This window comes from Alosa sapidissima, chromosome 1 (assembly GCF_018492685.1).
Source record: "Alosa sapidissima isolate fAloSap1 chromosome 1, fAloSap1.pri, whole genome shotgun sequence".
Taxonomy (NCBI): domain Eukaryota; kingdom Metazoa; phylum Chordata; class Actinopteri; order Clupeiformes; family Clupeidae; genus Alosa; species Alosa sapidissima.
This window is the reverse complement of record NC_055957.1, coordinates 42,449,512-42,505,655: the sequence shown is the minus strand read 5'-3', so window position 1 is coordinate 42,505,655 and position 56,144 is coordinate 42,449,512. Positions and strand designations below refer to the sequence as shown.

The 56,144-nt window shown below is 40.2% G+C and overlaps 2 protein-coding genes and 1 long non-coding RNA gene across 4 annotated transcripts in view; all 3 read left to right on the top strand.

The window, feature by feature from the left end:
- The window catches only part of LOC121712235 (SLAM family member 5-like), a 15,966-nt gene extending 9,094 nt beyond the window's left edge, over positions 1-6,872 (top strand). For both annotated transcript variants that reach the window (XM_042096339.1, XM_042096330.1), the window contains exons 10-11: positions 247-378; positions 5,595-6,872. In XM_042096339.1, coding sequence (XP_041952273.1) covers positions 247-378; positions 5,595-5,642 — 180 coding nt within the window. In that variant the 3' untranslated portion in view covers positions 5,643-6,872. The remainder of the gene's footprint in view (positions 1-246; positions 379-5,594) is intronic.
- A 9,161-nt stretch (positions 6,873-16,033) lies between these two features.
- Positions 16,034-42,744, top strand: LOC121704845 (SLAM family member 6-like). The gene is made up of 11 exons (XM_042085402.1): positions 16,034-16,085; positions 17,220-17,273; positions 17,801-18,133; positions 20,274-20,404; positions 28,408-28,528; positions 28,699-28,815; positions 29,543-29,580; positions 29,792-29,830; positions 30,124-30,210; positions 42,385-42,474; positions 42,653-42,744. Exons 1-10 carry the CDS (start codon positions 16,034-16,036, stop codon positions 42,394-42,396), a joined length of 984 nt encoding a protein of 327 aa, XP_041941336.1. The 3' UTR covers positions 42,397-42,474; positions 42,653-42,744.
- On the top strand, positions 25,892-28,371 carry LOC121712538. The gene is made up of 3 exons (XR_006032632.1): positions 25,892-25,988; positions 26,167-26,484; positions 28,271-28,371. It is a non-coding gene; the product is annotated as an uncharacterized LOC121712538 (long non-coding RNA).
- Positions 42,745-56,144: the final 13,400 nt, after the last annotated feature.

Here is a 56,144-nt window from a genome sequence, read left to right as displayed (position 1 = left end):
GGAGGTCATGTGTGAGAAGGACTTTAAACCATCCCACCACTTCCCTATACTCCTCCATTTTACTAGTAGGTCTAAACTGACCTCTTATCCATAGGGGCGTCCGTGGCCATGGCCCGCACATTGCATTTTGGCCCAGAGAACAGATGCCTTGTAAAACTATGACATCAGATCAGGGCAGATGATTTTTGTGAAACCAGTAGCTGTTCTTAATGTTCGTGAAATTAATTTCCCTCATTCTGTGTCCAGAGCTCGAGATCAAGGAAGGACCAAAGTCCCTCTCAGAACAAATCCTCTTTTACTGTGGTTAACCTCTCACAGGGATCAGAACCGAAGAAGCAAAACCTCTCTACGCCTAGGGCTACGTCCTCTTTGGTTAAGGTATGATGGTGAATACAAATTGACTTCCGTCACTCAACTGATAATCATTGATGAGGATGTTGTGAAATTACAGAGCATTAGAAAATGAAAACAAAGAAATCTCTCAAGATATGCATGGCTGGCTGTTAGTTCATGTGGTGTTATTAACGGTAGAGGCACAAAATAGGCTACATTTGGTACAGTCATTTCCTGTGTATTATGTGATATAAGCCGCAGTACAGTGTTTTATGCAAGTTAAAAGAAACAAAACCATATTAATACCATATTAACTGCCCCCGTGTGAAGAAATTTTGCAAAATTAATGTATAAGCCGCTGCTAAAAGTTGGGAAATTACGATATGCGTGTGCACGTCTGCGAGTAAATCCTCAACCTGCAGAGCTGCAAATAATCATAGTCTACAGTATTTAGCCTACAACGAAGTGGATTCCAACGACTGCCTTTAAAAAACAACTAGATACTTGATAATCCTCGTGAGGACTTGTTTAGTCAGAATTCAATAACATGATTATTTTTCTTGCCATCATCGGTAGCCTAATTTATGCATTTTTTAGCCTAGGTCCACGCCAAAGTAGCCATTCAAACAATGAAATTTGATAAAAATGTGTGTAGGCCGAAATGTTTTCTCTACTTGCCTACCAGTGCAGGGTGCTTGTATTAAGAACAGTTCTCAAAGTAATGGCTGGAAGCTGCTTGGGATTTTTTTTCTCATACAAGCAATTTGGCCTAACCATACAGAGTACTGTAGTACGGAGCCCGGGAGGTGACATGGAAAAAAAAAAAAGAGAAGCTACTGTATGTACTTGGGACAAACACTGACTAGGTTTGCGAGATCTTGAGTTTGTTTTTGCGAGATCTTCAGTTTGTTTTGCGAGATCTCAAGTTTCTTTTGCGAGATATTGACTTTCTTTTGCGAGATCTCGAGTTTCTTTTGCGAGATCTTGAGTTTGTTTTGCGAGATCTCACAAATCCATCAATGCAGAACCACAAACGGGGGGGTGCAGAAAAATAAATAATCAAATTAACGCTTTCTGTGGTGATTCTGCATGAAGTGCATTCATTGATGTGTCTCACTTACCAGCTTAAAGCGTTGTTTCTTGTTGTTTCTGGCAGTTTCCCTATTGGCTGATAATGATTTATTTTTAAAAATGTATCAAAAGTTACCCCTCCCCCGTGGGGAGTAGTAGGCTACGTTAGCCCATCTGACTGCAAGTGTCAAGACGTGAGATTAAGAGATTCTGTTCTCGGTAGTGTAGCCAGAAATGTTCAAATGGGTGGCCATACAAACATTAATCATAGGCATGTCATATTTATGACATAAAAGTGGAGTTTATTGAAGGCATTTGATCACAGCTGACAAATTACGCAGAAACATTTTCAACTGGAGCAAAACAATGCATGAATGTAGCTTCGGTGCGTCACATGAAACACAATTGAGACAATAGATTGACCATATTGGACAACTTCAAAGCCTTATCATAGGCATGTTACATTCATGACATGAAAAGTGGAACTTATTGTACAAAAATGACAAATTAGGCTATGCGGCTAAACATTTTAAACTTGCGCAAAAAAAGAACATAAACAGAGGATGGACAATACAAAAAAGGAGGGAGAGAATGCAAAGAAGGCAGGCCTATGGTTCTTGGCTTCACGTTCGGGCAACAGACGAGTTCGAGGAGACGGTAGGACAATGATGACATTAATACAGTAGCCCGCTGTGGCATGGTCACTTGCAATTGTATGGTTGATCTATATTATTTTAACTAATTGATCTGAATTGGTTGATGTTTCTCCTGGTAGCCTGTGCTCGCCTGTGCTGCGTGCGTATACCTAGGCCATAATGGCTGTTGCGGTCGTGGGCGTGTTGCTCCCCGGCCCAGAATAACGTAGGACCGGCCCTGTCAAAAATCAAAAGACTATTACTGTGCGTGTGAGGTAACGTTAACTTCTGGTCTTGACTCACTGCAGAATGCAGCGGCTTGTTCACTGCACTGGAGAATACAGCTAAACAAGTTAAAGAAAGGGAAACAAAACTTAACATTTTTAAAGCCTCTAAAATCAAATTGACTATTGAAATCGAGGTTTAGGATGGAGTGATGTGTAGGAGCGATGACACATCCCCCCTTCGGCCTTTTTCACAAATCACACCCTGACTAGGTTGGCTTGTCAGTCAGTGTTGAACGCAACCTCAGACCAACGCAGATGCCAAAATAAGGAACTGCAACCTAATTCCAGTGGCTAAAGCTTTCCGGAACATTTCTAGTGGTTCTCATATGCATTGATGGATTTGCGAGACTCGCAAAAGAAAGTCAAGATCTCGCAAAAGAAACTCGATCTCTCAAAAGAAAGTCAATATCTCGCAAAAGAAACTCGAGATCTCGCAAAAGAAAGTCAAGATCTCGCAAAAGAAACTCGAGATCTCGCAAAACAAACTCAATATCTCGCAAAAGAAAGTCAAGATCTCGCAAAAGAAACTTGAGATCTCGCAAAACAAACTCAAGATCTCGCAAACCTAGTCAGTGTTTGTCCCAAGTACATACCTTTTCTCAGTTCTTTTTTTTTTAACCTTCGTTTTTTTTTTTTCCACGTGACGGATGGTCAGAGGCGCAGGGCCCTATTTCCGTGACGCAAAACCTGGCGGAAAGTCTATAATCATCACAACGCAAAGCTTAACCCTCTAGGCGCCACTGTCGAGTTTACTCGACAAGATGTGGTACTGAATAAAACGGCCGATTTAGTCAAATAGGGTGTCATATTTCGTTCGACATCCACTCCACTAGGTGGCAAACATGTCATACGTCATCCCCGAGTCCGAAAAAGGTCATGGTTTAAACAAAAGTTTTGAGCTACAGCGTATTGAATCAGTGCGTGCAATACCGGAGCTAGTGTGCGTGTGAGCCACTTAGTCAGAGCGATATTGTCAACGTTAGCGAGTATTTGCATTAGATTATCGTCTAATGGCATCAAAAATGTTTACCTGAAATGAAGTGTTGGGTCTTCTATTCGCAGACCCTGATTCTGAAGGGGAATATCTGCCTTCAGGAAATGACGGTGATTCGTTTAGTGAGGCTTCAGATGCGTCCCTGCCTTCAATGATGCAGCTGGACAAAGTGAGAGTTTACTCCATAGTTTAGCTTACACCAAGCACAAACGTTGAATCGTTTGCCCAATGTCACTGGTGGGAATAATGTTTCACGGGTTCGGAGTGTTCATCGGGAAGTTAGCAGGGTGTTAGTGGTGTGGCGAACAAGGCTGGAGGTAGCCTAATAGCGCTAGCTTCTGTCTTTTGCCTCTCCACAATCGCGGCGACAGTAACGTGGTGGAGCCTTTGTCTAATGCGACTGGGTATGTTAGACGAGGTCGAAGTGCTCATAGGAGAGTTAGGGGGGAACGTAGTGGCAGTGTGGGGAGTCGCAATGAGAATGACAGTAGGCCTAGTCCGAGCTGCGCAAATTCTCTCCACTCGACGCGCGCGAGGCAGATCTGGCCATGCTGCTCGCATGGTGGAGGTGGTGACACGCTCTCTCCCTCTCCCTCTCCCTCTCCCCCCCACACACACACACACACACATTAGGTCATGCATAGTCTATCACAAGATGATGGGAATGCCGGCCCTGTATGGATAGGGAGTCATTATCTCTACAACAAAAGGCCTGCTACATAAAAAAAAAAAATGTCAGCCATTTATTAGTAATGATTTACACTGTTGATTTGCTATCTATTTCCCTGATCATTTAGGACATACACTATGTGTTCCTTTTTGTGTGTTCATGTCCTTGTGATGTGTGTGTCTTTGTCAGCTAAGAAAAAAAAACATCAACAAAAACAACAAAAAGAAAAAAAATACTAACATTGTCTCTTGTCTTGTCTCGTCATCTCACTCCTGATCTGTGCCTTGCCGTGGCAAATGAGCTTTTGAACTAAACAGGTCTTGTCTACTTGTGTTTGTGTGTCATCTGAATAATCTATATGTGCCCCATACATGGAATCAGAGTGCCTACTGTATGTAGTAAATGGAAAATCTCTACAGCAAAAGGCCAGTCTACTGCTACATGCATTTGGTTTGTTTCGGCCATTTATTAGTAATGATTTACACAGTTTGTTCACTACTTACTATTTACCTGAGCATTCAGTATTGTGCAATATAGCATACAGAAGGTGAGGGACATTTTGGGGGGAAAGAAGTGGTGCATTTTATCATTCAAACATGCGACTTTTCATGAAAATTCTATAATCCAAGATGGCCGCCACCATATGACGTCATAATATGCAAATTAGATATAAACATTTAATCTCTACATAAACTTTGGGTCATCCTTAATATTTCTCTAATTTACAGAAAGTCTCTATCTCTTATCACTTTTAAGATATAGCCTTTTGAAATGAAGATGTCAAAATTGATCGTTTCGGAAAAAAACCTCTGGCGCCTAAAGGGTTAATCCTATCGTAGACTCTAGTTTTTCGCCATGCCCGTCTCTTTAAGACGTAAGTAATTAACTGTGTATAACTGTTTTATCGTTGACTGACACCACGGTGAAGTTAGTTTCACTTTGCCAATGAGTTCAAATAATAGATGAGTGCAAATGCGTGTAGGCTATACTCTGCTAGGTTTTAGTAAAGCATGGTTCAGTGGAATAACTGTTCCATACGGTCTCGCATGTAAGCAGGTTTCTTCAAATGCACCGCTGACTATCAAAATACTGATGCGCTGTTTAAAGATGCACTGCTTGCTGTTAAAGGGAATGACAGATGTCATTCTCATTGCTTTAAGTGATGTTACGCCCAAAACACACCCATGACTGATTAAGAAACTTAGGAACGCCTTGTTGCACTGGTACTCCTAGTGGTAATATAAAATGCTTTGTGAATACGGGAGCAGGTTTTTCTTGGTGGCGTAATGATTTTTAAAGGGTGTAAGATAGTGACCGTATGTTGTTAATTGCTTCACCCATGGGCGCAAGGTTTAATAAAAGTGGAGCACATGGCAAAAAATCCTTTTATTGAGTGTAAGATAAGAATAAGCCTTGCGTCAGGCTTTGTGCCACCTTGCGGCGGGTGCACGACAGGACCCTGAGTCTTATGCATGGCTTACAATGGCCTTATATTATATGACCCACTGTGGGAGTACGTCTTTACACAAGCAGAGGGGAATAGGTCTAGTTTCCCTTGACAGGACGTGGTGTCAAGAGTTTCTTGTTTCTTTTTGCTATTCTAGAAAGCGCTGGACTTCGATCAAGTTAAAAGTCCTACCTCCATCTACTGAAGGACCATCACAGCCCTGGAGACCACACAGCCTGGGCCAGTCTCCTCATCAATGACACAAGTGTACACTTACTCAGTCGTTTCAAAAGAGACATGAGACAGCACAAGGATTTTATTAAGTCAAGTACCTAGTATTTAGCAGAAACCATTATCCACACAGATTCTTAACGACGGGTTCAAGATCCTCCACCACATCTATATTATGCTGTGAATACACGAATCCGGCGAAACTACTGGAAGTAAGCGGGCGCCATTACTGAGCTGTTGCTGGGTAGCGTTGCGCCAGTGCCTTCTATTGGATTTGTTGCGTCCACTGGGATAACAGCCCGCAATTTACGACTGTCTCAATACTTCTTTTATAATGTCGAGTGGGAAAACATGTTCCGTTTTCAATTGTTCCAATAGCAGCAATAAAATTACCGGTTGGAAGAAAAAACAATGTGTGATACACAAAATACCCCGGGTCGACTGCCCCTGTCTGGTAGCCTACCATACGGTTTGCACAGATAGCAGTTAGCTGTACCTTACTCTTTCCTTTTGAAGTGTGAAAATTAGATAAACAATGGTCACAAATGAAAAACATGAATTTGTTTATTTGATATCCATTTATTTATTTCTTGTTCTTGTTCTTGTTGTTATTTCTATCGACAGATATTTTTATAGTTTCCTCGTTAGCTAGCCTAGCTAGCATAGTTATTGGTAACGTTAGCTAGCTACAGTAGTTAAGTAACTTAGATATAATATCAACCTAGTGCCAATTATGTCTTTATTTCCCATTCTCTACTCTAAGCTATTTTCATACATAATCTGTAAGATCGCTTGTCTGTGACTGGAGGCCACTGTCTAACATCATCAACCCAACAAGCCATACTGCCTGGCTGTAGCTGTCATCGTGGGTGCGGAGGTTTGTTTACATACCAGTAACAGCACAGTAATGGCGTCGCCACAAGATGGCAGCCTACACAGAACGCTCGTCGGATTTGTGTATTAGTTATGTAAATATAGAATCAATTGTCTATTTTTATGTTTTTATTTTATCTTCATTTTTCATTGTCATTTTCTGTTTTTACAAACAAATGCTTGAGCAGGTTAATATCAGTTGATTTCTTGTGTATATATTTTTGTGTTCCGATGTTTGATGTTTTTATGGTGTGTGCAAAGAAAATATACTGTACTATATAATTTGAAATACTTTACATTCTTACTAATTATAAACTTATTTGGATGTTGATTGTCTCTTCTCTGTGTGTAGGCCTTTGAAATAGTTTACTTTTCTACATAATAATGATAATAATAATAAGCTTTATTTGTATAGCACCATTCATACACAGAATGCAGCTCAAAGTGTTTTACATTTACATTTTGGACCCTTTTAACACAATAATAGAGAAGAAAATAATAATAATACCTTTTGAGGCTAACACAACAAGTTGTTGCGGTACTATACAGACGTTTAAGGAACACAACGTCCGGAAAACGGGCAACCCCTACAAGCACGCCATATGGCAACGGTGGCAAGGAAAAACTCCCATATCCCAGGAAGAAACTTTGGGCAGAACCTGACTTAATAGGGGGAGCCCATCTGCTTCTGGCTGCAGCTTTAATAGCAGCAGTCAAATGCAAAATAATCTGAAAAAATAGTCTACAAGATAAAACAAATTAACTAAAAGCTGTCATATACACGCATGTTTCCAGGTCTTTTTTTTAAAGATATTCACTGAACTCACCTGTTTGATGTCACAGGCAGGGTTTGGTGCTTGGATAAAAGCAGCTTCTCCACTTTGCTTGTGGAGCACTTTGGGTACAATTAAAAGATTTGCATTGGAAGATCTAAGTTTCCTTTGTGGTTGATAAGATATTAAAAGCTCAGAGATATATGAAGGTGCTATCTATGCCATTCCGAGCTTTGTAAGTAACATAACCTTAAAATCAATTCTATAGGAAACAGGGAGCCAGTGCAGTTCAGCTAACACAGGGGTGATTCAATTTCAATTTATTGTGCTTATATAGCGCCAAAACATTACACATGTATCATGGCGCTTTACAGAATGTAGGCAATCAGAGAAAAAGAAAAGAGGGAGAAAAGGAAGGAAGGCCCATGGGTAACAGGGGCGAGGAAAAACTCCCTAGAATTGGAGATACATATAGGAAGAAACCTCGAGCAGATCCACGACTCAAGGGCCTGACCCATCTGCCTAGGGTCAATACGGATAGTAAGGTCTATAAACAATGACAAATGCATATGACAGTCAGGTGTGGAGAGAAGGACATGGTGTTTAAAGCACCTGAGGTGAAGGTTACAGAAGGTGGGATGATTACGTGTCCGGTATGATAAAGCATAATCATGATGATCGTGATGTGCTCTCTCTTCTAGGTCTTAGTTAATAGTTTAGCAGCAGAGTTCTGTATGAGTTCCAATTTCTTTATATGCTTTTTTCAGAGACATATCTCAAATAATCTTTTAAGAGAATCCGTTGTATGTATACCTTAACCCTTAGAACCATAGACTGTTTTAAGGGTATTTTCACTACCTTTGGTTATAAGCATTAATCCTGGTCATTGTAAGTGCCATTTACACATGCTATATTTTTTCAGCACAGTCTAGGCTACCCAGATCTGCCACCATTTCATATATTAATACTTGCATTGATTTGATTTTTAAATAATACAAAGACAACAATGTATTATAGGCTACAATCCTTACATTTTGAAATGTATCTCACCACAGCAAGCTGCCAGCTGGACATGACTTTCATGTGTAGACCTGACTGTCATGAATCTGACAATATAAGAAACATGGTGGAGGGGGATTCTGGGGCTGAGCAATTTACAGACATACTGTATGTGTTGTGCGCCTTACAGAAATAAATGGCATTTTTTTTATTTAGTGATTACCTTTCTGCGCTCCATATCTGTGACACGAACTGATCTGACCTGACTTGACCCGAGTTTGCGGGTTAGCCTGTTTGTGCACTCATGATGATTCTCTACAACAACTTTTTACTGCATTGCCATGAACAAAGTAAAGGCAAAAGGTGTTTCTTTGTTGAACATGGGGGATGCAATGTGGATGCAATGTGAGCCTTGAATTGGATGCCATGCAGGAATTTGTTAGGATCTCAAAACCGAATTATGAACATGCTTTGCCATGATAGCGTTGGATTATAAACATGCTTTGCCACAAAAACTTGGGGTAAAGTAGGCTAAGTAGCCTAGATCTGGCAGACATAATACAATAGACGTAAAACGACATGAGGGCTCACCGACAACAGTGGACATAAAAACATAATAAAAACAAAACATAATAAGAATATAATAAAAAGTGCATGTAAAACAATCAAGTGAAAGTGGCGAAAAAACTGGCGACAATGGGTATAAAAGAGTTCTTGTATCTATTTGTCTTACATCTCTTGGACACAAATAAACTCCATTACCCTCATATCATCAGTCTTAAATAGTCTATTAAATTAGTCCAGGAAGGCAGGGTCTGAGACAGGCAATGCAGTTCAGCTGAGAATGAAGGGGTTTTCTCACATAGGCTAGATCATTGTAGTTGGCGTCAGGACAATAGGACAATCAATTACTTCAAGTGCACATCGTAATCACACAAGTGAATGGCATCAAGCACAAGATCAACTCCCACAAGCAAATACAGTCTACTGGTGTCCTATCAAGCACACAATATTGTCAACACAGCAAATTGTGAAACACACATTAAGCACCCCTTATGTCACCCCCCTTTCAATAAACTACCCCAATCCCAATGACAATGGCCCGATATTTCCACTTGCAAATAATGCCCCCAATGCTGATTACTGGAAGATTCTGATGTTTTGAAATGCATCTGCAACCAGTTCCATTGATATGGTTTGCAACAATAAGGTTGCAAAGCTCTTTGGGAGCTCTTTGCTTTTATCTATTGTAGCAGCCCTCGGAACCGAAATGAAGAGGAGTCACGAAAACGGGTGCAATGACATTTATTGTCGCTCTTCCAGCACCGTGAAACTAAAGTATGATACACACAAGAGCAAGTAAATAAAAATACACAAACAGAGTGCATAGTTTTATGCAATTATTAACTGGATACTCAAAATGATAAATGAAGAATATGCTCGTGTAAATGCAATAGGCTACAATAAAGCCAACTTTCACATTAAATTCACCCGTGTGGACAACTCATAACTCAAGAAAACACTGCAAATATCATTTAACACTTTACGTTACAAGGTTCACTTGGATAACTGAACATTATACTTAAAGATTTCATAACTCGCTCCACTTTCCAAGGGTGCAAACTAGCAGTTCATTTAGCTGTCCATTAGCTCCTTGCAGGTAGTTCACAAAACAGACTTAACACGAACATAATATGCTAAAATGTAATCCGTAACGGTGATGTACACATAAATCTTCAAGTAAAATAATGAGAAAAGGTGTTCCTGTGCGTATGTGGTGTATGTTCACGCAAGAGAGAAAAAATGTCTGACTTGTCTAACAAAGCTTGCCGCGCGCTGAATCTCCTTACCCCTGTCCTGTGTAATTTCAAAATAAAAGTCTCAAACTATGGTCAATTACATCTATTATGAAATGTTTTTGTGTGACATCTTGCTAATGAAAAACCTTTTCATAGCCCATCAATATATTCTAACCCATTTTATATAAATTTGCACAGATAGGAGGGATAATTAGTGTCTAACTACTTATAGACTCCAGCTCATTCCTTGCCTTGGTGTACTGCTTTTTAATAGCATGTTCAATACTTTTTTCCTGTTTCATTCCACTTAAATTACACATAATTGTACTTATGGGCTTTAATGTTTGGATTTTTTTAAATGTGTGGAATATCTGTTATACAGTTAGACAGTACTACTAATGTCGTGTGAAAATGTCATGCGAATGGCCTCACTGGAAGTATATTTACTTACTGAAAAAAATGTTGACGTGTTCAATACTTATTGCTGTACAGAAGTGCATGTGTACACAGAAATACACACGTGCACACACTGTCATAACACTTTAGTCTGACTGCAGTGTGTAGGAATGACTGCTTGGTCCTGGCAGGGGGTGTGGAGAGCAGCACTGTTACCCATGTGTTTACCAGTGCAGTGTAATCTGGTTGGAGGGAGAAGGTGATGTAGTGGATGGAGGTGTTCATTATCTTTTTTAGCAAGGTGATTGCTGCTTTCCTTTTCCGTTCATTCAGAGATGGATGGTGTATGTGTGTGTGGGGGGGGGGGGGAGGGCATCCAGATATGATTTTAAGCACTCTACATTGCACTCTCAAAAGGGACACTCCAGCACTGATCTTATAAGGGCTAAGTAAATCAACGGGAGGTCATCATTTGAGAGTGTGTTAGTAGAACTCATATAATGCAGGAATAATAATTGAGGCAACACTCATCCTTGAGAGACATTATATGAGTCTAGTGGCTGTTGTTAAAGGGATATTCTACCATTTGGGGAATTACACTTTTTCCACCTCCCCTTGAATTAAACAATTTATTTTTACCTTTCTCCAGTTCATCCAGCCGTTCTCTGAGTCTGGCGATACCATTTTTAGCTCCAGCCTAGCATAGATCATTGAATCGAATTAGGCTATTAGCATCTCGCCTGCTAGCATCACGTTTAAAAGTGAAGATTGCCGGTAATTTTCCTATTTAAAACTTGTCTCCTCTCAAGTTAGAAAGTGTAATAAGACCAACTGAAAATCAAATGTAGCGTTTTTCTAGGCTAATTTGACATGGAACTATACTCTCATTCAGGCGCAATAATCCAGTCACTATCCGATTCGTCTGCTGCAGCTCAACCTTGTTGCTGGAAGTTAGCCTACAGGGACTATTTTCAGGTGCTGCATGATATCATTGTGCTGCTGTGCCCATGGTGTTCCTTGATTATTACGCTGGAAAACTAAGTCTAAACTAAGGGTGATCAGACGGATGGTTTACGTCACAGTCTGTGTTCTCATCATCACACTTTTTGATCAGAATCACGTTTTTTGCATATGAAGGACAAAACATGTCTGCTTTAAGATGTATTCACTCATGGTTTTCATATGGTACTTCATCACCTACACAAAAATGTATTTTGTACACATGTACATACAAAGTGTGTGTGCATTTGTGCGTGTCTTTGTATTGAAGTCTTTGTAACTCTATCAGTTTAATAAGTCATATATGTCAAAGTTAGTGTGTATGTGTGAGTGTCTTTGTATAGACCCTACAACTTTCTTAGTTTATAATAAATCATATGTCAAAGTTTGTGTGTGTATGTTTGTGTTTGCAGAGCCAGTGCCTGCCCCTGTATTGACTGTGGAGCCTGTCCTGTTCAGTCGTGACCTCTGTAACGTGACCTGTAGAGCTGGTGACCTCTCTCTGACCTCCACCTGTAACAGCAGCACCTGCACACTAAAGAAACTCACTGGGTCCTCAAGCCTGGCCATCTTTATTAGAGATAGTGTCTTTATCTGCAACCATAGCAACCCACTCAGCTGGAGTCATGCCACAGTAACACTGTGCCAACATACACAACGTAAGAAACACAGTTAATCTCTATGCAGGGTTCCCATGGATCATGGAATTTTAGAAAGTCTATTCCAGACATGGAAAGTCAGGGAATTGACCGATCCCAAGCCCCTCCTCCCATTGTCAGTCCCATAGTTACTGTTGCTAAGTCGGACAAGTTTGCAGGAAAGTGTGCGAGAACGCGTGTTCAACATGGGGACGCAGCACCCCCATTTAGCCGAGTGCAACAGTGTATGCTGGATTTCTGGGGGTCAAGTAATCTTGATATATTCAAAAAACAGAGGTCAGAAAGGCCTTCAGTATGCAGATGGACACATTCACAATGTCTGCTGTTATCAACGAGGTGGAACACCACAAATTGAGGACAAACAAATCCGGTGTCGTGGATCTTAATGGGATGCATGTTAACTGGGGATAAACAATTAGCACGTTATCACGAGCAGGTAGTTTACCTTATTTGCTGCAGATGTGACTGATTCAATAAACAGGTCTGTGCAAAAATATGGTGTTGACGTGTCCATAACAAAATCTAACCATATTTCGAGGATTAATAGAAGACGGGACCAAGTGCTGCAGATCCAAGTTCCCACGCAACTTGGGAGAGTGACTAGCCAATGTTGGGGAGGTGGAGAGATAGCTTCTCTTCGGTAGGCCGATAGCCTACTTATTATTTTGAATGGCTGCTTTAGAAGGAAGAGTTCAAATAAACATGATACAAGTGTATTGAAAAGAAAACCACTCCGAGTTCAAACCCATGCCTATCACGTTTGACATATCTGCAGTTTGCAGACGTGATTTGTCTTGCACTAGACTTGCCCGCTTATGCTATAATTAATTTAAACGTGGGCAATGTAGTAGCCTTTGTCTAATATGGGCGATTTCGAGACTGCTTAGTTTTGAATCTGCACATGATTCGATCTTTAGAAGACATTGGCTATCTCTCGTTCAGCCATCAATAATGCATCGCAGTATAGGCTATTATTGCGTTTGTTGAAAAAATGATCATTAGCTTATTTCTGTGAACAGTCTTCTATCCCAAGTTAAACATGGCAAGGTAGCAAAGCTGAAAGTATTCTTGTTGTGTGTAAGGCGATACGTGATTGAAGGTGTATTCTTTTGCGCGTCTTCCAATCGTATGAATATGCGAGTTAAGTTCCTGCAAGGTAGGTATAATTTTTTGCGTAGGCTTATGTTGTCGTTTCATCAGTGGAAACCAGATTTAGTTATGTTTTTGTGTGTAGCCTAGTTATGAACACAAATAAAGGGAACATTTTCGTACACACTCAGATTTCTTTACTGAAAAGTAGCAGCCTATCCAAAGTTATGCAAAGGTTGTTATGCAAAGTTAGGCTATGTGTGTTAACGTTTCACACGGTCAGGATATCGGATGTCACTTCTACAAGTATCCCAGGCTTATCTTTGAACCTTTTTGAGCTCTTTAGTTATTTAGTTACTTAAGCTACTCGCAAAAGAAGCATTATAGCATTCGCATAACTGGCGTATTGTCATACCGAATGGCCACTAGAAATTTCTAAATTGACCGAGGTTGACCGAGGTCCTCCGAAGTCCTCATTGTGACATAGCAAAAGGGGGCGGGGCTTGGGATCGGTCAATTTTATATTTTTGGGGGCACATGGAATATCAGGGAATTTTGTCAAATTTACTTGCCAAAATACATTAACACAAATATATTTCCACGCAGAATTGGTGTATATCGGGTTATTAGATTTACTGCTTGCTTGAATTGCGCAACTGTGTTTATTCAATGCCTATTTATTCATCTCCTGCTCTAAAAAACTAAAAGATTCTTGAACGCTACGCAGCTGCTCTGAAATCTTTCGTCGGTATATTGTACTATTCATTATATAGTAAATCATGGAAATTCAGATTTTTTTGTCATGGAAAGTCAGGAAAAAGTCATGGAATTTTACATTTGACTTACCCTGTCTATGATATCTTTACATGACAGATGATCTGTAACCATGACAAATCAGTAAGGCATAGTAATGTTGCAATGAAAAATGAGACGCTGTGTTCACTAAGCACTAGAGACACAATTTATTTCATCTGTGAAACCATGATTTGTTTGACATTGTCTCAGTAGAGAAGTTGTTTTGCGTTTTATAAAAACATGTCCTGGCTTCCAGCAGTTGCAATTCTCTCAGGCCCAAGTGCCCACTCTGTGTGGATCAGGATTGCTGTAGGAGGCCTTTGTGTTGCCATAGTTACAGCTGGAGTGTGCTGCTGGGTCAAACAACTGGAGAAAAGGTAGAGAACAGTTCATGATCGCTGAAGAAGATTATAATTCTGAAAATGTTGGGGTTTGTAATTTTTTTGTTTATGATTTTACAGAAGGACCACCCTTGATGGCTCATAAACACAGGATAATTATGAACAAAAACACAGTGGGACAACTTTCAGCATCTTTTCTTTTATCTACTACAGTATACTGTAATACTGTACATGTTCATTAATGTAAACATCAAACATTCTTTCACAGGATATACGGACATGCAGCTCTCCCAGAGGCAACCTGTTTGGCCAGTGAGAACTACTGTGTTGCTTTATGTGATAGATAGATATATAGCTAGATAGATAGCACGAGAGAGTGATTGATTGGTTGATTTTATTTTGACCACTTATATATAAAATATGAAACAGTACTCTGTGTCATACAAATAAAATACATAAATAGTCAGGGATGACACATTAAAGCCCAAAGACTTATTTCCCTTGTGGTTACTAAGGGCAGGGGGGAGGACAAGTGGCAGCAGTCACACATCGATCATTCATCATTCATTAAACAAATCCATCTGTGTTATACAACTCAAGCAATTAAAACTAGTTACACCATGGTCTAGGTTGAAAAGGGTGTCGTTTAAAAAGTGATATACTACACCTATGAAGTAGATAAAAAGTTTAGTAGGTAAAAAAAAGTTTAATCGCCATTCCATATCAATGCTTATGAATGGTAACTATAACAACGATAGTAGGACGACGGTTGAGCCTGGAGGCAGGCTTCGCAACAATGAAATCAACTGTAAACAGCTAAAAAAACTTCGCCGAAGCAACTGTTCTCCGCTTCGCGTCAGACGGTTCACGCCTCCGCGTCGTCCATTTATTTCTGATAATGGACACCTCGTCGGGCATTATCCCTTACATGTACCGCAGAGCGGTACAAAATGACCGCCGCCTAGTCCAGCACATTTTTTCCACAAAAATAAGTAATTTGTGTCAAATTGTGTTCATTTCCTAATTTGTTCCTTTTTTTGTGTTTGTAATTGACTGTGTGCAGAGTGTGTGGTAGTTTTTGCGTATACGTGTGCTTCTGTGTGTGTTTATTGAGTGTGTGTGCCTGCATGTCAGGTTTTTTTGTGTGTTTTTGTATGTGTGTGTGTGTGTGTGTGTGTGTACATGTATCTGGGTTTATGTGTTTGTGTGCGTGTACATGTTTGTGTGTGTCGTGTGTGTGCATGTATGTGTGTGTAGTGTGCTATTCAACCACTTTACCAATAACCTAGCTCATCTATTACAATAATGCATGCAGAACTGGTTCCTTCCTTCAAAATACTGTAGGGGACTAGTAAATCACTATAATTTAACGTAATTAATTCAATGTAATTTTTGTTTTCTTGTTGGTCCAATATCTACACTCCCTTTAATTGTTTTACTCCCCTTCACAACACAGCAGGTATGTTTGTATGATTTCTTATTAACTTAATTGTCTTGAGTACTTTGCATACAGCCCAGTACACTGGTTGACCAAAATGAGTCTGACAAAACAGTTATATATAACCACAGGAACTCTGAGGTCAGTCATGCTGAGAACTCTGTTCCGTCTCTGCTTCTCTATCTTTACCTGTTCATATGAACTATGGTGGTCTTTGTGGTCATGCTGCCTCTTCTAGCCCTCAGTCTGCACAAAGGTAAAGAATAAAACATTTAAAGTTGCATTGTGTTGCATCACAGTCATGCAAGAGCAACACTTCTGGCATAGAATTGCAAATATCTGTGTCATTTGCTTTATTTAGTGTGTTCTGCACATTATAGTACAATACAATTTCCAGGCCACCCAGGCAATGTCTTTTCGAGGGAAGACCTTGAATATTTCAGGAAAACAATGTCAAAATTCTGCACATGTTTAAACAGTATTTCTCCATAGAGGAAGAGTCCATGTGCTAAAATGGCCTGTCTGCAGTCCAGACCTGTCAAATTAGGTGCATCATGGAATGAAAAACATGATTAAGAAGAATACCCCATACTGTTGAGCAACTGCAATAACAGGCAGGAATGGGACAACATTTCATTCTCAAAACTCTAGCAACTGGTCTCCTCAGTTCCTAAACATTTACAGAATGTTGTTAAATGAAGGGGTGAAGCAGCACAGTGAGAAACATTGTCTGTCACAACTTTTTTTGAAACATTGTTATTTTTCATTGACAATGTCTCAAGCAACTTCCCTAATTATGTTTTCTAATGGAGGGGCTTACAGGGATGGCTGACAACCATCACTCAGCCCATTTCTGTTTCTAAGATATATAAACCCTCCTTGAGATTTTTTTAGAACCTCCTTGATGGAAAAGCCTAAAGCCTGGCACTTGTGATTGTTCCCCTGGGAGGTTAACTTTACTACATCTTTTGAGTGATGGGAGTGAGCATCACATCCTTTATTCTGTTATGACTAAACCCACCATCCCATTTATTCTGATAAAAACAACTATAAGCCATTCATTCCAGTGGAGCTATGAGGGATACCAACGTGCACCAGTGTGTCAGTGCAGGAGCAGGACTTATACACTAGATGGCAGCATTACATGTTGATGGAAAATGTTAGTTGTGTGATCATACAGTACAGCATATGACTATGATTTCTGCCTGCACTGTGTGCTTTTGTACTAGATGGTTGCTAACTTATGAGAATTCACTGTTCTTGTTTGTGTTTCCTGTTGGGCCAAGAATCATACCCCAGGCCACATCGGCTGTGACTGAAAGTAACAGCCATCTCCTCATATGTACAGAGCATGCGTGTGACATGTCGTTTCACTTTATTGTTCTTGTAGTTGTACTTGATGAAAAATGTATTATACTTCTCCTTGCTGCAATTCTTCACAAAGGTAGGCTTCTGTATCTACTGCAACATCTCTGCCTAGACAGTGTGTTAAATAAAAGAAGATGTAAATAGACTGATAATTGTGTTTGTAATTCCGTTAATTACGTTCTCTCACAATGAGACACTTGTAGCACTCTGTTTAACATTCCGCATGTGTGTGGCATGTTATGTTTCACTTCATTGTTCTTGTGGTTGAATTGTCACTATATCTGTACTGACCTACAGTACTTTTGTCACTGCCTCATCAGTCTGTCTTTGTCATGATGGGGAGAAAGAGGCTTATTGAAGGTACTGAAATGGATGCAAAATGTATTCTACTCCTTGCTGCACTCATTCACAAAGGTAGGCTTCTGTATCTGCTGCAACATCTGTCTCGACACCATGTTAAATAAAAGAAGATCTAAATAGACATGTTTATACTGTATCATGTGCAATCTTCATAAAATTGTGTTTGTAATTAGTTTTCACTCTGCTGAAGTACTCCCACAATGAGACACTTGCAGCACTCTGTTTAACATTCTGTCTCCACAGTGGCCAGTGCCCCGGAGTCTGTGTTCGCTCTAGAGGGAAACTCTGTCACCCTGACCATGAAGGAAAATTACCATCTGGATGTAGATGAAGCCCACTGGATCTTAAATAGAACATGTAATGTTGTTAAATATTATCCAGATAGTGAGCACATATCTCGCCAGCTAGTTGTCCTAGAGTCTTATAAGGGCAGAGTGGAGTTTGATAACACCACCTTCTCTCTGGAGCTGAAGAACCTGCAGAAGAATGACAGCGGACACTACCAAGGACAAATAAAGCTGAATGATACTGATGATATTAATGATAATGTTGTTGAATACTGGCTCAGTATTGTCGGTAAGTTACCAGCAACATGGAAATATTTCACTAATCAAAATGAATCTTACATGCACTTCAGACATTATTAGAATAAACATTGTAATGAGATGAGCTAAATGGTGTCATTTAAAGGTATGCTACATTAGTATTAGGTATTTTTAGACTGTATAGAGAATCAAAATCAGCTTTATTGGCCAGGTTTGCGTACACAAACGAGGAATCCGGTTAATCTTGGCTCGTTCAACATTCACATAACATATGAGGATACAAAAACAAAAACATAAAGGAGTAAAAAGAAAAAAAGAATAAAAACAGAACAGTAAGAATAGAATGAAGGGCAGTAGAATATGGCTAGGTATGAGAATAAATACAGTATGTACATTTGCAAATAAATAAATAGATAGACACTATGGGTGGTATATGGTAGTGCAGTTTCCGGGGGTTGCTGTCAAGGGTGCCATGGCCGTAGACCCCTCAACAGACACAAGCAAGATGCAATATACATTTGAAAGAGTGGGGATAGTGCAATATCAGTATAGACTGAGGTTTAAGATTAAAAATAAATATAGTGCAAGGCAGTTCAGTCCAATGATCATGTATTAATAATACTATTGTAACTGTAAGGTTGAAGTACACGAGGTAGATGATGAGCAGAACAGTGTTGATTGACTTGTTCAGTATGAGGGTGGGGGCTGTTACTGAGTGTTCAACAGAGTAACTGCTTGGGGAAAGAAGCTGTCTTTGTGTCGGCTGGTTTTGGCAAACAGTGCCCTGTATCGTCTGCCAGAGGGAAGGAGGTTGAACAGTTTGTGACCAGGATGTGAGGGGTCTGTAGAGATTTTAGCTGTCCTTTTCCTGACCCTGGACCTGTACAGGTCCTGGATGAAGGGAAGGTCAGCGCCAGTGATCCTTTCTGCAGCCCTACATGTAATTGTCCGTTGCAGTCTGGCCCTGTCCCGTTTGGTGGCTGACCCAAACCAGACAGTGATGGAGGTGCAGATGACAGACTGAATGATGGCTGAGTAGAAAGGGATCAGCAGCTCCTTAGGCAGATTAAACTTCTTTAGTTGTCTCAGGAAGTATAACCTCTGCTGGGCCTTTTTCTGGATAGTGTCGATGTGGAGAGACCATTTTAGGTCCTGTAAAATGGTTGATCCCAGGAACCTAAAGGAATCCACATTGGACACTGTGTCATTCAGAATGGCGAGGGAGGGGGGACTTCTCCTAAAGTCCACTGTCATCTCCACAGTCTTCTTGGGGTTGAGCTCCAGGTAGTTCTGACTGCAACTCTGGACCAGCTGTTCCACCTCCTGCCTGTATGCATCCTGGATCAAACCAATGACGGTGGTGTCATCTGCAAACTTCAGGAGTTTTACAGATGGGCTCTTTGAGGTGCAGTCATTTGTGTAGAGGGAGAAGAGCAGTGGGGAAAGGACACACCCCTGTGGGGCACCTGTACTGATGGACCGGGTTTTGGATGAGATGTTACCTAGTCTGACATGCTGCTGCCTGTCAGTCAGAAAGTTGATGATCCACAGACAGGTAGAGGCAGGCACTGACAACTAGGTGAGCTTCTGATGTAGGAGTTCAGGCATGATGGTGTTGAATGCAGAGCTGAAGTCCACAAACAGGATTCTGGCATACGTCCCTGGGGAGTCGAGGTGGTGCAGGATGAATTGCAGTCCCATATTGACAGCATCATCCGCCGACCTGTTTGCCCTGTAGGCAAATTGTAGGGGGTCCAGCAGTGGTCCTGATACTGTATGTCCTTCAGATGGCTCAAAACCAGTCTTTCAAAAGATTTCATGACCAGAGCTCCCCAGAGTCGCGATATATTTATACTTTACTTTGCCTGTTGTAAATATCCTACTTCTTGTGGCTTGTTCCCCTTGTATATAATGAAAATGCATTTGTTGTGGAGGGAAAGGATTAACAACAGGCAAAAGAGCTATATCTATTGACAAGGTAATGTTTATGAAGTTGCATGGCTGGTTCTCTCATTAGCGACTCGCTATGGCTATGCTGTATGGCTATGCTAGGTGAACGATTCCACTATTACACGTTCGTTTACCATCAAATTTGCTTCGTAAAGGTTATATAAAGGTGAAAATCTTGCATAGTGTACCTGTACACCTGTGTGTGTGTATGTGTATTGCAGAACAAGTATCTGCCCCTAACTTGACTGTGGAGCCTGGCCTGTCCAGTGGTGACCTCTGTAACATGACGGTGACCTGTACAGCTGGTGATCTCTCTCTGACCTCCAGCTGTAACAGCAGCACCTGCACACAGGCGGAACAGAGTATGGTTCCTGAGTACGGGTCCTCAAACCTGGCCATCTTTATTAGAGATGGTGTCATTATCTGCAACCATAGCAACCCACTCAGCTGGAGTAATGCCACAGTAACACTGTGCCAACATACAGAACGTAAGAAACACATTTAATCTTTATGATACCTCTATATGTGACACATGATCTGTAACAGTGTCAAATCAGTCAGGCATAGTAATGCTGCAATGGAAATTGAGATGCTGTGTTCATTGTGTACTTGAGACACAAATTATTATGACTGCCACGCAAACGAAGTGGAATTCTGTTCTTGGGGGGTCATACAATAAATGAATTTATGTGTACATTTCCACACACACACATACGCACACACAGATTAACACACCCACACACATACATAGACACACACACAAGCCACACACAAGCACACCCACACACACACACACACACACACACACACGCAAACACACACTCACACACACACACACACACACACACACACACACAGGCATGCACACACACACGCGCACACACACACACACACACACACACACACACAAACGCACATTATGAAGGTATTATTGTAGCAAAAGTCTTTAGCACATGTACAAGTAACTGCAGATAATGCATGTGTACACTAAAGTCACAAATGTGTAACAGTAAATTTGAAGTCGTACATATTTTGTTATACCTTGTAAGGAAACATTTAATTTGCAATGTGTAGTGTGGGATTTGTGCCCAAAGGATTTATGAACCCGTAGCCCCTATTTTGTGTTTACAAGGTATAAAAGAAATATGTATGACTTCAAATTTACTGTTACACATTTGTCACTTTAGTGTACGCATGCAAAATCTGCATGTTCTAAAGACTTTTGCTACAATAATACCTTCATACAATACCTTCATAGCACACAAGCACGCACACACACACACACACACACACACATAGAAGCACACATATTGTACACAGAAGCAAACACACACACACACACACACACACACACACACACACACACACTCACTCACAAGCAAACACACACACACACACACAGAAGCACACATATACACAGAAGCAAACACACACATGCACACACTCATTTACATACATACAATTTGCAAGAGTAGGGGATGGAGTAGGAGATGGAGACAAATTGACAAGTGTGATTTATTTTTGTGGAGAGAATGTGCAGATCTGGGTGGCAGCCATATTTATTTAAATCTAGTTTAATCCATGAATCCATGATTTGTTTGACATTGTCTCAGGACAGAAGTTGTTGTTTTGTGTTTTATAAAGATTTGTTTGGCTTCCAGCAGCAATTCTCTCAGGCCCATGTGCCCTCTTTGTATGGATCAGGATTGCTGTAGGAGGCCTTTTAGTTACCATAGTTACAGCTGGAGTGTGCTGCTGGATTAAACGACTGGAGAAAAGGTAAAGAACAGCTCATGATTTCTGAAGAACATTATAATAGACTCTGAAAACTATGGGGCTTGTAATGTTTTGTTTATTATTTTACAGAAGGACCCTTAATGGCTGATAAACACAACATTATGATTATACAAAACACTCGGTGGAACAACTTTCAGCCACTTTTCTTTAATTTACTGTAATTCACATTTACTGAAAACATCAAACATATTTTCACAGGATATACAGACATGCAGCTCTCCCAGCGAGGTAGAAAGTCAGAGGCATCCTATTTGGCCAGTAAGAATTACTGTGCCACTTTGTATCTGATAGATAGATATAGCTAGAGAGAAAGATAGATAGATTTCCCAATGCTCAATATCCCCACACCACTTCTGTGAGGAGTTGCAAAAGCGTTGGTACATCTACCCCTGAACATGCTTCTCTGTCTGGTGAATGTGCTGTGTAAGAGGTGGCTGTTGTTGTCCATGATTAACAACATGTTCAGGGACCTTCTCTCTCATCACTGGTTCAGTGCCAACAACGGAGCAACAACCGCAGCTTTCGTCACCAGCCTGTCCAGTCTCTCTGTGTCCCTCTTCCTAATGCCTCCTCAGCAGACACTTTTATCCGCACGGTCGGGTTCAAGATGCTCCACCACACCCATATTATGCTGTGTAAATACAGAATAAATTATCTATCATATCATAAATATCTATCAATTCTAATTCTATTTTTATGTTTTTTTTTCCCTTCATTTTTCATTATATTTTTTCTATTTTTATAAACAAGTGCCTGAACACTTACACAACTATTTGTGTGTGTTACAATGTGCCATAAATTACAAGGCCCCCCTATGGAATTTCACAGAATTTGGTGTGCATCCAGTAGTTGTTTAAGTGGGAAATTCTCTATTTATGGTTAAGGCCTGTGATCAGGATTGCTGTAGGAGGCGTCTCTCTCTTTCTCTCACACACAAACACACAGTGGCACAGCCTCTCTATCTATATCTCTCTCTCTCACACACACACACACACAAGCACACACAATTCTCTCTCACCACTCTCTTTCTTTCTGTCACTAACCCTGACATTCTCTTCTTGATGATCTCATGTAATAATTTGCACATACTCTAGGTCAGTGGTTCTTAAACTTTTTGTCTACTGTAGCTACCCCCCAGAAAACATGGGCCAAGTCTCGCAACCCCCTTTTCTCTAATGGAATTTGGTTTCGAAATGTTGTGAAATGGGCATTGGAAGCAGAGGCAAAAAATGTCTTCTCTCATAGGTAGGCTATGTCACCACCAAAGGCATTATGTTAATGGCAGCCTTTGACTAAAAACCTTTAGAAAAATGTTTTCGCATTTCGCGACCCTTCCAATATTTTTGCCGACCCCCAGTTTAAGAACCAGACATCATTGTCTTGGTATTTGATTTGATATGTGTGTTATTGTAAGTTGTATGTGGGGTAGTACATTGGGACGAGAACAGGTGCTGTCTGGATGGGAACCCTTTAGCTAAGCAAGATTTACTTGCAGAATGGGTTTCTTTCATTTGTGTGTTATACAATGATTCTGATATGTACAACTGTTTGATTGTTCTCTTCATCGTGATCATCTTCTCCATGTTGATACACCCAAATGTTGATATTGATTCATTGAGGCCAATCATTTTGATATACTGGTTGATTCCTTTAATAAACTTTGAAGCTTTTGAGGACATACTACCATTGCTGTTGGTCCTATTGCTTCCTAGGCCTTTTTCTGAATCTTTACGTCTATGAATATAGCTGCTTATAATGACAATATATAATCACATTTAATGATACATACTGCTGTGCTTTCCAAGCATCTTTAAATGAGAGTCTGAGGCGTACTAGACACACTGCGCCTCCCATGATCATTATGTTATTACTGATCAGCATTCTTCTCCTACATCAGACACACAGTCAAATGACATTCGGCATTTACCAGTGACTCTGTGACTGTGTGTTTTCTTGTTGGTCCGATATCTACACTCCCTTTAATTGTTTTACTCCCCTTCTTAACGCAGCAGGTATATTAAATGTTTGTATGATTTCTTATTAACTTAATTGTGTTGAGTACTTTGCACACAGCCCAGTCGACACTGGTTGACCAAAATGCGTCTGACAAAACAGTTATATATAACCACAGGAACTCTGAGGTCAGTCATGCTGAAAACTCTGTTACGTCTCTGCTTCTCTATCTTTACCTGCTCATATGAACTATCGCGGCCTTTGTGGTCATGCTGCCTCTTCTAGCCCTCAGTCTGCACAAAGGTAAAGAATAAAACATTTAAAGTTGCATTCATGAGTCCCATGCGTTTCCCACCAGCGGAGTTGGCTAGTTCAAACTTTTGCCAACTTAAAAAAAGCTTAACTCGTGTCACGCTGTTCGCCAACAGCAACATCCATCTTCTTTGTTTTCAAGTAGCAGGGAATTCAAGTCAAACCGTTGCAACTCTGCCATCAATCATCATGTTAAGCCCGCCTAACATCTCTACACACGATTTGATTGGCCTGATAGAAGTTTAATTTTTTCAGCTCACAAGCCAACGGAGAGTTGCTAGACTAGCCCTGGCAGCAAATGTAATTTCTAGGCTAGCCTTCTGTACATTACAGTACAATTTCCTTTGTTTTAGTACTGGCATCAATCTTGTATGCATTCCACAAGTCTGGTTTTTATCTCTCAACGGTGAATTCTGCAGACTAACACAATAAATTAAATTTCAAACACTAATTTGCACTCTGATTATTGTACATTGAATGTCTGTCTTGACTGTGGAGCCTATTCAGCAACTATTCAGAGCTGGTCAAAGTTCATCTGAACATCTTTTGACTCGGTAAAGACTTGGTGCTTGCTGTGCTCACGAGTGTCTCTAAAACACTATGTGCTTGTGTTTGCAGAGCAAGTGTCCCTTAACTTGACTGTGGAGACTGTCCTGCTCAGTGGTGACCTCTGTAACATGACGGTGACCTGTAGAGCTGGTGACCTCTCTCTGTGTCCTCAAGCCTTGCCATCTTTATTAGAGATGGAGTCATTGTCTGCAGCCATAGTAATTTTGTCATGCCACAGTGGAAACTGAAGCAATTTGTCTGCCAGTTAAGAAACAGTGTGATCTCTCTGATGACGTGACAGCTACCATTTTTATATCTAAGGGCTTTCAGATATAACCTCCGGAGTATATGCGGAGGTTTGTCAAACGGAGGTCCTACCCTTCGGGTGATTCAGATATGATGCTAACCTGCAGACCTTATACAGACCTTATACGGACCTATGTGTGAACGACATACAGTACACGCACATTACAGAATCTCTGTGTGGTTGTCGAGTGAGGGGGGTGGAACCTCCGGTCTTACACGTATGTCTGAAAGCCCTAATTATTTTCATTGGCAATGTCTCAAGCAACTTCCCTAATTATGTTTTATAAACAAAGGGAGTAGCTTACAGGGATGGCTGACATCACTCATCTCACTTTTGTTTCTAAGATATTTAAACCTTCCTTGATGGAATAGCCTACCCCCCTGCTCTTTAAGCTCCTAAAGCCTGGTACTTGTGATTGTTCCCCTGGGTGGTTAACCTCACTACATCTTTTGAGTGATGGGAGCGAGCATCACATCCCTTATTCTGTTATGAGTAAACCCACCTTCCCATTTATTCTGATAAAAACAACTATAAGCCATTCATTCCAGTGGAGCTATGAGGGATACCAACGTGCACCAGTGTGTCAGTGCAGGAGCAGGACTTATACACTAGATGGCAGCATTGCATGTTGATGGAAAATGTTAAAGTTGTGTTATCATATAGCAGTATGATTTCTGTCTGCACTGCTTTTGGAGTAGATGGTTGCTGACTTCTGAGAATTCGCTGCTCTTGTTTGTGTTTACTGTTGGGCCAAGAATCACACCCAGGCCACATCGGCCATGACATGATCTGTATCTAAAACTAACAGCCATCTCCTCTTCTGTACAGAGCATGCGTGTGACATGTCATGTTTCACTTCATTGTTCTTGTGGTTGACTTGTCACCGGACTATATTTGTATTGAGCTACTTTTGTCTCCGCTTCATCAGTCTCTGTCATGACGGGGAGAAAGAGGCTTATTGAAGGTACAGAAATGGAAGCAAAATGTGTTCTACTTCTTGCAGTAATCCTTAACAAAGGTAGGCTTCTGTATCTACTGCAACATCTCTGTCTCACCACTGTGTTAAATAAAGGAAGATGTAAATAGATTGATAAACATATTTTTATATAATGTGCAGTCTTCATGAAATTCTGTCATTAATTTCACTCTGCTGAAATTATACCTTCTCTCACACAGTTTCCATTCTGTCTTCACAGTAGCCAGTGCCCCAGAATCTGTGTTTGCTCTAGAGGGAAACTCTGTCACCCTGATCATGAAGGAAAATTACCATCTTGATCCAAATGACGTAACCTGGACCTTTAATGAATCATTTGATATTGTTAGATATTATCCACACTATAATAAATCTCGCCAGCTAAGAGTCCTAGGCCTTTATAAGGGTAGAGTAGAATTTGATAGCACCACGTTCTCTCTGGAGCTGAAGAACCTGCAGAAGAATGACAGCGGACTCTACAAAGGAGAGATACATTCTGAGAACTGCACTATTGTAATAGTATACAGGCTCTCTATTTTCGGTGAGTTAACAGTACCATGCAAACATTTCACTAATCAAAGTGAATCATACATGCACTTCAGACATTATTAAGGTAAACAATGTAATGAGATGTAATTTGATCATGGTTTGGCTTCATGATTCTGACTTACAGACATACAGACACTATCGCCGTCGCTGTCGTGTAGCCGAGGCCTAACAGCAGTGCAGCTGCTTCAGAGCTGGTCTAAGTTTATTAACTGTCCTCATTTAGAATAAAAGCTTTTTTGTTATAGGAAGACTTATAAATTCATTTATTTTCAAATGAACATTTGCAGTAAAGTACTAGTAGCTCTACGTCTATGCACACAAAAGATGAAAACATGCCTTAAACACTGTGGACCCTAATTGGAATGATGGGCAAAATGTAAATGGTAAATGGACTGCATTTTTATAGCGCTTTTCTACTCCTCTGAGCACTCAAAGTGCTTTATAGAGTAATGTCCGATATTCACCCATTCACACACACACACACACACACACAGATGGCGGAAGCTGCAAGGCGCCAACCTGCACATCAGGAGCAGTTTGGGGTTTAGTGTCTTGCTCAAGGACACCTCGACAGGGTCAGGGTCCCTCCGGTTACTGGACAGCTCCTTTACCTCCTTAGTCACTGCCGCCCCAAAGTCTGAAGTCTAATTAAAGCTAACTTAAAGGAACACACCACCCAATGTCAGTAGTAATATATGTTCTTACCTTAACTTTCACGAGTTGAGTCATACCTCTCCCGTGTCGGTACGTGCACTCAAACGCTCTGGTGCGCGGCGCGAATGAGTTAGCATGTTGCTATGCTAGCGGGCTCAGACGTAGCCATAGAGGGTGGACGATAGCAGTAATAAAAAATATCCACGTTTTCCCTACTTAAATACAGTTGCACGAGTAGTTGATAAAAATGTGTACATGTAAGGTCACACAACATGAAACGTGGCGATTTTCCAAGCGAATAAACAGGATAGCACTTGGGAGTACTTCGACCTAGCGTAGTAATATTAATTAACACCTAATTGTAGATCCTATCCACCGTTTGCAGCGAAGCTGAATTCTATGAAACATGAAATCACTATAATACTTCTGCTTGTTATCACAACCCTTTACAATGCATGTTATAACCATGATTGTTCACAATCTACTTTCTAAGTCAGCTCAAATTAACGCCAGCAGGGCAGGTTGTCTCTATTTACGGAAATGACTGTGTGTGCCTCGGAGGCGGAGGGGGAGGGGGAGGCTGAGGGGTCGATCCAGCTCTCTGGTGGATAGGATCTACAATTAGGTGTTAACTAATATTACTACGCTAGGTCGTGCCTATTGCTCCACACATTGTAGTTCTCCTGTTTATTCGCTTGGAAAATTGCCACCTTTCATCTTGTGTGACCTTACACATTTTTATCAACTACTCGTGGAACTGTATTTAAGTAGGGAAAACGTGGATGTTTTTGATTACTGCTATCTTCCTCCCTCTATGGCTACGTCTGAGGCCGCTAGCATAGCAACATGCTAACTCATTTGCGCCACGCACCAGAGCGCTTGAGTGCATGTACCGACACGGGAGAGGTATGACTCAACTCGTAAAAGTTAAGGGAAGAACATATATTACTACTGACATTGGGTGGCGTGTTCCTTTAACAACTAGGCAAAATAAATTTGCTATACAAGGGCAAGATCTTAAGTGCAAACACTGCTGTGTCAGCTTTTTGTTGACAGACTTTGTACTGTGCACTGCCCAATGTTTAAATTAAGGCTCTGTGTGTGTGTGTGTGTGTGTTTTGCAGAGAAAGTGTCTGCCCCTGTCTTGACTGTGGAGCCTGACCTGTCTAGTGGTGACCTCTGTAATGTGACAGTAACAGCGAACTGTACAGCTGGTGAACTCACTCTGACCTCCACCTGTAACTGCAGCATCTGCACACAGGAGGAACTGACTATGTCCTCAAGCCTTGCCATCGGTATTAGAGATGGTGACATCATCTGCAACCATAGCAACCAACTCAACTGGAGTCATGCCACAGTAAGACTGTGCCAAAATACACAACGTAAGAAACAGTTCAGGATCAGTTTAATCTTTCTGATAGCTGCCAAGAAACACACATACACACACACACACACACACACACACACACACACACAAACACACACTTTACATGTGTTAGTGTGCGTCATGATGACAATAGTATGTATGCTTTATATGTTATGTTGTTGCTAGAGTCTTTCATAACAGGACCCCTTGAATGGAAACTTATTATTATTGCTGGAGGACTAGCACTCGGAGGACTATTCATTTGTGGAGTTCTGTATTTCCGAATGCACGTGACGAATAAAGGTACAGTAGAATAATGTTTATAGGTTGACTAACTGTAGCTTTGTGGTTGGTTATCCCTGATCATAATCTTACCTCAACTGGCCCAGACCCTAACTTAAAGTGTAAATGTCAGGTTAAAAAACATTTTTGACAAATGAAGGGACATGAAGCAAGATAGTAGTGAGTAGTGATTTTTCTTGAAAAATCAACTTTAAATACAATAGAACAATATTTAGTTATTTTTATAGACCCTTTCAACAAGAAACAAAAACAATGCTTGAACGTTCTATTTTGTTCCCAATCTCCAGTTCCTCTGCATTAAGATAACATATGAAATGTTAAAACGGAAGCCTTCATTTGTCAAAAATGTTTTTTAACCTGACATATACACTTTAAGGGGAAAAGATGGCATTACTAATGATGATTCATATAGTTAGTAATTTGAGTAATTTCAGAAAACAATAATTGTAAACATTTTACTCAAACGCCAAAATGTTATACAATAACACAGCTTCTGTATGTAAACATACACATAGCTCATATAGGTAAGAAATAAATGCATGATGATCACTTTCACATACAGTACACAAACATTCTTCTTCCATTGGAAAGCCACACAGTCACAATGTCACAAGTAGCCTACAGTTCATTTTGAGAGGCCTGCTCTACTCTACAGTGCTTATGTTCACTAATAACGTGCTGTGGTGCGGTGTGCATGTATTCCCTAACAATGTGCATCATTTTGCTGCAGGCAGTTTATCTTCACACATTTATCAGTCAGTGGAGGTAGGTTTGTCTGAGTCACTCATTTTCAAATGTGCGTGTTCAAACAATGCTCAGTTACTCCCTTTAAAGGTTACTGTTTGGTCCCCCCTTTCATATGAATTTGGCTTCCTTTTGTGTTTTACTGTAATTGTTTGTTGCATAACTGTTTTACTGTAACTGAATAATTTGCCGCTTGATTGAGTGTCTGTTTTGTCTTTTGTGTCCCCCTGAGAACCTGGAGAAGAATCAGACAGACCTTGTTTGTGCAAAGGTGAGCCTCTGACTATGTTCTACCATCCGTCCCTCACACTTAATATATTATCTACAAGACATTAGGTGACGGATATAATAAAAGATAAGCTACTGTACTTTCCCTCTCATAGTAAATGTAAACCTGACATATAGGGAAACTTTTACCAGGTAGGGGGTCTAGGCTGCAAGATGACTTGTGAAACTGGTTTCAGCCATCTCTGCTCAGTCCTGGTTCACTGAGAATGTGAAAGTTCTAGACACCACTAGTTGCTGTTCCTCGGGTTCATTTACACTTCTTCCTTCTCTCTACAGGCTCTGAGTCCGTCATCAGATGTGAAGAGCCTGAGTGCCTTCAAATCTCAGTCTTCCTCATCCCATGCTGAGATAGGCCCCTCACAGGTGACGTTAATGTCAATCACAATAATATTGGTTCCTGACTACACAATGGCTAATGCCCAGTAGTCCAGGAATTGGTCATGTTTAGTATTTTTGTTATGATGCTGGTGAATTTATTTTTATGTCTAAAATTGTGGAGTAGGCACTAACTATGCAGTGCCTCTGTAAAGTTAGGAAGGGGTGTATTTAAAATTGTGGATTTCATTATTAATGTAAACAATCCCCAATGAAACTGGTCTAGTTCCCTTTTACCAGCTTGCTTAAGAGTTTGTTATTAGGTACTATATGCTGTGCTGTCATAGTCTTGATAGCCCATTTTGCTGATTTTGTTGACACCTGTATCAAGACATACAAAGGATAAAAATTTAGCATGTTTATTTATGCAGATTCAAATGACCTCATTACTTGAATAAATATCAAAGGTGACAAACTTAAAACAACACCGAAGATTATTTTGTACCTTAAAGTAATGTTTTCAAAATCATTTCAGTGGTTCATCAATAGGCTTGGGTATCGAATATCGAGTATTGGTTGGAACCGGGACTATCTTTGCGATTTTCCCGGAATCGTTCAAAAGTTTAAATTTCGATTCCTAGTTTCGATTCCCAGTCCGCCGACCGGAAGAAGAAACGGCTGAACACCAATGAAGAAGCGCATAGTTCATAGAATTAAAATTCATGGAGAAGGTCAGACTTTTTCAAGCAGGGTTCCCACGGATCCTTAAAAAGTCTTAAATACAACTGAATTTTCGAAAGAGAGGTATTAAATGTGTGTATGGGACAGCCAGCGAGTGCAAGAGAGCGAGTGATGTCTCCATCCAGTTTCGTGTATTTAAAACGCAATTGTATAAGTGACTAGGCTTTTAGGCTACGGGAGGAAGTGTAGTGGTTGCAGAGTGAAGATGTTTTTCACGGGTGTGGTTAAAGGAGTGAAAACGGTAATAATACAGTATGTACAAAATAATATGCCTGACGTTTTCGTGGTGTAGCTGAGGCCTGAGAGATAGACAGCAGATAGCCTACGTGGAATGAGGAGGCCTACAGTAGAATGAGCGGGAGAAAGAGTTGGTAAGTCAGTTAACGATAGGTTGGCCATACGTTCGAATTTAGGCCGGACATATGGATTTTAAAAGCCCTGTCCGGCGTCCAGCGCAGCCTCAAGCCGGACGCTCATTTGTTCTCCTTTTTGGAGTTGCGCTTGGCATCTAAAATCTTTGCTCGGACGCAGCATCGTTTCACAAACTATGGACGCGAAGACTGCTGGTCAAATTATGTGCAGTGCTTCGCAATCAGGAGGAAATACTGTATATGTTAAGTTGATCTGTTTGCATCTTTCCAGCGTGTTTTGCTGGCCTAGCCTAGGGAAGAAAATATCTGTCTAAGTTATAATAGCCAACCTGTAATATCTGCCAGCAGCTTGCTTGCCAGCGTTTCCCAGTAGGCTAGGCCTACTTCGCAAAAGTTGTGAAATATAACCGCGTATTTTTTGAATGTCGGCGACTGCTACATAAAAAAAAAACGTGCGTTCATAATGCGTGCGTGCTTGAGATGAAACCAGCAGTTTTCAGCAGGATCATGCGAGGAGGTAGCCTAGAAATCTAGACGCGCCCCTAGCGGCAGCAAATTGCTGCCAGGGCTAGTCTAGCAACTCTCCGTTGGCTTGTGAGCTCCAGAAATCGAATCTCAATCAGGCCAATGAAATCGTGTATAGAGTCGTTAGGTGGGCTTAACATAATGATTGATGGCAGAGTTGCAACGGTTTGGCTTGAATTCCCTGCTACTTGAAAACAAATAAGATGGATGTTGCTGTTGTCGAACAGTGTCACACGAGTTAAGCTTTTATTAAGTTGGCAAACGTTTGAACTAGCCAACTAGCTCCGCTGGTGGCAAACGCATGGGACTCATAGCGCTGCCGCTGTCCTATTGCATGCAGAGGGAATTTGAAAGACAACTGATTATCCCGCCCCTCGGACTGAGCACTGCGAACGGTGAGTGCCCAGACCCTACATTTTAATGTGGGTCTGGCTCTCAGGCTAGCGAGGAGGACCTGTCTCTTAATTAATTTAAAACAAGTCAATGGTTTTACAATGTTTCAGTCAAGCTTTGGTTGGTTTAGATACAACTGGTATGCAAAATGTAAAGTAGTGGGTTAACTTTAATTTGCTGTGCTGCATATTGGACAATAGATGCACATAGTAAATTATATAAAGTAGGCTTATTAAAATATGTAAATAGCTTAGTCTAACTTTGAAAAAAATATTGAAGGGAATCCAGTCTAGTGCACATGTCTTTGGCAAGTAGCCCTAGGCTACTACAGACACAGGTGAACAGAAGTCAGCCTCAGCAGTAAGCAAATCCAAATATGTACAGCCAGCTTCAAAAGCAAGCAGCCCAGACCCTAAAATTGTGTGTAATTCACACACAATTATTTTTCTTTCGCCAAAATATATTTGGTAACTTCTGTAGACATCCAAAATGGGGTGGGGGTTAAAATTAGTAGGAAAAAAAACTATTGCATAAACAGTCATATATATCTTTTTGCCGTGGTATAGTCTTAATTTTCATTTAGATGTCTTGAAAAGGTCTTAAAAGTCTTTAAATTTGCACTTGGAAAATGTGCAGATACCCTGAGAAAGACCGTTGGTTGGCTAGCTCATTTAAAATATCCTAAACTTTTTTTGACCCTGCCTCTTAAAAAAAATCGGAATCGAGAATCGTTAGGAACCGGAATCGAAATAAGAAATCGGAATTGGAATCGGAATCGTTCAAATTCAAACGATACCCAACCCTAATCATCAACTTGTAACAGGGTGAACGCCACTTCTGCATTCGCTTTACGGCCCTCTTCCTGAATTTCCCCTTGGGGATCAATAAAGTATCTATCTATCTATCTATCTATCTATCTATCTCTATAGGCTATAACAGCGTTGTAGAAGTTTGCCAAATCGGGTATAGCGGATCTGTAGTTTGAAAGAGACATAAGAAACTTCAGAGAAAACCAGCCATGCAACTTTCAAGAGCGGCACCTTCACCTCCACAATAAAAGCATTTGCATTAGCAAACATTTGTATTGTGTACAGGGGGGTAAGTCGCGAGAAGTTTTCTATTTACAATAGCAGAGTAACATATAAATACATCCCGACTCTAGAGCAAGGTCTACACTTGCCAAGAATACTTAAACATGCATAGTATACCTTTTACTAAACTAAATTACACAGCAATATAGACCATACATTTATACAAGTTACTAGTTCTACTGGGGCAATGAAAAAATGACCTTGCCTTGTGGCGCTCAACAAGGAAGGATAAATGTGAGTGCAATCTTTTCTACTGAGTAAGCTTAAAGTGTGTACAGATATAGTAGACTGGTACCAAAATTGAAAATTGTGCTTATTTAGGAAGCCCAAGGCATTTCTGAGACAAAGTTGGCAACAAGTTTTATTTGGTCAATTTGGGTGTGCTGAATTCAAATCTGCAATACAAGCTCTATATGACCTCTGGTGACCTCTAGAGGTCATTGAACTTTGGGGCTGTAAGCGTCCCAGCTGAACCCAGTTTCTCAGCTTTACAAGCAATGAAATGTACTAAAATGATGAATTAAGTTAACAAATGGACTTGTTTGGTAAAATTTGGGGTGCTGAATTCACTTTTATTATTTTATTTTACTGTCCCAAAGGGAATATGAACAGACAAAAAACAACTGCCATTCCATGTGCATTTCACATTTTTCCCCAAAATGGCCACCATGAAAATGGCTAGGCTGTGACATGCTTAGTCTGCTTCTTTTCGGCAAACATCAGCAGAAGTGTGGCAACGACATGCAGCAGTGCACTGCAGCTAGTATTTTTTGCAGTTGCAGTTCTTCCTTTTACACTGTGTAGTACAACGGCATATAACAAGATTGATAACAGCCTGAGGCACAGAAGGAAGGGAAGTGAGAATCTTTCTCAATTCGCCAACCCATAGTTTCCGATGGAGGCAGTGCAGGTCCTTGTTGTTTTGCTTGGAGCCATACAGCTGCTTGGTAGTGTGCCCTCTTGATATGAGCTTGAGGCTAGACATGAAGAGGCAGACACCAGGATGGTGCTCCATTGCACCAAGAGCCAGGCCTCTGCCATTGTTGTGTCTTCAAGAGACACAGAGGTCTTGGTTCTCCTTTTGGTCCATTTTCCCATCAACTGTGATAAAGTATGGATGAAGGCAGGCACCTCGAAGAAGCAGAAATTCATCCCAATTCACGCAGTTGCCGCAAAGCTTGGAGATGCTCTGCTCGTTACCCTGCCTGCCTTTCATGCTATCACAGGATGCGATACTACTTCTTTCTTGGCACACTCAAACAAAATCCTGTTTCAAAGTTATCATTGAGCACCATAGCCTTCTGAAAGAACTTGGCAAAGGTGACCTAAGCAGTACCACCTGTGCTGATGTGGAAGCCTTAATTTGCAAGGTTTTCAAAGCTGGCTCATGCACGTCATCAAACAGTGCCAGGGCCTCCCTATTTGCTCAGGCTGTTCCTTTGGAGAGATTGACCCCAAGCCATGATGCATTATCATTCCATATCAAGAGGGCACACTACCAAGCAACATTCGGTAACACTTTATAATAAGGGTACATAAATTATCATGAATTCATGCATAAATTAATTCATGATTTTTTTATTACTTCATTCCTTAATATCTCATGAATCATCAGGAATTGACATGAGTTCATAGTCTGTCATTCGTGACCTCATACATGAACAACACATCACCTCAAGTATTGGGTACGGTGGACACATCATTATGAATTATGATTTATTAAGTATGATCATGATTATTTATGTCATGTCAACAATTTCTGAAGTAATGCAGAAGTCATGAATTAATTCATGCATGAATTCATGATAATTCATGTACCCTTACCGTAAAGTGTTACCCAACATTCTTTACCAGATAAAACCCCGTAGGCCCAAGCAAAGCCAAGTCATGTGTTTCTATAATAGACCTTGTCTTGTCTTTTCAAATTACACATGCAAGTCTGTGTAGCCTTGTGATGGTCAAATATTGCTCAAATGTTTGTTCAACTGTGCCTTTGGTATTATGTATTATGCATTGGGCATCAGGCCATTCACTCTCCTTGAGTATATTCATATATTGTGGATTTTTCTGCCATTGTCACATTCTCAGAGTCAGAATGAAACTGAGATAAGGGTGGACATTGAGTTTCTATTCCCTTCCTTTGGCTTATATCCTTTTTAAAAGCTATGATTTTTTCGTATTCAGCAAGTTATATGACACCTTCTACAAGCCACAGTCTGACACATTCTATGACACCTTCTACTGTAAGCCAGCGTTCATGCACTGCTCATGCACAAGAAAGTGGCTTCTGCAGAGCTGTACACTCCAATGGCCAATGAACATGTTGATTCAGTAGCATAGAAAAGCAGAAGTGTGCATCACCACATCACAACACAGTGTGAATTTCCCACTCAGCTCACCATGTCAGGGCTCACTCCTTCATTGCCTCTTTATCACAAGTCTATTAACCGAGAAAATACAGAATACCATGTAGAAAGGACATAAACAGAAAATGACGTTCCACTTATTTTTCCTTTTTTAAATATTTATTTAGAGGATTGACCTAATTATCTTAGAATAGAATAATTTAAATGTGTTTTTTTCTTTCATTACTTCTGTGTGTGCATGTGACAAGCAGACACAAGCTCTGCAAAACAGTAGCACTGACCTTTATTTTCATGACCACATGTTTCTTTATGTTTATTTCAAGCGTGTGGTGTTACCTTATCTCATCTGTGACTCTAGCTAAGCTGCATCAACTTCCTTTAGCCTATTTCTTTTGATGTCAGCGTGGCATGTCAACGCCCCAGAACTGCTTACAGCGTTTGAAATAAATGTATAAATATTATTCTAACTGTACAGGTCGAAATTTTTAATGGATTACATACACTCTAAATACATTATATGGACTTGCTTACACACACTGAACCTTAAACACCGTTCTCTCTCAATCTATTAATTAAATTCTTCTAAATCTTTCTTCTTTATACTTATAAATAGTGATAGGCCTACCACCTTTCTACCTCAGGAAAGTTAAGCAGCTAAATGCCATTCCACTACATGTTTTACAAAGTATTATACAGCATGTCACAAATAAAATTGTTGTATCCTTGCAGGGCTGTAGTCAAGACCACTTTTGTCGAGTCCAAGACAAGTCCAAGACCAGGACTAGTCGAGACCAAGTCAAGACCGAGTCCAAAGAGGTTCGAGTCCAAGACAAGACCGAGTCCAAAAAGGTTCGAGTCCGAGTCAAGACCGAGTCCAGGATAGGAAAAAAAGTCTTGTGCATGACAGTATCAAGACAATCATTTTGGGTTATTATTATTATTATCTAAAAGCAAAAACAGTGTGAACACACCCAGGATTTGTAAGTGTAGCCATTCCCCTTCTCCAATATTATTATAGGGCTGTCAAACGATTCAAAATATATATTTTGAAATGAATTAATCTCGATTAACCGCAATTAAAAAGTTCCTAAAGACTAAAGCTTCAACATAAATCACAAAATTAATGAGTAACCACAAAGGTAAAAGTAAAACACTTTTATATTATTTAAATGATAATACTGACACAGTAATTGTGTTTTAAAGTATTCATTTCTTAAGAAATACTACACATATGATGCTGTTTAACTCATTTGTAAATGGTGCACTGTTACTTTAAGCCCATTGTGGCCACGTTCTCATAATGATCTTTTTTTTACCAGCTCCATTGAAATATAGCCTATAGCTAGTCCACAAGCTCTAATATTGTTTGTACCACATGTATTGTACAATATTAACAATGATAAGCATGATATTAAGTTATATGGTATAAACAATTTTCATTCCTTTGGAAATAGAAGCATGTAATGACATGATGCTAGCTAGACATTTTCTGTTTGCAATTAAAAGTGAATGATGAGCCTGAGCCAGTCACCTAGCTATCTGAATGGAATGTGTTTCAATCGGCATAATATGCGCTTCATGTAAACAAATTATTGAAGACTTCAAGACTCACCAGTTCCATTACACAAAGGCAAAGACAACTCTTCATATTTTTGTCCATTTTTCAAATCACAGTGAGTGCAGCCTACATACATGTTTATAACTGGTCAGTAGTGGAAATCGGATAAATCCGCAATCTCCTCTAACCTCGTCTTTGTTGCCTTCCTTTTATAAGTTTCTTATATTAAAAAGGAGATGTCAATTATCATCAACAACGACAAGCCAGCTGGAGCCTGCCAATCGTTTTCTCTCCTTCTCGTGTGCGTTCAGACGCGCTCTTAATTAAATGGAGTAGCATACGTTCAAGTTGGATCTTAATGGAGAGGAGCCGAGAAGTATCATCTTTATGTAACTGTTGCAGTTGGTGCATTTTGACATTGTAAACGTTATCTAACAAGAGTGAAAAGCAGTTTGCAGTAAAGCTACTATTTGGCTAAAAGAAATATGTATGACTTCAAATTTACTGTTACACATTTGTCACTTTAGTGTACGCATGCAAAATCTGCATGTTCTAAAGACTTTTGCTACAATAATACCTTCATACAATACCTTCATAGCACACAAGCACACACACACACACACACACACACACATAGAAGCACACATATTGTACACAGAAGCAAACACACACACACACACACACACACACACACACACACACACACACACTCACTCACAAGCAAACACACACACACACACACAGAAGCACACATATACACAGAAGCAAACACACACATGCACACACTCATTTACATACATACAATTTGCAAGAGTAGGGGATGGAGTAGGAGATGGAGACAAATTGACAAGTGTGATTTATTTTTGTGGAGAGAATGTGCAGATCTGGGTGGCAGCCATATTTATTTAAATCTAGTTTAATCCATGAATCCATGATTTGTTTGACATTGTCTCAGGACAGAAGTTGTTGTTTTGTGTTTTATAAAGATTTGTTTGGCTTCCAGCAGCAATTCTCTCAGGCCCATGTGCCCTCTTTGTATGGATCAGGATTGCTGTAGGAGGCCTTTTAGTTACCATAGTTACAGCTGGAGTGTGCTGCTGGATTAAACGACTGGAGAAAAGGTAAAGAACAGCTCATGATTTCTGAAGAACATTATAATAGACTCTGAAAACTATGGGGCTTGTAATGTTTTGTTTATTATTTTACAGAAGGACCCTTAATGGCTGATAAACACAACATTATGATTATACAAAACACTCGGTGGAACAACTTTCAGCCACTTTTCTTTAATTTACTGTAATTCACATTTACTGAAAACATCAAACATATTTTCACAGGATATACAGACATGCAGCTCTCCCAGCGAGGTAGAAAGTCAGAGGCATCCTATTTGGCCAGTAAGAATTACTGTGCCACTTTGTATCTGATAGATAGATATAGCTAGAGAGAAAGATAGATAGATTTCCCAATGCTCAATATCCCCACACCACTTCTGTGAGGAGTTGCAAAAGCGTTGGTACATCTACCCCTGAACATGCTTCTCTGTCTGGTGAATGTGCTGTGTAAGAGGTGGCTGTTGTTGTCCATGATTAACAACATGTTCAGGGACCTTCTCTCTCATCACTGGTTCAGTGCCAACAACGGAGCAACAACCGCAGCTTTCGTCACCAGCCTGTCCAGTCTCTCTGTGTCCCTCTTCCTAATGCCTCCTCAGCAGACACTTTTATCCGCACGGTCGGGTTCAAGATGCTCCACCACACCCATATTATGCTGTGTAAATACAGAATAAATTATCTATCATATCATAAATATCTATCAATTCTAATTCTATTTTTATGTTTTTTTTTCCCTTCATTTTTCATTATATTTTTTCTATTTTTATAAACAAGTGCCTGAACACTTACACAACTATTTGTGTGTGTTACAATGTGCCATAAATTACAAGGCCCCCCTATGGAATTTCACAGAATTTGGTGTGCATCCAGTAGTTGTTTAAGTGGGAAATTCTCTATTTATGGTTAAGGCCTGTGATCAGGATTGCTGTAGGAGGCGTCTCTCTCTTTCTCTCACACACAAACACACAGTGGCACAGCCTCTCTATCTATATCTCTCTCTCTCACACACACACACACACAAGCACACACAATTCTCTCTCACCACTCTCTTTCTTTCTGTCACTAACCCTGACATTCTCTTCTTGATGATCTCATGTAATAATTTGCACATACTCTAGGTCAGTGGTTCTTAAACTTTTTGTCTACTGTAGCTACCCCCCAGAAAACATGGGCCAAGTCTCGCAACCCCCTTTTCTCTAATGGAATTTGGTTTCGAAATGTTGTGAAATGGGCATTGGAAGCAGAGGCAAAAAATGTCTTCTCTCATAGGTAGGCTATGTCACCACCAAAGGCATTATGTTAATGGCAGCCTTTGACTAAAAACCTTTAGAAAAATGTTTTCGCATTTCGCGACCCTTCCAATATTTTTGCCGACCCCCAGTTTAAGAACCAGACATCATTGTCTTGGTATTTGATTTGATATGTGTGTTATTGTAAGTTGTATGTGGGGTAGTACATTGGGACGAGAACAGGTGCTGTCTGGATGGGAACCCTTTAGCTAAGCAAGATTTACTTGCAGAATGGGTTTCTTTCATTTGTGTGTTATACAATGATTCTGATATGTACAACTGTTTGATTGTTCTCTTCATCGTGATCATCTTCTCCATGTTGATACACCCAAATGTTGATATTGATTCATTGAGGCCAATCATTTTGATATACTGGTTGATTCCTTTAATAAACTTTGAAGCTTTTGAGGACATACTACCATTGCTGTTGGTCCTATTGCTTCCTAGGCCTTTTTCTGAATCTTTACGTCTATGAATATAGCTGCTTATAATGACAATATATAATCACATTTAATGATACATACTGCTGTGCTTTCCAAGCATCTTTAAATGAGAGTCTGAGGCGTACTAGACACACTGCGCCTCCCATGATCATTATGTTATTACTGATCAGCATTCTTCTCCTACATCAGACACACAGTCAAATGACATTCGGCATTTACCAGTGACTCTGTGACTGTGTGTTTTCTTGTTGGTCCGATATCTACACTCCCTTTAATTGTTTTACTCCCCTTCTTAACGCAGCAGGTATATTAAATGTTTGTATGATTTCTTATTAACTTAATTGTGTTGAGTACTTTGCACACAGCCCAGTCGACACTGGTTGACCAAAATGCGTCTGACAAAACAGTTATATATAACCACAGGAACTCTGAGGTCAGTCATGCTGAAAACTCTGTTACGTCTCTGCTTCTCTATCTTTACCTGCTCATATGAACTATCGCGGCCTTTGTGGTCATGCTGCCTCTTCTAGCCCTCAGTCTGCACAAAGGTAAAGAATAAAACATTTAAAGTTGCATTCATGAGTCCCATGCGTTTCCCACCAGCGGAGTTGGCTAGTTCAAACTTTTGCCAACTTAAAAAAAGCTTAACTCGTGTCACGCTGTTCGCCAACAGCAACATCCATCTTCTTTGTTTTCAAGTAGCAGGGAATTCAAGTCAAACCGTTGCAACTCTGCCATCAATCATCATGTTAAGCCCGCCTAACATCTCTACACACGATTTGATTGGCCTGATAGAAGTTTAATTTTTTCAGCTCACAAGCCAACGGAGAGTTGCTAGACTAGCCCTGGCAGCAAATGTAATTTCTAGGCTAGCCTTCTGTACATTACAGTACAATTTCCTTTGTTTTAGTACTGGCATCAATCTTGTATGCATTCCACAAGTCTGGTTTTTATCTCTCAACGGTGAATTCTGCAGACTAACACAATAAATTAAATTTCAAACACTAATTTGCACTCTGATTATTGTACATTGAATGTCTGTCTTGACTGTGGAGCCTATTCAGCAACTATTCAGAGCTGGTCAAAGTTCATCTGAACATCTTTTGACTCGGTAAAGACTTGGTGCTTGCTGTGCTCACGAGTGTCTCTAAAACACTATGTGCTTGTGTTTGCAGAGCAAGTGTCCCTTAACTTGACTGTGGAGACTGTCCTGCTCAGTGGTGACCTCTGTAACATGACGGTGACCTGTAGAGCTGGTGACCTCTCTCTGTGTCCTCAAGCCTTGCCATCTTTATTAGAGATGGAGTCATTGTCTGCAGCCATAGTAATTTTGTCATGCCACAGTGGAAACTGAAGCAATTTGTCTGCCAGTTAAGAAACAGTGTGATCTCTCTGATGACGTGACAGCTACCATTTTTATATCTAAGGGCTTTCAGATATAACCTCCGGAGTATATGCGGAGGTTTGTCAAACGGAGGTCCTACCCTTCGGGTGATTCAGATATGATGCTAACCTGCAGACCTTATACGGACCTATGTGTGAACGACATACAGTACACGCACATTACAGAATCTCTGTGTGGTTGTCGAGTGAGGGGGGTGGAACCTCCGGTCTTACACGTATGTCTGAAAGCCCTAATTATTTTCATTGGCAATGTCTCAAGCAACTTCCCTAATTATGTTTTATAAACAAAGGGAGTAGCTTACAGGGATGGCTGACATCACTCATCTCACTTTTGTTTCTAAGATATTTAAACCTTCCTTGATGGAATAGCCTACCCCCCTGCTCTTTAAGCTCCTAAAGCCTGGTACTTGTGATTGTTCCCCTGGGTGGTTAACCTCACTACATCTTTTGAGTGATGGGAGCGAGCATCACATCCCTTATTCTGTTATGAGTAAACCCACCTTCCCATTTATTCTGATAAAAACAACTATAAGCCATTCATTCCAGTGGAGCTATGAGGGATACCAACGTGCACCAGTGTGTCAGTGCAGGAGCAGGACTTATACACTAGATGGCAGCATTGCATGTTGATGGAAAATGTTAAAGTTGTGTTATCATATAGCAGTATGATTTCTGTCTGCACTGCTTTTGGAGTAGATGGTTGCTGACTTCTGAGAATTCGCTGCTCTTGTTTGTGTTTACTGTTGGGCCAAGAATCACACCCAGGCCACATCGGCCATGACATGATCTGTATCTAAAACTAACAGCCATCTCCTCTTCTGTACAGAGCATGCGTGTGACATGTCATGTTTCACTTCATTGTTCTTGTGGTTGACTTGTCACCGGACTATATTTGTATTGAGCTACTTTTGTCTCTGCTTCATCAGTCTCTGTCATGACGGGGAGAAAGAGGCTTATTGAAGGTACAGAAATGGAAGCAAAATGTGTTCTACTTCTTGCAGTAATCCTTAACAAAGGTAGGCTTCTGTATCTACTGCAACATCTCTGTCTCACCACTGTGTTAAATAAAGGAAGATGTAAATAGATTGATAAACATATTTTTATATAATGTGCAGTCTTCATGAAATTCTGTCATTAATTTCACTCTGCTGAAATTATACCTTCTCTCACACAGTTTCCATTCTGTCTTCACAGTAGCCAGTGCCCCAGAATCTGTGTTTGCTCTAGAGGGAAACTCTGTCACCCTGATCATGAAGGAAAATTACCATCTGGATCCAAATGACGTAACCTGGACCTTTAATGAATCATTTGATATTGTTAGATATTATCCACACTATAATAAATCTCGCCAGCTAAGAGTCCTAGGCCTTTATAAGGGTAGAGTAGAATTTGATAGCACCACGTTCTCTCTGGAGCTGAAGAACCTGCAGAAGAATGACAGCGGACTCTACAAAGGAGAGATACATTCTCAGAACTGCACTATTGTAATAGTATACAGGCTCTCTATTTTCGGTGAGTTAACAGTACCATGCAAACATTTCACTAATCAAAGTGAATCATACATGCACTTCAGACATTATTAAGGTAAACAATGTAATGAGATGTAATTTGATCATGGTTTGGCTTCATGATTCTGACTTACAGACATACAGACACTATCGCCGTCGCTGTCGTGTAGCCGAGGCCTAACAGCAGTGCAGCTGCTTCAGAGCTGGTCTAAGTTTATTAACTGTCCTCATTTAGAATAAAAGCTTTTTTGTTGTAGGAAGACTTATAAATTCATTTATTTTCAAATGAACATTTGCAGTAAAGTACTAGTAGCTCTACGTCTATGCACACAAAAGATGAAAACATGCCTTACACTGTGGACCCTAATTGGAATGATGGGCAAAATGTAAATGGTAAATGGACTGCATTTTTATAGCGCTTTTCTACTCCTCTGAGCACTCAAAGTGCTTTATAGAGTAATGTCCGATATTCACCCATTCACACACACACACACACACACACAGATGGCGGAAGCTGCAAGGCGCCAACCTGCACATCAGGAGCAGTTTGGGGTTTAGTGTCTTGCTCAAGGACACCTCGACAGGGTCAGGGTCCCTCCGGTTACTGGACAGCTCCTTTACCTCCTTAGTCACTGCCGCCCCAAAGTCTGAAGTCTAATTAAAGCTAACTTAAAGGAACACACCACCCAATGTCAGTAGTAATATATGTTCTTACCTTAACTTTCACGAGTTGAGTCATACCTCTCCCGTGTCGGTACGTGCACTCAAACGCTCTGGTGCGCGGCGCGAATGAGTTAGCATGTTGCTATGCTAGCGGGCTCAGACGTACCATAGAGGGTGGACGATAGCAGTAATAAAAAATATCCACGTTTTCCCTACTTAAATACAGTTGCACGAGTAGTTGATAAAAATGTGTACATGTAAGGTCACACAACATGAAACGTGGCGATTTTCCAAGCGAATAAACAGGATAGCACTTGGGAGTACTTCGACCTAGCGTAGTAATATTAATTAACACCTAATTGTAGATCCTATCCACCGTTTGCAGCGAAGCTGAATTCTATGAAACATGAAATCACTATAATACTTCTGCTTGTTATCACAACCCTTTACAATGCATGTTATAACCATGATTGTTCACAATCTACTTTCTAAGTCAGCTCAAATTAACGCCAGCAGGGCAGGTTGTCTCTATTTACGGAAATGACTGTGTGTGCCTCGGAGGCGGAGGGGGAGGGGGAGGCTGAGGGGTCGATCCAGCTCTGTGGTGGATAGGATCTACAATTAGGTGTTAACTAATATTACTACGCTAGGTCGTGCCTATTGCTCCACACATTGTAGTTCTCCTGTTTATTCGCTTGGAAAATTGCCACCTTTCATCTTGTGTGACCTTACACATTTTTATCAACTACTCGTGGAACTGTATTTAAGTAGGGAAAACGTGGATGTTTTTGATTACTGCTATCTTCCTCCCTCTATGGCTACGTCTGAGGCCGCTAGCATAGCAACATGCTAACTCATTTGCGCCGCGCACCAGAGCGCTTGAGTGCACGTACCGACACGGGAGAGGTATGACTCAACTCGTAAAAGTTAAGGGAAGAACATATATTACTACTGACATTGGGTGGCGTGTTCCTTTAACAACTAGGCAAAATAAATTTGCTATACAAGGGCAAGATCTTAAGTGCAAACACTGCTGTGTCAGCTTTTTGTTGACAGACTTTGTACTGTGCACTGCCCAATGTTTAAATTAAGGCTCTGTGTGTGTGTGTGTGTGTGTGTGTGTGTGTGTGTGTGTGTGTGTTTTGCAGAGAAAGTGTCTGCCCCTGTCTTGACTGTGGAGCCTGACCTGTCTAGTGGTGACCTCTGTAATGTGACAGTAACAGCGAACTGTACAGCTGGTGAACTCACTCTGACCTCCACCTGTAACAGCAGCATCTGCACACAGGAGGAACTGACTATGTCCTCAAGCCTTGCCATCGGTATTAGAGATGGTGACATCATCTGCAACCATAGCAACCAACTCAACTGGAGTCATGCCACAGTAAGACTGTGCCAAAATACACAACGTAAGAAACAGTTCAGGATCAGTTTAATCTTTCTGATAGCTGCCAAGAAACACACATACACACACACACACACACACACACACACACACAAACACACACTTTACATGTGTTAGTGTGCGTCATGATGACAATAGTATGTATGCTTTATATGTTATGTTGTTGCTAGAGTCTTTCATAACAGGACCCCTTGAATGGAAACTTATTATTATTGCTGGAGGACTAGCACTCGGAGGACTATTCATTTGTGGAGTTCTGTATTTCCGAATGCACGTGACGAATAAAGGTACAGTAGAATAATGTTTATAGGTTGACTAACTGTAGCTTTGTGGTTGGTTATCCCTGATCATAATCTTACCTCAACTGGCCCAGACCCTAACTTAAAGTGTAAATGTCAGGTTAAAAAACATTTTTGACAAATGAAGGGACATGAAGCAAGATAGTAGTGAGTAGTGATTTTTCTTGAAAAATCAACTTTAAATACAATAGAACAATATTTAGTTATTTTTATAGACCCTTTCAACAAGAAACAAAAACAATGCTTGAACGTTCTATTTTGTTCCCAATCTCCAGTTCCTCTGCATTAAGATAACATATGAAATGTTAAAACGGAAGCCTTCATTTGTCAAAAATATTTTTTAACCTGACATATACACTTTAAGGGGAAAAGATGGCATTACTAATGATGATTCATATAGTTAGTAATTTGAGTAATTTCAGAAAACAATAATTGTAAACATTTTACTCAAACGCCAAAATGTTATACAATAACACAGCTTCTGTATGTAGACATACACATAGCTCATATAGGTAAGAAATAAATGCATGATGATCACTTTCACATACAGTACACAAACATTCTTCTTCCATTGGAAAGCCACACAGTCACAATGTCACAAGTAGCCTACAGTTCATTTTGAGAGGCCTGCTCTACTCTACAGTGCTTATGTTCACTAATAACGTGCTGTGGTGCGGTGTGCATGTATTCCCTAACAATGTGCATCATTTTGCTGCAGGCAGTTTATCTTCACACATTTATCAGTCAGTGGAGGTAGGTTTGTCTGAGTCACTCATTTTCAAATGTGCGTGTTCAAACAATGCTCAATTACTCCCTTTAAAGGTTACTGTTTGGTCCCCCCTTTCATATGAATTTGGCTTCCCTTTGTGTTTTACTGTAATTGTTTGTTGCATAACTGTTTTACTGTAACTGAATAATTTGCCGCTTGATTGAGTGTCTGTTTTGTCTTTTGTGTCCCCCTGAGAACCTGGAGACAGACCTTGTTTGTGCAAAGGTGAGCCTCTGACTATGTTCTACCATCCGTCCCTCACACTTAATATATTATCTACAAGACATTAGGTGACGGATATAATAAAAGATAAGCTACTGTACTTTCCCTCTCATAGTAAATGTAAACCTGACATATAGGGAAACTTTTACCAGGTAGGGGGTCTAGGCTGCAAGATGACTTGTGAAACTGGTTTCAGCCATCTCTGCTCAGTCCTGGTTCACTGAGAATGTGAAAGTTCTAGACACCACTAGTTGCTGTTCCTCGGGTTCATTTACACTTCTTCCTTCTCTCTACAGGCTCTGAGTCCGTCATCAGATGTGAAGAGCCTGAGTGCCTTCAAATCTCAGTCTTCCTCATCCCATGCTGAGATAGGCCCCTCACAGGTGACGTTAATGTCAATCACAATAATATTGGTTCCTGACTACACAATGGCTAATGCCCAGTAGTCCAGGAATTGGTCATGTTTAGTATTTTTGTTATGATGCTGGTGAATTTATTTTTATGTCTAAAATTGTGGAGTAGGCACTAACTATGCAGTGCCTCTGTAAAGTTAGGAAGGGGTGTATTTAAAATTGTGGATTTCATTATTAATGTAAACAATCCCCAATGAAACTGGTCTAGTTCCCTTTTACCAGCTTGCTTAAGAGTTTGTTATTAGGTACTATATGCTGTGCTGTCATAGTCTTGATAGCCCATTTTGCTGATTTTGTTCCTGCTAGAATGCACTGTGGCTCAACTCAGTTGACTACTACCAGATCCAGCCCCACACCGGCCCCAACACAGACCTATCGACGACTCAGCCAGAGCACGTCTACTCCTCTGTGCCATAGGTTCACTCTTACTCAGACCTGTGCCCAATATTTCAAACTTACAAGATCAAGATTGATAAATATAGAAAAGAATCAGTCAGCATTGGATCCAAATTAATCTTAACTGATGCTTAAAGTGTCTTTTTTTTCACCACACAAAACGTACAAGCATTGATACAGCAAGTTATTATTTTTTTGCATCTTTCATCTTACAACACCTGTATCAAGACATACAAAGGATAAAAATTTAGCATGTTTATTTATGCAGATTCAAATGACCTCATTACTTGAATAAATATCAAAGGTGACAAACTTAAAACAACACCGAAGATTATTTTGTACCTTAAAGTAATGTTTTCAAAATCATTTCAGTGGTTCATCAATAGGCTTGGGTATCGAATATCGAGTATTGGTTGGAACCGGGACTATCTTTGCGATTTTCCCGGAATCGTTCAAAAGTTTAAATTTCGATTCCTAGTTTCGATTCCCAGTCCGCCGACCGGAAGAAGAAACGGCTGAACACCAATGAAGAAGCGCATAGTTCATAGAATTAAAATTCATGGAGAAGGTCAGACTTTTTCAAGCAGGGTTCCCACGGATCCTTAAAAAGTCTTAAATACAACTGAATTTTCGAAAGAGAGGTATTAAATGTGTGTATGGGACAGCCAGCGAGTGCAAGAGAGCGAGTGATGTCTCCATCCAGTTTCGTGTATTTAAAACGCAATTGTATAAGTGACTAGGCTTTTAGGCTACGGGAGGAAGTGTAGTGGTTGCAGAGTGAAGATGTTTTTCACGGGTGTGGTTAAAGGAGTGAAAACGGTAATAATACAGTATGTACAAAATAATATGCCTGACGTTTTCGTGGTGTAGCTGAGGCCTGAGAGATAGACAGCAGATAGCCTACGTGGAATGAGGAGGCCTACAGTAGAATGAGCGGGAGAAAGAGTTGGTAAGTCAGTTAACGATAGGTTGGCCATACGTTCGAATTTAGGCCGGACATATGGATTTTAAAAGCCCTGTCCGGCGTCCAGCGCAGCCTCAAGCCGGACGCTCATTTGTTCTCCTTTTTGGAGTTGCGCTTGGCATCTAAAATCTTTGCTCGGACGCAGCATCGTTTCACAAACTATGGACGCGAAGACTGCTGGTCAAATTATGTGCAGTGCTTCGCAATCAGGAGGAAATACTGTATATGTTAAGTTGATCTGTTTGCATCTTTCCAGCGTGTTTTGCTGGCCTAGCCTAGGGAAGAAAATATCTGTCTAAGTTATAATAGCCAACCTGTAATATCTGCCAGCAGCTTGCTTGCCAGCGTTTCCCAGTAGGCTAGGCCTACTTCGCAAAAGTTGTGAAATATAACCGCATATTTTTTGAATGTCGGCGACTGCTACATAAAAAAAAAACGTGCGTTCATAATGCGTGCGTGCTTGAGATGAAACCAGCAGTTTTCAGCAGGATCATGCGAGGAGGTAGCCTAGAAATCTAGACGCGCCCCTAGCGGCAGCAAATTGCTGCCAGGGCTAGTCTAGCAACTCTCCGTTGGCTTGTGAGCTCCAGAAATCGAATCTCAATCAGGCCAATGAAATCGTGTATAGAGTCGTTAGGTGGGCTTAACATAATGATTGATGGCAGAGTTGCAACGGTTTGGCTTGAATTCCCTGCTACTTGAAAACAAATAAGATGGATGTTGCTGTTGTCGAACAGTGTCACACGAGTTAAGCTTTTATTAAGTTGGCAAACGTTTGAACTAGCCAACTAGCTCCGCTGGTGGCAAACGCATGGGACTCATAGCGCTGCCGCTGTCCTATTGCATGCAGAGGGAATTTGAAAGACAACTGATTATCCCGCCCCTCGGACTGAGCACTGCGAACGGTGAGTGCCCAGACCCTACATTTTAATGTGGGTCTGGCTCTCAGGCTAGCGAGGAGGACCTGTCTCTTAATTAATTTAAAACAAGTCAATGGTTTTACAATGTTTCAGTCAAGCTTTGGTTGGTTTAGATACAACTGGTATGCAAAATGTAAAGTAGTGGGTTAACTTTAATTTGCTGTGCTGCATATTGGACAATAGATGCACATAGTAAATTATATAAAGTAGGCTTATTAAAATATGTAAATAGCTTAGTCTAACTTTGAAAAAAATATTGAAGGGAATCCAGTCTAGTGCACATGTCTTTGGCAAGTAGCCCTAGGCTACTACAGACACAGGTGAACAGAAGTCAGCCTCAGCAGTAAGCAAATCCAAATATGTACAGCCAGCTTCAAAAGCAAGCAGCCCAGACCCTAAAATTGTGTGTAATTCACACACAATTATTTTTCTTTCGCCAAAATATATTTGGTAACTTCTGTAGACATCCAAAATGGGGTGGGGGTTAAAATTAGTAGGAAAAAAAACTATTGCATAAACAGTCATATATATCTTTTTGCCGTGGTATAGTCTTAATTTTCATTTAGATGTCTTGAAAAGGTCTTAAAAGTCTTTAAATTTGCACTTGGAAAATGTGCAGATACCCTGAGAAAGACCGTTGGTTGGCTAGCTCATTTAAAATATCCTAAACTTTTTTTGACCCTGCCTCTTAAAAAAAATCGGAATCGAGAATCGTTAGGAACCGGAATCGAAATAAGAAATCGGAATTGGAATCGGAATCGTTCAAATTCAAACGATACCCAACCCTAATCATCAACTTGTAACAGGGTGAACGCCACTTCTGCATTCGCTTTACGGCCCTCTTCCTGAATTTCCCCTTGGGGATCAATAAAGTATCTATCTATCTATCTATCTATCTATCTATCTATCTATCTATCTCTATAGGCTATAACAGCGTTGTAGAAGTTTGCCAAATCGGGTATAGCGGATCTGTAGTTTGAAAGAGACATAAGAAACTTCAGAGAAAACCAGCCATGCAACTTTCAAGAGCGGCACCTTCACCTCCACAACAAAAGCATTTGCATTAGCAAACATTTGTATTGTGTACAGGGGGGTAAGTCGCGAGAAGTTTTCTATTTACAATAGCAGAGTAACATATAAATACATCCCGACTCTAGAGCAAGGTCTACACTTGCCAAGAATACTTAAACATGCATAGTATACCTTTTACTAAACTAAATTACACAGCAATATAGACCATACATTTATACAAGTTACTAGTTCTACTGGGGCAATGAAAAAATGACCTTGCCTTGTGGCGCTCAACAAGGAATGCTAAATGTGAGTGCAATCTTTTCTACTGAGTAAGCTTAAAGTTTGTACAGATATAGTAGACTGGTACCAAAATTGAAAATTGTGCTTATTTAGGAAGCCCAAGGCATTTCTGAGACAAAGTTGGCAACAAGTTTTATTTGGTCAATTTGGGTGTGCTGAATTCAAATCTGCAATACAAGCTCTATATGACCTCTGGTGACCTCTAGAGGTCATTGAACTTTGGGGCTGTAAGCGTCCCAGCTGAACCCAGTTTCTCAGCTTTACAAGCAATGAAATGTACTAAAATGATGAATTAAGTTAACAAATGGACTTGTTTGGTAAAATTTGGGGTGCTGAATTCACTTTTATTATTTTATTTTACTGTCCCAAAGGGAATATGAACAGACAAAAAACAACTGCCATTCCATGTGCATTTCACATTTTTCCCCAAAATGGCCACCATGAAAATGGCTAGGCTGTGACATGCTTAGTCTGCTTCTTTTCGGCAAACATCAGCAGAAGTGTGGCAACGACATGCAGCAGTGCACTGCAGCTAGTATTTTTTGCAGTTGCAGTTCTTCCTTTTACACTGTGTAGTACAACGGCATATAACAAGATTGATAACAGCCTGAGGCACAGAAGGAAGGGAAGTGAGAATCTTTCTCAATTCGCCAACCCATAGTTTCCGATGGAGGCAGTGCAGGTCCTTGTTGTTTTGCTTGGAGCCATACAGCTGCTTGGTAGTGTGCCCTCTTGATATGAGCTTGAGGCTAGACATGAAGAGGCAGACACCAGGATGGTGCTCCATTGCACCAAGAGCCAGGCCTCTGCCATTGTTGTGTCTTCAAGAGACACAGAGGGCTCACTCCTTCATTGCCTCTTTATCACAAGTCTATTAACCGAGAAAATACAGAATACCATGTAGAAAGGACATAAACAGAAAATGACGTTCCACTTATTTTTCCTTTTTTAAATATTTATTTAGAGGATTGACCTAATTATCTTAGAATAGAATAATTTAAATGTGTTTTTTTCTTTCATTACTTCTGTGTGTGCATGTGACAAGCAGACACAAGCTCTGCAAAACAGTAGCACTGACCTTTATTTTCATGACCACATGTTTCTTTATGTTTATTTCAAGCGTGTGGTGTCACCTTATCTCATCTGTGACTCTAGCTAAGCTGCATCAACTTCCTTTAGCCTATTTCTTTTGATGTCAGCGTGGCATGTCAACGCCCCAGAACTGCTTACAGCGTTTGAAATAAATGTATAAATATTATTCTAACTGTACAGGTCGAAATTTTTAATGGATTACATACACTCTAAATACATTATATGGACTTGCTTACACACACTGAACCTTAAACACCGTTCTCTCTCAATCTATTAATTAAATTCTTCTAAATCTTTCTTCTTTATACTTATAAATAGTGATAGGCCTACCACCTTTCTACCTCAGGAAAGTTAAGCAGCTAAATGCCATTCCACTACATGTTTTACAAAGTATTATACAGCATGTCACAAATAAAATTGTTGTATCCTTGTACTTTCTTTGTTTATCATCATATGTTCTCACCAAACATGGACCAGTCAGAAATCGAATTATGTCTCCGATCCTCCATCCAACTCCTAGTGTGCAGGTGGAGTCAGTCATATTTTTCACACTAACCTAGGTTTTAACTAGATGTACCGCATAGCGGTACAAAATATGACCGCCGCTCAGTCCTGGACATCCGTTCCGCGAAAATAAATCACACTTCAATTTGTCTCCATATTTTACTCCATCCCCCACTCTTGAAACTTTTGTGTATGCTTGTTTGGCATGCCTGAGTGTGTGTGTGCGGCTGCACAGAAAGTAGCCTACTGGTGCTGAAAAGGTGAATAGATTGTAGAATAGCCAAAGAAGATGTAGCATTGTTCTAAAACCTTTAAAATCTCTAAGCAATCACAAGTAGGGCAGTTCATCACAGTTCATCCATTGCAACTGGATTGATGAAAGGTCACTTACACCTGTAGGCTACATTGTATTTGGGAAAAGCAAAAGGTATCAGCATAATGTTATTTATTTATTTATTTATTTATTTTATTTATTATGTATTTATAAACAAAAACATCTCTGTCAGTTCCATGCCGTTTTCAACAGCTATCAAAAACAAAGGTCATTTTTGGATGGATGGATGTTTCTTCTTCTACATAAGATTTTAGTCATCTTTAGTTCATGTAATACTTTATTGTCAATGCACAAATTAAGTAACAGTAGTCTGAAACGTTATTGTTAATGCACAAATTAAGTAACAGTCGTCTGAAACGAAATGCTGTTTTACATCTAACCAGTGGTGCAAATAACTGACATGTCCAAATGGGCCTTGATGAAATGCGTCGCTAGACAGTTCATACACATTTTAACGGGCCAAAGTTGAAGAGCTATTGTCCGTTATTGTTCGTGCAAATATAGGCTGATTCATGTTCCCTTGCATTGTGTAACTGAGGTCCATGGCTAGTCTGGCTTTCATCAGACCAAGCTCAATCTTTTAAGAAATCAAAAAATAAATAGCGGGCAGATCAGGCTGGGTTCACCCAGCCTAGTCCATAGGCAGCCGATATTGTTTAATTTTCCGATTGAGATATACACGCTCTGGCTATTCTAAATGCAAAAATGCATCAGGGAGTTATGACAAAACGGTAACTAACAAACTAGATCCTAATAGAAAGCTGTTAGCTTCCCTAAGCTACAGGTAGGATTATAAGGTAGGCCTATTGACAACATAAATTGTCAATAGGCTATGCTGGCGACACAAATAAAATCTCCTTTGGAAACCAATGGCTTACGCCTTACAGTATCAAGCGGACTTAAACTGCCATATCGTGGCGAATGTTGTAATAACATTCACGCAGCTCCATTAGTCAAGGAAACACCCTGCACGCACTTAAAACAAAATAAACAGGCGTCTCAGTCTCACGCATGTATAGGCAAAACTGTATCAGACCGGTGTAACGTTGGTAAATCTTCCATTGCACAGAATGATTTTGTAGCACATGCAATAAATGACAGTCGAAAGATACAAACAGTGCTGCTATCAATTTGCTTGGTATAACCGCATTTATAGTTTTCTACAAATGCAATCAATCAAATGGGCCTCCATCACTCAACCAACGCTAACGGTAACATTACCACCGCCGTCATGCTATCCGGCAAAAGATTCTTTGGACGCCGCTATTTATGGATTTCCGGCTCCCATTGACTTACATTGAACACATGTAAACAAAACGTCAATTATGTGCTCAAACTAACGCCGCTGACTTATGAAAACCACCATTCCACTTTGATACGAAACTACATAATTGTACAACATTTATACAACAAAAATCACAGAATTTGGATCAAGTAATGTGGAGAAATCTTATGCAAAGTGTCAACCCCTAACAATGTGCCCATTGCCCAAATTTATGGTCGACTAATGTCGAATGTCAGAGTAATGACATTGAAAAAGGTACCTTAATGATACACTTTAATTTATAAAGGTACGAAGTATAAAAAGAAAAACACAATTTATCAGATGGATTACCCAAATAATTTGTAACAAAGTGTAACATTTATTCGAGGGCACATCTATTCCCAGAACTATAATGGGTGTTAAATATTCCACAACCACTAGATGGCAGCATGACACAGCACATAAAGTACACCTACGTGTCGCTGCGACCTGAAGGATGGCGTGGTTGAATATCCACTTCTCCTGCACTTCGGGTCTAATAGCGGGTGAATTGTATGACCACCAGATGACGCCATTTCACTGCACCTCGGGCCTAATAGGCAGCTGCTGTAACTTCGTTTAAGTAATAAGCCTCGAGGAGCCGACGGTTACACTTGTTTTATGGGCGTTGTTAGCCACGCTGCGCAAGCCGGGTAGGCTACAGAAGAAGCCAATAGGCTACAGTCGCGTGTGTTTGTGGTGATTTATTCCATGTATTAACAAAATAATAATGTAACAACAACAAAAATAGCCTTAGATAAAAAAAAAAACTAAATAATTACACCAAAAAAGTAAAGAAGCTTTATCATTGATATATAAGCTTACTGAAAAATCAAATATAGGCCTAGCCTACAATTGTGTTGCACAGACAATATGTCCTACAGATAATCACAACAGTAAGAAGAACATAGGCTAACCTAAGTCATGACGACACGAGGGCTTAAGTCTCATGTTGGCCTATGACTACGTAGCCTAGGCTACCAAGCACGTCTGTGTCTGCGACAGTGAAATAGCTCCAATATTAATTGTGTCGCCAATAAATATATGCTAACATGAATCTCATCAGTCACCTATAGATAAGGGTTAGGCTATAACATATGTAGGCTATAATGTAAAAATAGGGTCATATCATATAATGTTGACTTATTAAGATGGGGGAGAGAGCTGGACATATTACACTGAACTAACTGTTCATTGTTGAAAATCAATCAAAAGTTTGTAGTTGATCCGGATGTCATTGGTCGCAAGGACTGTTAATGGGTGTATCCACAATTGGGACCTTGTTACAAGTTGGTCTTTCAGCTGCTAATGCAATCAGTGGCCGTCAGAAAACATGTTAGACAACTGAGGAATGAGATGCCACACATAAAATGTACAGTCAAACAGAACCCACAAACATCAATGGGAATCAACCAAACACTGCAGGGAACCATGTTATTGTCAATCAGCACTCTGCCATGCTAAATCAGACCCTGCTTATGTTTGTGCAGAGCAGAACAGATATTTGTAGATATGGTGCAGGACCTGTTAAGAGAGATTGGCAGCTCAGTCTCCCTCATATTAGTCCCTACGGTGAACGATGTAATAGCATAGTGCTGCTGCTTCTGATGTGCAAGACAAGACAGGGTATATATTCATAATGTGACAGGCAGCATGTATTTATCATTATGTTACAACCTCTGCACAACTACTATTGATGTTAGAAGAACAAAACAATACATCTTCAAATGTTCATTGCTTATTACATGTGTTATAAAAACAAAATCCTTGTCTGATTTCTGTGTTTTTGCATGCATCTGTCTACAGGGGTGTAAAGACATATTTGTTCACCATGCACTTAGGCTGTTCTGAGTCATTGTTTGTATGTTATAGTATTTGTTGATTTCCATTTATTGCCCATTGATATTGCATTCACATTATTGTTTATTATTGCTATTCTCCTTATTAATGTAGTGTCACCAACATTTAAAATAATATCAACTGACATTGTTATTCATAGCCATATTTATTCTGCTCTTATAAGGTAATACAGTGCACATATTTATATTTCATTTATACTACTCTAAACCACCTTCTGAAAATCAACTGTATAGTACTGCACCATATTTCTTGACCTGTCTCACCACCTGCCTATACTGTAGGCTACTTACACCACCTTACTTACAACACTTTGAAGAGCCAAAAACAAAGCTCAGCACACCTGTTCTGTGCATCAGCAAAGTTGGAGGGTTAATTTATGAACCATCACTTCTAGCTGAAACATCACTTCTAGTAGGCTACATGTGACGTGTAGGCTAGAAGAGAAGTCTTTATTGTCCACTACTGGGGAAATTCATCGGCAACACTTTATTTTAATGTGTCGCTGTTACAGTGTACCTACATGTACCTAATTAGGTACAGTGGTACAACCTGTGTAATAACATGTACTATCAGGTACTGTACTATCATTGTACTTGCATTATGTATTTGTGGGTACCTACATAGGCTATAGTTGTTACATTGTAATACTGAGTGCTTTTACCAAACTTTGCCAATTTGCCTACATTTTCATCAGAGGCAAAGAGCTGACCTGAGACCTGCTGG

Bases quoted from the DNA above. Each gene is read 5' to 3' on its own strand.
- LOC121704845 (XM_042085402.1), top strand. From the start codon at position 16,034: ATGGTGGTCTTTGTGGTCATGCTGCCTCTTCTAGCCCTCAGTCTGCAC. The intron at 18,134-20,273 runs GTAAGTTACCAG...TGTGTATTGCAG, and splicing joins ATACTGGCTCAGTATTGTCG to AACAAGTATCTGCCCCTAAC. The intron at 28,816-29,542 runs GTACAGTAGAAT...ATCATTTTGCTG, and splicing joins AATGCACGTGACGAATAAAG to CAGGCAGTTTATCTTCACAC.